The sequence below is a fragment of the Pantherophis guttatus genome, chromosome 2, assembly GCF_059756535.1.
Source record: "Pantherophis guttatus breed Tessera chromosome 2, ASM5975653v1, whole genome shotgun sequence".
Classification (NCBI taxonomy): Eukaryota; Metazoa; Chordata; class Lepidosauria; order Squamata; family Colubridae; genus Pantherophis; species Pantherophis guttatus.
Genome location: NC_142064.1, coordinates 188,409,707 through 188,481,795, shown reverse-complemented (window position 1 = coordinate 188,481,795; position 72,089 = coordinate 188,409,707).

The window sequence follows — 72,089 nt, the reverse complement described above, 5'->3', positions numbered from 1 at the left end:
GTCTCTGCAAGAGAAATAATATCAAAAGATTAAAAAGCTAGCAATACAGGAAAATAAAATATATACTTCATACTGATATAAACAAATATATTTCTTTCTTTCAGTTTCAGTTCTTTCATATTTCATTCAGCTAGAAAAAATATATTTTGTAAGGAGGCTTACAACAGTTTTTGTTGTAAAAAGTCAATTTCGTAAACAATTATATAAAAGAGGCAATAAAAGAGGTAGCTTCAGTATATAAACCAAACCTTAAAAGACCTTTGCTTTCTATCATAACTTCAGATCAAATGAAAATCTGCTCCTAGGAGAATTTATTTATTAATGTACTGCATGTATGGTTATTGTAGTACAAAAGTTAACTACCAAATGCCTGCTACCTCTTTCCTTAAAAGTATTACCTATTACTTTCCAAATTTCATTTAAAAAAATTACAAATGTTTGAAATAGGCAAAACTTCCCACTTTAATCATTGAGGCTACCATGCAACATCACTTACCAATCTTTCCCATAGCCCAATTTATTTCTTTAGGGCTAGATCAACCTCTCAATTTCAACTTCACTCAGTTCCCTTTTTTCTTTATTTTCACAACAGTATGCAATCATATTGACTTCTTGAGATGATTGTCTAGAGAAACTCATATGACCTTTAGTGAGATTAAATGTAGACAAAGATTTTTGATCAGTGTTTCTCAATACCAACCTGTTTCAAATTCTTTAAAGGTACTAATGTTTCATAGGATGTGAACCTGTCATCATAAGTCCATAGGCAGACATTTTGCTCTACAGGCTTTGCTTGTCCAGAAAACTCTTTATTCAGAGAAACAAGAAGTTAAGGGAAAGATTTATACAGAATTTACAAATGTATACAGATATTTTTGGCTAATTTTCAGGAATCAATGATTAATCAGATTAGCAGATGCCTTGCACTCAGATAAAACAATAATAGTGGTGGGACACTATGCAATTGTGGTTTGTTCATTCGTTTTGCTCTTTGGAAAAGCTAGTTGGTTATTGGGTAGATGTTGGCATTATCTATGATATTGTTTTGGAGTCTGATTCTTTATAGAAAATTCCAGCTCTACCAAAAGTTATTTCCCATTATACTATGAAGATACTCTAATGTCTAATAACTTTTTCTTCACATAGGTCTGCTCATAAATGTTCCATGGCAGTTACATCCTGTCCCACTAAGTAGTCTGGTGTAACATTAGCATTTCCTCCAGGTGCCGTCGGCCAAACAATGTTGGCTGTCGGCCCCTAGGGGGAGAGCCTTCTCTGTGGGGGCACCGACGATCTGGAATGAGCTCCCCCCCCAGAGATATGGAGGATTCCGGATCTGCGCACCTTCCGCCGCTGAAGACTCTTTTATTTCATCAAGCTGGCCTCGCCTAAATCTTCTCCCTTTTAAGTGTAAATTTTAAATTTTTACTGTATTTTAAAATATGGGTATTTTAAATTATGGGTATCAATTCAGCCAAATTTATTTAATTCATTTTATTCGATTTTAAATTTTGTATATGTATGTGTTTTATTTCATGGCTGTTCACCGCCCTGAGTCCTTCAGGAGTAGGGCGGTATAGAAATTCAATAAAATAAATAAATAAATAAATAAATAAATAAATAAATAAATAAATAAATAAATAATGTATTATGTGTATATTGCAAGAGTTTTTCTAAATTGACTAACTCATGTTTTAAGACCTCAGTATTGCAAAAGAACAAGAACTGGTACTGATGATACCGATGATACTGATGATACTGATGATGGTACAAAATGCTAATGAAGATCCTGAGATTTAAAAGTCTATAGAAATTCTCAGTCATCCAGGTCATGGTTGTCCCAAAGGAAATAAGAAAATTATCCCAATAAGAAAATTTATATGGGGAGGAAGGAACCTAGATTATCTTTAAATCATAGTTTCCTGTGATGAAGATTTCTTGACTTTATCATTGGACATTCATTTTGACTCCATTTTGTCATGGAATTTGAGTGATCAAGTCCCAAAATAGTTATGGACACAATTAAAAAGCTATTATTGGATCCTCTTTGAAATTGTGACAGCACTTGGTTTCTGAATTAAGATTCTATTGTAGTTTGAGCATTAAGGTGACAAGGGTCATTTGCAAGATAACCCTTATTCACTTGCTTAACATTTTGGGATAATCTCAGTCTGAAAATTGCAGATAATCTTTACTTAAAAAATATATGGGTTAGTAGAATCACTACCATTGATAGGGGGTCACTTCTAAATATGCTGTAATATGGGCATGCCCCATTGTTGTTTCATTTAGTTTAATATTCATAAATGTCTTAGCATGGTTTTGAAAAGTGTAATATGATTTTAAAATATGTATGTGATTCTGAACAATTTACCAAAATTTGGAATCTATCAATATAGGAAGATTTATCAAGCTTGAGACTTGGATTTACTGTTACTCTGTTTCAAGTGAAAGACTCTTCCACCCTAGATTTACAATTTTAGATTGTTCTCTGCCCAAAACTCTTTATTGATGTCATGAAAAGTCCAATCAACATTACTCCAGGTTGTGAAGGTTTAATGCTATTTTAAAAATCTGAGTTAATTTTTATGTTTTCTACTTTTTCTTTCATCCCCCCCCCTTTATGTTTATTTTTGTTTTTTTATAACTTTTTCTCCTTTTTTCTGTACTGTTAATTTTTTCTTTAATAATTTGTTAGGAATGAGAGGGTACTGCAAGATCCCTGCAGCAAAACCCCAAATGACCACCAGATGGCATCAAAGAGAGTTTTATAAGAGCATTTGCTCACATGAAGTAGTCCTTCAAATGTTTGCAGCCCCAATTCAGTACTCTATGTAATGAGTCTGTAGGCTGATATCAGAAACACTGTCATTTTGATCAGAGGAGGTTTTGAGGTTTGCAGCCATACTCATATCTGACAGTTCAACGTAATGTCATGGTATGAGAATGCTGCTCTTCAGAACCTATCCTTGAACATCGCCTTATGTTGAAAGTTTCCTACTCGTAAAAACAAAGATCACATGACTGCAGATCATCAGAAAGGAATTAGAATGAAACCTAAGGTCAGAGAATGTTTTCTATGGTGGAGTGGGAAACCCCTCCACAATGCTACATCCTTATTTTGAAAGGCTATACCTCACTATTACGTTGAATATTTTGATCTCAGTCAATTGTGAACCATTTTTCCATTTATTTTTCTTTACATCTTGGACACACCATGTAGATGGGGCTTATAAATTATGTACTGTAAACTTGGGCACATGAATCCATATCCCTTCACTCACTGACTTTCTGTCAGACCTGGAAGCCATCTTTTACATTTGGGCCTTCAGGCCTGCCACATCTTCTTCTGCGAGAAAATGGGAGGGGGGATTGCATAGAGTATGGGTGATATGTAGTCAAAATAACATTCCTTCTCAGAGAGTCAAGGACGCATTGCCCTGGCACCTGGAGTCGGATGTCTGGGAGGTGTCTGTAGTTTGGACGGTGGATGATTGGACCATGTGATGGACATGAGGGTGCTTGGCAGGGACTTGAACTTTTACTTAGGTGGGGAAAACCTGGAATCTTTCAGATTCAGGTTTTCCCAGATGTGCCAATATGACATCTTCAATAAAAAGGAACTTTGAGGAAACTCAAGCTTTGGAGTCATCTTTCGTTGGGGGTGTTACTTGGAACCCTGACATTTTCTCTCTCCACGTATCTCTTTCTCCAAAGTGTAAAGACTAACCATAGGTAAGGCCATGATGCTACCCTACACTAAATGCTTTGTTTCTATCAACCTTCTGCATTTGCAGTCAGAACCAGCATAGTATCACATTATAGCTTGAGTTCATACATATTCTATTTTCCTCCAACAGTTGGTTTTCCTTCGATTGAAAGATCACATATTGGTTAGTTCAACTATAGATCAAACTCCCATTAACATGGATATCAATAATTATATATAATTATATATAATTAAATAGACAATTTATTATGATGCCCATGGACACTTAGGTGTCTGTGGAAGGGCACAAACTGAATTTCATGCTGTTTCTTTGGCTAAAACTTGCAATTTTTACAGCTGGAGAAAAAGCCTATTTATGCATGTTTCTTTTCTATTGGCAATTACATAACTTGCCTTGTTTGTAGAGCACAAACTGTTCTAAAAACAATTAAAGCAAAGGATAGCGCATGGTTAAAATTGCGGAATATTCTTATTCACAGGCAGACCTGCAACTATTCTAAGGGAACACAGTGTCAAGGAGGACAAACTAACTCAATGAGGTGAATGCAACTAATAAGGTTTCAATATTTGTTCCATTTACTCTATATCAGGTTAAAGTAAATGGGTAACTTTCAAAGCCAACGTAAATTTCCCCAGAGCAAACATTCCAAGGAATAAACTCAAAGGATAATTTCCACAAGGTCTGTATGGTGCTGAAGCTTTAGTACGGCATCATGCTGAAGAAATTGTGTTGCAATGACATGGATACCTCTTCATTCTGAAGCCTCTGGGAACTGAAGGTGAATTAAGGACATTTAACTGAGGGGTTTAGTTCAGCAGAACACACACATACAGACACTTTTGAACATTTCTTTTGGTAAACATTGTATGATTTCAAAGCTGATAAAGTAAAATCAGTCCTGACACATGAAATGTGATCCAGGGTATATGAGGGCTTTTAAAAATCAATTAAAACCTCCTTCTTCAATTTTAAATTTTAAATTGTTCTAATAATTATTTTGATACAACGATTCTCCTGAAATGTCTAAAGCTATTAAGAGTCTTGAAAACATGAAGTAACTAAAAGCAGATGTAATTGGCAATAGTAAAATTGACTTAATTTGTTTGCATTGTTTGGCCTAAATATTTATTAAATTATACATGCATTTCTTTATAACTTAGTCAAAGGAATGCAACTGAGTGAATATGTCATGTATTAAGAAGAGTACAACATTAGGTATATGCACACACAGATACACACAATTAATTTGGTTTAAGGTAGCTACATTCAATGAAGCTATGAGCTATGCCGTGCAGGGGCACTCAAGACGGACAGGTCATAGCAGAGAGTTCTGACAAAATGTGATCCACTGGAGAAGGAAATGGCAACCCACTCCAGTACCTTTGCCACGAAAACCCCATGGACAGTACCAAAAGGAAAAAAAGATATGATGCCGGAAGATGAGCCCCTCAGGTCAGAAGTGTCCAATATGCTACTGGGGAAGAGCAGAAGGCTAGTACTAGTAGCACCAGAAAGAGTGAAGCAACTGGGTCAAAGCCGAAAGGATGCTCATCTGTGGATGCATCTGGTGGTGAAAGGAAACTCCGATGCTGTAAAGATTTTTTCTCCATAGGAACCTAGAATGTAAGATCCATGAATCACGGCAATCTGGACATGGTCAAACAGAGATGACAAGACTGAACATTGACATCTTAGGAATCAGCAAACTAAAATGGACAGGAATGGGTGAATTTAATTCAGATGACTATAATAATAAATTGTGATAACACATCTGTCTGCCTGGATATCTACAACTGATCTGGCCCATAAACAAATGCAGAGGCCATGATTTAGAATAGCCTACCTGACTGATAAAACCTGAATAAATATTTTAACAGCATCAGTAATGTTAAACTACCTTAGACAGTCCAACAAATACATGCTGAAAACATTAATGAATGGACTAGAGAATTTGGGGAATCCTTGTCTTGCAGAAATTTATAAAAAGTACTTTGGAAAAGGGCATCTCTATTAAATGATTGGAAATGCTGCTTGAGGTATGTCTATCTGCCAGAATACAGCCTTCCCCATGTAAAATCAGTTGGAAATCTGAGTATGCGAACTCTAACTTCAATATCTACCACAATATACAATTCCTAACACGCTCATTACCACTTTTTTTTGATGCAGACTACATCTTGATATAATAGCCTAACCTCCTGAGTTTTTGAAGTACAAGTACAAATTGGAATATCTAATATTCCCATTTTAAACTGTTTCAATACAGATTGTTGCACAGTCAGCCATATGTTGACTGTAGACTGGATTTGGCATTTTGATCCACCTATCAAGTCCTTCTGAAGGATCTGACATAGGCAGATATTTTTTGATGATGTTAAAGGTATTGTTGTAGGATGTAAGCTGTTTCAAGTAAAACTGACTTTTGCAATCGATTGATAGTGATTTTATCTATGTTAATGGTGTTCAAGTGGTATGGGATTGCACCAAGCTGCCTATTACTGTTGGTACAACCTTTGCTTTCTTTTTCTCACAGTCATTCTGAGAGAAGTTCTATTTCTATTTTTATTTTGGTATTTTCTCCAGTTCCTTCTCTTCTCTTCTGCTGTCTGTAGGTACTGTTACATCCACTATCCAAACATTTTTGTCTTTCTGGTTCATCACACGGTCAGCCAGATGTTCAGGTTGAACTTGGCATTTTTATCCACCTATTGAGTCCTTCCCAAAGACCTGGGATTCTAATTATTATTGCCATTACTGAAATTCCATACTAAAAGCAGTATTTTATCAATGTTAAAATACACACAGCAATTATCACGTAGGTTGGGTTTTTTTTTTTTTTTGAGAAGGGTGGAGTTGGTTAAATTTAAACCTGTGCATCTTGCAAATTCTACACAGCAGAATGAAATATTACAGGAAAATTGTTAAGAAGAGCTGTTTTATTGAATTGAAACTCATTCTTTAGATCACTCAGTTTTCTAACTTCAGCAGAAATAATCTTCAGTATATTATAAGATAGAACTTCTAATACATATTACATTATTATACAATATAAAAGCAAGTTTTAGATTTTACAGACTCAACAATAATCTGTTCAATACAAAGTACTGATGTTTTCCGAAAAGTACAGAATTTCAATACTTCCTAGGCTGAATTTTTAGGACATTGACAAAGACATTCTTCACTGGCGTTCTCTGAAGAAAATTATCTGGAATAAATTCCAGCTGGCATCCAGGATATTCTTAGGTGTAAAATGCACTCCTCAGGGCTAATTATTCCTATTTTTTCAAGGAACAAAAATTGCTTTTTAGAAATATTACCTTTATTAAATTGGTGCAAGAGATGGATCGCATGGCAAAATCTTGTAGAGCTATTGAGCCAAACAATGCTGAGGTGCACCATTAGAACTCTCTCAGAAGAGTCAGTCCTGATGGGCAGGTCACAGAAGAGACTAAATATTGCAAAATTAGAATAACAGAGATGGAAGGGACCTTGGAGGTCTTCTAGTCTAATCCCCTGTTTAGGCAGGAAACCCTACACCAGTTCAGACAAATGATTATCCAACATCTTCTTAAAAACTTCTAGTGTTGGAACATTCACAACTTCTGGAGGCAAGTTGTTCCACTGATTAATTGTTCTGTCAGGAAAATTCTTCTTAGTTCTAAGTTGCTTCTCTCCTTGATTAGTTTCCACCCATTGCTTCTTGTCCTGCCCTCAGGTGCTTTGGAGAATAGCTTGACTCCCTCTTCTTTGTGGCAGCCCCTGAGATATCAGAACACTGCTATCATGTCTCCCCTAGTCCTTCTTTTCATCAGACTAGATCTACCCAGTTCCAGCAACCGTTCTTTATATGTTTTAGCCTCCAGTCCCCTAATCATCTTTGTTGCTCTTCTCTGAACTCTTTCTAGAGTCTCAACATCTTTTTACATCATTATAATGTGTTAGAGATGAAATGGCAATCTGTTCCAGAGTTTTGCCAAAAAAGCTAAAGTTCTACTCAAAGATAAAGTCAACATGCTTGCAAAGAGCAGCAACCCATGTTGAAAGGTGTCCAGCAAGATATTGGAAAAAATAGAGAGTGAATATAAATAGCACTAATACTTATAATATGGTTGAATGAAAGCTGTACCTTGCAGAGGCAAAAAGGAAGCTTGATGTTGCAAATACATGCAATTGGTAGATGGAATGCCAAAAACATGAATGAAAGACAAACTTGCCTGAAGTAAACAGAAATGTTTTATTGATCAAAATAATCAGGACCTATCTAGAGACAGTTTCAAGATCATTTAGATGATTCTAATGTATATTTTCTTTAATATCACTTCATTGCCTAGAAGCCAACACAGAATTACTAAGTGGGAACTTTTGAATAGGTGGTCAGGGATATTAACTCATATTAAGGAAGCATTAGATTGCGAAACAATTGCAAAATAATTCTTTGAATTGGACCTATTTTTTTTCCTGTAAAATAGTGGCCAGTTGTACACTTTAGAAATTTTATAGACTGAATATGATGTAATACAATGATGTAATATTTACCTCTGCAAGCCATCAGAAATAGTCTATTTTCATAGACAAAAACAAGCTATTACTTTGGAGACCTCAGTGCTTTCTGAGGTTTATTGGTTGCTTGTAGATGTTAGGTGACATTATCAGTGCTGATGAGCGTGGGATTTGGTCTCTGTTTATGTACAGTGGCTTGTCCTGCCAATGTTGGTAGGGGTGTGGTTTTCTCCTTGGTAGTTCCTTGTTTAGGGTACTGTTTTCCTGCTTGATAGTTTCTCTGGTGTTAATCTCTGCTTATCTGGAGAAAAAGTGTTCTTGTCTTTTTTTTCTTTTTTAGTTTTTTTATTGCCCTTTGAATGGTGTATAAATGTGTACATGTGTTTTATCTCTATGTACCTTGTTATGGCTGATTTGTCTGAATGTCAGGCTTCTAGGAATTCCTTAGCATTTTTGGATTTCGCTTAATCTAGGGTGCAAACAGTTCCCACTTGAAACTATGAGTTGTCCATTTATTGTGAGATTAAAGAGTTTTCATTGTGTCTTCTGACTGCTAGCACATATATTCTGTTCTATTGGAAGAAATAATTACACTATACAGGCTGCTGGGTTGATCTGATGTTGGGGTCCCCTTTCCTTAAAGTCATTCCTTTTGTGACTGCCACTGATTGTGGTGACAAAACCTGGCAGCATTGGATCCTTTTCAACTAACATCTTGAAGCAAACTTTAGAATATTGTCCAATGTTAACCTCCTTACTTAACTAACTCAGGGCCATTTAATGTTCCTTTCCATACTGCTTTCCTGGTTCGAATGCTCTGCTTAACATCACGTTCTGTCTTATCTCAGGAGGGAAATAAATTTTGGTGGGGCCAATAAGGACTTATAGGGTCGCACTTTTATTTTTCACGTTCTCTTCTTCCTTGCCTATAACTCCATGCTCTGTCATTAGAAAAAGATTACTTATCTGTTAGTTCTCATAAACACCAAATATTTTAACTACAGTTTGTACCTATGTCCTAGCCTTCTAAGCCTGAATGAGTTCGGCATCATTCTTGCATTTTAGCAATTTATCCCAACTACTGCATTATTTTTCTATTAGACTGAAAGCTACTCAGGACATGAACTGAGTCTCTTATGGGCTGTGTAATGTGCTATGTATACTCAAGGCGTTCCATAAATAATTATGGAGCAGTTTGATTTCATTAATTCAAAACTGTCTAAATATAAATGTGTCTTGGATGGCTACATTTATGTTCCTACTTTATCTGAGTCTGGTCATTAAGTGCACTAAAAGGCATTTATTTAAAGATTACTGATTGGAGTGACTGGCAGCTCATCCTTGGATAGACACACATTATATACTATTCTTATGGGATTGAAACAAAAAAGATGAATCTTTGCACGATCAGATTAAACCACCATCACAACTGTTGTCCTTTGATTAAATCAAGCTCAGAAGATTAGAATATTAAAACAACTATGGTGTGAAATTAAAATCTTTTCATTTATAAGGGGAAAGTGTTCCAGGCACACAGACAACTAGTTATGCAGGAGTGGAATAAATACAAACCAGAATGTTAGAAGGGCCCCTAGAGAGCCAATAATTCTGCAAATATAACTTATTCAGTGTATTCAGAAAAAACACCATATTTAACCAGTTTTCAGACATTTATTTGCATATTGTTCTTTATTAGGACTTTTCCCTACCCCTTTTATTCTTCTTTGGATGTAGATCCAATATAATCCAATTTAATTTTTATGGCAGCATGTGTGTATTAATAATTTAATTAAACAATTGGTCCAATCAAGTATTATGAAAGGTTAGCAGCATTGGAGTCATCTAAACTTTGGGAGGTGGGGGTATATTGTTCCGAAGGACAGGCAACATATTAGACAGGACACTTTTTATGCATCCCATTATATGTCATTGTTTCATAAAAGGGATCTGAAGCACAGGCCCATGGAAAGATCTCATGGAATGGACTGAAACATTTGGAGACAGGAAGGCCAACAAACCACCTGGCCAGGAAAGTGGTAACTAGCTCCTTGAATTGCACCTTGAAGCAGTGGTAGAATTCAATTTTTTTTTACTACCTGCCCAGTTCTGTGGGCATGGCTTGGTGGGCGTGGCTTGGTGGGCTGACAGGGGAAGGATACAGCAAAATCTCCATTCCCACCCCACTCTGGGGTCAGTCAGAGGTGGCATTTGCCAGTTCTCCAAATTACTCAAAATTTCTGCAAAATTTCTTCAGAACCTGTCAGAACCTGCTGAATTTCACCCCTGCCTTGAAGTTTATAGAGAGCCAGTGCAGCTCATGCAGAACTGGTGTTACATAGTTGTACCATGATGTGCCCTGAACTACTTGTGAAATGAATTCTGGACCACTGTGGCTTACAGATGGTTTTCAAAGGAATCCCTGTGTCCAGTGTGTTGCAATAGTTGAAGTGGGAGGTTTCAAGGTATGGGTGATCTTAAACTGGAGTTTCTGATTCAGGAATCAATGCTATTAGTGCACAAGTTTGATTTGTGCGATGACCTGGACACAAGTGCTGGTTGCTCTTTAAGCAGGAGCTAAGAGTCCAAGAGGACATTCACATCACATATCAGTTATGTTTGGGGGAACGAAATCCCATTCCAAAATAAAATGAAAAGTCTTCAAATCTGGGGATTCCTAAAACTCATAGCCATTCAGTCTTCCTTAAGCTTAAATTATTCTTGCTTGGCCAGATCCCAAAAGAACTTTAACCAGTGGTGGGTTTCACTTACCTTTGCTACCGGTTTGCTTGTGTGTGCGCGTGCGCAGAGCGTATTTGATGACATCCGGGTGGGTGGGCGGAACCTCCTAGCACTGCTACTACCAGTTCGCCTGAACTGGGGTGAACCGGTAGCAACCCACCACTGTCTTTAACAGTATTACTTGTTCAGCCCAGGGTAGAGCTCTATTACTGAGTATCATACTTAACCCTGTGCTGACAGATTACCTCATCCAAGTGACTTCTTGTAGTAGTTAAACAGGAGTGAAGAGATTGTATGACCTTGATGAACTCTGCAGACTTTTCCCTTCCTATGGATATTGACTGGAACTAGCCTCCGAAGAAGAACTATTGCATACCATGCTCACCATTTCCAAACCCAGAAGCCCAAAAAGTGGACCTTCCCTACTGCAGAACCTGCCCTAGGTAATGAGGTTTCCCTGAGATCCAGATGGCTCCTATCTGCTGGTATTTCAAAGGGTATAGATTTTTTTTGCCATCCTTGTCATCTTTACTGTTCATTTTTGTCTATCATATTTTTCCTTGTTTTTATTGCTAACTTCTCAGAGTTGTTGAAAGTCATATATCATCATCATAATCATCATCAACTCCAAATTTGTATAAAGTTAGCTATAGTTCTGCTATAATCAAATTGCTTTAAACTGCAAAAACTTTCTAGGATCTAAGTGGATTTAATATGAGTAGAATTGAGATTAGTATTTAGAAGAAATTTTTACTGGTATATAATCACTCTCTGATTGTTAGTTTAATGACAATAAACCTTAGGTTCTCTAAAAATTTTGTAAGTTTGCTCTCTTTGAACAAATTTAACAGGAAAAATTATAATGTGACTGCAGCTGAACTGTTTCCCTGAATTTCTAAGGAAAACATAGTAAAGAGCCAAAACTGAATCCTGGTGAGTTATGTAGACACACATATTCAATATTCTTGATATATTACAAAAGTGACTTACCTTTTCCTTGTTCTGGGATGTGTTTTTGATATCTCAGTAGCTTATTTTTAGAACTTCCAGATGTTCCTTCACCCTAATCCCAGAACGTCTGACCTTGCTTAGCTTTTCAGTCACCAAGGTCAATGAAAGAAAGTTGCTCTGAATAGGTTGCTTAACTCTATCAATAAACAGTTCCATTTCTTCATTATCTGAAAGTGAAGTCAGTTTATTAGTAGTTAAAATTCTTAGAGATGCAGAAATAGTGGTAGGTTGTCTAGTTCAGATTATGGAATTCCTTCAAAGAAATGCAGATTTGAATATTGTATTTTGTTAACTTAAAAGTTAACAAAAAAAGTCATATATATATATATATATATATATATATATATATATATATATATATATATATATATATATATATATGGGGTACATGGTGGCTCAATGGCTCAGACTCTGAGCTTGTCGATTGAAAGGTCGGCAGTTCAGCTGTTCGAATCCCTAGTGCCACATAACGGAGTGAGCTCCCGTTACTTGTCTCAGATTCCAACCCAGCAGTTTGAAAGCACGTAAAAAATGCAAGTAGAAAAATAGGGACCACCTTTGATGGGAAGGTAACAGAGTTCCGTGTACCTTTACCATTGAGTCATGCCAGCCACATGACCACAGAGACATCTTTGGACAGCGCTGGCTCTTTGGCTTTGAAGCGGAGATGAGCACCGTCCCCTAGAGTCAGGAATGACTAGCACATATGTGCAAGGGGAATCTTTACCTTATATTGGCAAATTCAAATTTAAATTATGCTGGCAAGCTTGGAAAGTTTGCTTGAGAACACTTTGAATTGCTACTAAAAGATAGCCAAGTAAGTCTAGGGAAAGCCAAATCCTATGAATTGACTAATGTGTTGCTGCAATTCTAGAACTCTTCTTAGAAAACACATAATTAGAAAGGGAAATGCAAATATTATGCGTGCATACTGAAGTTGTCATTAGCATATTTGGGAAGGAAACCAACATAAATTCTTTGTGTAACAAGGAATCTTTATGTAACATTAAATCCATTTTATGTACTCAGTATAAATTATGGATAATATCAAACCAGGTTATTGAGATTTGGTATATGCTGATTTTCACAAATACTACTAGAATAATATTAGTCCAACCTTTTTACAGTTTATGCTGAGATCTGCAGAGACCATTCTAAAGTGATACTCAATATCAAGTTCACTTTCCCCCAAAATTTCAGTCTTCTTAATAGGATTTAATGACACTTGTGGAAAGGTGGAGGGCTATATCTCTACCTCTCTTATCAAAAACTTTGAGTGCCCATGCCTTCTGTGGCTACTTCTCTTTGATAGAAAATTCCTCTACATATTTGCATGCATATGCAGAAGACAGAGAGGGCCAGGGAAGCACTGGTACAGAGTATGTGGCAGTTATTAAAAGTACAGTGTGGTAATCCTCCTCCCGGAGGCTCCAATTGGCGCAGAGTGCGGCCGCGCGGGTGGTAATGGGAGCGACATGGCGTTCCCATGTAACACCCCTCCTGCGCGAGCTGCACTGGCTCCCGGTGGTCTTCCGGGTGCGCTTCAAGGTTTTGGTTACCACCTTTAAAGCGCTCCATGGCTTAGGACCTGGGTACTTGCGGGACCGCCTACTACCACCAATAGCCTCCCACCGGCCGGTACGCTCCCATAGAGAGGGGCTCCTCCGGGTGCCGTCAGCCAAACAATGCCGACTGGCAGCCCCCAGGGGGAGAGCCTTCTCTGTGGGGGCACCTACTATCTGGAACGAGCTCCCCCCAGAGATACGGAGGATCCCGGATCTGCGCACCTTCCGCCGCGCTTTAAAGACCTTACTATTTCACCAGGCCGGCCTGGCCTAATTTCCCCCCTCTTTTATAAAAGATTTTTAATTTTTAAATATCTTTTAGTATTTTATACATTCAATTTTAAATTGGTTTTAAAAGTTTGGGGTTTTAAATTTGTCGGGGCCAAAATTATTTAATTTGATTTTATTCTACTTTTAAATTTTGTATGTATGTGTTTTATTGTTTGGCTGTGCACCACCCTGAGTCCTTCGGGAGTAGGGCGGTATAGAAATCAAATCAAATAAATAAAATAAATAAATAAATAATCCTCAATTTACAACCAATCGTTTAACGACCATTTGAAATTACAACACTGGAAAAAGTGACTCTGTCAGACCTGTCTCAGTTTGAACCTCTAATTAAGAAAGATCCTTAATTCCATTTCATTTGAGAAAGGTATAGTTTATTAGAAGTCAAGTGAATTACAGTAGTTCAAAGACAGAACTGAAGATTGCGTGCCAAAAGTCCCCAAGTGTAACTTTTCCCTCCCATCCCTGGCTCTCCATGTCCAATCAAATTCAAATAAGATGTTTTCACTTCAGGTGTAGGTTTTGTATGCAGCTGCATGCTGTTCCCAGTCATCTGAACTTGAGGCTTATTTCTGAGAGATGCAGTGCATTTTCATTTACCTTGAAGCCTCCCCCCTCACATCTAGCCTCCCCCCTTGGTTCATGGCCTTGGTAGTACAGTGGTCTAAAGCACCCTGTTATTAAGAACAGCTGCCTGCAATTACTGCAGGTTTGAATCTCGCCAAGGCTCAAGGTTGACTCAGCCTTCCATCCTTTCTAAGGTAGGTAAATTGAGGACCCAGTTGTGGGAGCAATAAGCTGACTTTGTATAAATATACAAAAGGATGAAGGCTATTGCTTAGCGCATTGTAAGCCGTCCTGAGTCTCCGGAGAAGCGCAGCATATAAATCAAAATTAAAAAAAAAAAAGGCAGCTGGAAGCAAAAGCGAACATGTCAAGTGACAGCTGATACTTACAACCGGGCCTTGCACTTATAATCATTGCAGCGTCCCCATAATGATGTGATTAAAATTTGGGCATTTGGCAATCAGTATGTAATTATGATGTTGCATCATCCTAATGTCAGGGTTCCAAGTAACACCTCTAACGAAAGAAGACTCCGAGGCTTGAAGTTCCTCAAAGTTCCATTTTATTAGAGATGTCATACTGGCACATCTGGGAAAACCTGAAACTGAAAGCTTCCAGATTTTCCCCACCCAAAGGAAAGTCTAAGTCCCTGCCCAGCACCCACATGTCCAACACATGGTCCAATCACCACACTGTCCCAACTGGAGATACCTCCCAGTTTCAGCCCTCCAGATGCAGGGCAAGATGTCCTTAACACTCTGAGAAAAGAATGTTATTATGACTATATATCACCCATGCTCCATACAATCCCCCTCCCATTTTCCCACAGTAGTAAATGTGGCAGGCCTGAAGACCCTATGCAAAAGATGGCTTCCAGGCCTGACACCTGGGGTCATGTGATTGCCATTTGAGACCTTCCCAGCCAGCTTCCAATAAGTAAAGTCAATAGGGGAAGTCATATTCTCATAACATCCATGTGATTCACTTAAGATTCAGCAGCGATTCATTAACAGCCATGGCAAGAAAAGCTGTAGAAGCATGTGCAACTCACTTAGCAATCTGTCTTGCTTAGCAGTGGAAATTCTGATCCCAATTGCGGTCGTAAGTTGAAGACAACCTGTTTATGCTGTGCCAAGGGAGAACACTATAAATGTGTAACAATTGTTCTCTCATAAACCCAGAGAAGGACACCTGCCAATAATTTATAAGGATCATGCTGATAATATTAATTTAGCAGTCGATCAGTTCAGAATAATGGCTCACAATAAGCAATTGAAATACATAACCAATTGCTTATGTATTAGAATAGGTTTAAATGTATACCTTAATGTATCAAGCATGGCTTTGTAAATTATGTTTCCTATTCTCAGCAAGCAGGAGTTCATGCTTAATGTGGGGGAACAGCTAAACGTCTATGCTCTAGTGTGTGCATTTTTAAAAGTCCTTTCTAAGCTTTGAAAGATGACAATACTATTTCTTTGGTTACACAAATCTGACATTTAATTAAGGATGGTGTCAAAAAAAGGTCATTTTAGGCATTGGATGGCTTGATCATTGATATTTTGAATTAACCAGCCAGATGCACAGAGGCAGTATTTTTAGTCATCAGCACCCTTGTGATAAAGAATATCAGTTAAATGGTAGTTTTATATGTAGTTGTTCACAAATCTATTTATTCTGATTTCTGCATGGAATTTGACTAAAATATGCATTTTTCCATTACAAAATATATAATTTCAAGGTGACAACTGCCTTTACTTTCCACATCCTCTCTAGTTTTTCCTTCAGGCCCTGGTACTTCTCCAGCTTCTCATACTGCTTCTTCTTTCTTTCTTTTTTTAAATATTTTTTTATTTTTAAACAAAAATAAAAACATCATCATTCCATACAGTTACAGACAGTATATCGATTGGTTTGTATCCTTTTGTGCTCCCTCTTCTCTTCAAAATATCACTATGCATCCCAAGGTTATTTTCATTAAAAAAAAAAAAAAGAAATTCACTTAATTTATCTCAGCCACATGTTTCATGTTTATCTCCATTTTTTATTGTCCATCCATTGATAAAATAAATCCCATATCAAATAATATTGTTTATCTTCCTGCTCTCTTATTTCAAATGTCAATTTACTCATTTCAGCACAGTCCATCATTTTCTTAATAATTTCTTCATCAGTAGGTGTCCTTTCTTCTTTCTAATTTTTTGCAAATACAATTCTAGCTGCCGTTAAAAGATTCACAATTAAATATTGCAATTCTTTATTATATGTCTCTGGTAAGATCCCTAATAAAAATATCTCTGGTTTAAAATCAATGTCTCTTAGTCATTTTTTCCAACCACTGCTTCATACTGCTTCTTCTTGCTGTTGCTGTCTATTGGCACTGCTACATCTATCACCACTGATAATTTCTGGTCTTTTTCTACTACTGTGATGTCAGCTTGATTGGCAAGAACCTTCCTCTCTGTCTGGATCTCAAAGTCTCTCTGGATCTTAGCCTTCTTCATGACTTCTGTGGAATCTCCCATTTGGACCTGAGCCTATACTCTATGCAGATGTCCCTGTACACAATGCCAGCTATTTTATTTGACTGTTCAGTGTATGGTGTTCCAGTCTGCATCTTACACCCTACCACTATGTGTAGAGATGTCTCCGAGACCTCTCTGCATAGTCTGCACCTTGATTTAGTGTGATAGATCCCTGTTTCTATGGATCTGGTCCTTAGAGGCTGTTCTTGTGCTGGTATGATCAGTGCTACAGGGTTATCTTTTAGTCCAGTCCTTTCTAGCCACTGGTAGGATTTTGCAGTGTCAGGCAGCTCAGCTATTTGTCAATAGTACAATCCTTGTTTTGCCAATGTCCGGCCCCCAAACCCAGGAAGAATATACAGAGTTATTTGCAAGATGATTATTTATCAAAATTATTTATTCATCAAAATTTTGAAACCTCTCTTCTGCCTCACAGAGGACTCTGAGTGGTGCATAAATACAATATTAAAACATTAAAAACTGTATATAAAATTTAAAAAGATGCAAGGATGATTAAAATTTAATTTAAAAGTTAATTAAAACATGGGGAGGGGGGAAGGGCTAAGCAGCCCCACAGCTGTGTGCTTCTTTCTGAGCCCTGAACAGGACAGGACAACCATATTTTAAAGCCTTTCCAAAGGCCAAGAGAGTAGGGGCCCATCTCACCTTGGGAGGAAGGAGAGAATCTTCCAGATGGTTCCAGAGAAGGCTCTCTTATTTGACACCATCAATAAGAATTCTTTAACTGATAGGGTCCACAACATAACTTTTATGCGTGACTGGATAGGATGAGCTGATGTAATGGGCTGAAGACAGTTCCATAGGTAACCTGGCTCTATGCCACGTTGGGCTTTACATACGATAACCAACACTTTGAATTCCCTCTCCCTTCCCCATAACATCACAGAGCCGTGGTGGCACAGTGGCTAGAATGCAATGTTGCAGCCTAATTCTGCTGACTGCCAGCTGGCTCAAGATTGGCTCAAGATTGACTCGGCCTTTCATCCTTCCAAGGTCAGTAAAATGAGGGCCCAGATTGCAATATGGTGACTCTGTAAACCGCTTAGAGAGGGTTGTAGAGCACTATGAAGTGGTATATAAGTCTAAGTGCTATTGCTATCACTGGCTCTGAGACCTCTAAATAACTCACTGTTCTTAGTGCTGTAGAGGTCATTATTCACCAATAAGATTGAATGGTCAGGCTGACCAGCATCTGCAGGCAGAAACAGATGGTGATGCTTCATTGTGTCCTTCAGGTCAGGAAGCAACATGGTGTGAGCTGTCCTTGACTATCATACATAAAAAGTAAAATGCTACCCTGGATTGGTTTACAACTGAATAATATTTATTTATTAAAGTTTATTGGATCCCCATTGCATGTTTTGAAGTGACTCTGATTGAAATGATATATACTGGGATTATTTTGCTCAATGTAATTTGAAATTCAACTCAGGTACAAGATAGTGTGCAGCACATAGCACAGTATGATTCAAAGTTGAAACTAAGCAGAATTGTTGTTTCCATCAACTTTTGGAAAAGGTGAAAATATGTCAACAATCATAAGGAACAACAACATACTAGTTGCTTTAAGATTATTTGCAGAGTTACAAAACTGTAGCTATTAAATGCCAGTGTTCCTATTAAGTTTTCAGGCTATCATTATTAGTTTTACTTACGTCATCTATGCACTACTTCCAGTTCTCAGTCATTTATTTTTCAGCCAACTGCTCAAGTGACTCATCAACAGGAACATGATAAAAAAACCCTTCTTTTTCTAAAAAAATAAAAAATACAAAACAACAGTTGTGCTGAAGAATGGAGGACATCCGAGTATTTTAGATGCAAGAGCATTTTTCAGTAAATTTGTTTACTTATATTTTCTCTGCTACTACAGGAACTAAAAAGCATTGTTGTTTTTAATTGCAGCTCTTAATGCATCTTAGCTGAAGTATTGGCATTTTAATATATGAATATCAGAGAGGTCATATATGTTGGACACTTGTTTTGCTCCCTGCCAGATGCATAACTATCTCTTCAGAAATCATCTGGCAGTTTAGAACCATATGCTGCTGTTTTTTGTTTTTTGTTTTTTAAACTAGGTTAAATAAAAGAGTAGAGATAGATCGCCCACTGCACTCTATATTTCCCAATCATGGAGACCATAATCCATTGGGCAGTATTGGACTTCAATATTTAGTGACTGTGGTTTGGACAACAGATTTTCTGATGCTTTGCCAGCAACTGTGGCTGGTATCTTCAGGGACAAGGTGGCCTGCTATGCTCTAAAGATGCCAGCTACAATAGCCAGTGAAATATCAAGAAATCTGTGGTCTAGACCACAGTTACTAAACCCTGAAGCCCAAACTTGCCCAAGAGATGCTAGTGAAAGCCAACACCACTATAAACCAAATATGAAATCCAGCTGTTAAAATCAAAGCTGTTTCCTTTTTTGTGTGTGAGCTCCAGAGATCCCTTAGTAAGTGGAATACAGAAGAGAAATAAACTAGACTATAGTCATATTAACTAGTTTATGAGTAAAATCAATTGGTATGCTCAATTAATAATAGATAATAAAAACAACAGTCCTACAGTAGGTGCTGCACTGATAGTTTTCTTGGCAAGAGCACGTGCTGCAAGTGTTGCACAATCACAATTGCATGATTAGATAAAATCTAGTATAAACTTAGGGACAGGATGCTTAATTCTTAAGTAAATAGAACATACCAGCAGCAAATTGAAATTAACAAGGTTTATCATGAAAGTAAGGTCTGATAGTTTCATGCCTTTGGGGAGCCAACTAATTTGTATTCACTGTATTTATTCAGTATGAACAGTATTTATTGCTGCCTGTCTAGTTTTCCAATTTTAGGAAGGTGCACTTAAGATAATAGAACTGCTCATCATTGCAACTTTTTTTTTTTTTAGCAAGCTGTTCATCCTGATTTTCAGAAGTATGTGGGTAGATGTCCGCTTCTTAGAATTGACATGGTTTTCTGGATTATGACTCATGATTCCATCCCCCCACCCTTATAATTCTGTAACTGCTTACAAGGATTTTTTTTTTTTTTTTTTTTTAGAATATAGGCAATGGCTTCTTTTTTTAAAATGAGGTACATCTTTTGAAAAATAGAGACTAACAAAATGCAGTTGCTCATGGTAGTGAGGATGTCATAGTTACATGTCATGGAGGACAGGTAAGGGTGCCCTAAGTTTTATGAATAATATTCTTTGTTTCTGCAAACATATGTTACTGCACATAAGCTTTCGATCAAATGAAAGACAATCTGCATTCTCTCATATTAAGTATATTCTAGATGCTCAAGATCTGTAGGTGGAAATCAGGTACAAGGGACCACAGTATAACTGCCTGAAATGCTGCATGAAATCATTTTTTTTTTCTATAAATGGTGAAATGAATTGAGCATTGAGCTATATCCATGTATTTTGCTTGGCAACAGTACATTATAACAGTGGTCCCCAAACTTTTTGGCACCAGGGACCAGTTTTGTGAAGGAAATTTTTTCCATGGTCCAGGGGCTGGATGGTTTGGGGATGATTCAAGTGCATTACATTTATTGTGCATTTTATTTCTATTCTTATTACATTGTAGTATATAATGAAATAATTATACAACTCACCATAATGCATAATGAGCTTGTTTCCTGCAACTATATGGTCCCATTTGGGGATAATGGGAGATAGGTAAAGGTAAAGGTTCCCCTCGCACATATGTGCTAGTCGTTCCCAACTTTAGGGGGCAGTGCTCATCTCCGTTTCAAAGCCAAAGAGCCAGTGCTGTCCGAAGACGTCTCTGTGGTCATATGGCCGGCATAATTAAATGCCAAAGGCTCACGGAACGCTGTTACCTTCCCACCAAAATGGACCCTATTTTTCTACTTGCATTTTTTACATGCTTTTGAACTGCTAGGTTACAGAATCTGGGACAAGTAATGAGAGCTCACCCTGTTACGCAGCACTAGGGATTTGAACCACTGAACTGCCGACCTTTCGATCTACAAGTTCAGTGTCTTAGCTACTGAGCCACCACCTCTCTTGGAGATAGTGACTCCCAAAGTGTGTTGCTTAAATCCAGTCTACTTGTTTTGGTTGCTGTCGCTGCAAAAAGCCTGCTTCACAAAGATAGGATTTTGAAATAGGAGCAGGCTTTTCAATGCTTTTGTGGCAATCTCAAATTATTCCGCCTTGACTTTAATCCAGAAGTATGGAGATTTGAAGTTGTCTCAAGCGTACTTTTAAGGTCACCATCAAGCAGTTGATACTCTTCTTGCACAGAAGTCAATTCGTTTGGCTTATTCACAAATGGGTCCCGGATCCATTCTCTCTGGCTGTTTGGGGGAAGTCATGCTCAAACTCTTTTGAAAGCTGAGATAGGTGATCATGCATCAGGTGGGAAAAAAGAAGACCCTGGCCTCTTTCAAAATCTCTGCTACGTGTCAAAAATCCCAATGTTCATTTGTTGGCCCCATAATTCCAGTTTGGCTTTGAATGCAGCACTTTATCTACCTACTCGAACACAGTTGTCATTCTCCCCTGAAGTGACAGATTGAGTTCATTAAGCAAATTGAGTATACCACACAAGTAAGCAAGCTTTGCAACCCATTCTGTGACACTGGAAAGTGGTGGTGACTCTTTTTCTAAAAGAAATCTCTGGAGCGGCTCTTGTAACTCAAAACTTTGGCCAATGATCCAGCTTTAGAAAGCCATCTCACCTCTGTGTTTAAGAGAAGACGTGTATGCCCTGTGTTCATTTCCTCACAGAGCTGCATGAACAGACTTGAGTTAAGTCATGTATTTTAATGTGGTTGATAATTTTAATCACATCCTAAAAAATGTTGTTAAGGATAGCGACGTTTTTCAGCCAGCCAGCATTTCTCTATGGATGACATTGTGCAAGAGACTCACATTCAGAAGCAACCTCCTTGACCTGAGTAATGAAACCAGAAACCCGTCCAGTCATGGCAGCTGCAGCAGTCATGCATATACTGACACATTGATTAGAATGGTGCCACATGTTAGTTTTTTTATGATCCTCACTGTCTCCCAGTTTGTTTTTAGAACCAGTTAAAGATGCTAGTTTAACTTACCAAGCTCCCTCCCAAGTTTGGAAGCCCTTCCCAGTTTGGATCACAATATCTGAAGTAACATTTCTTCCCATATGCTTCTATCCATACCTTAAGACAGGGTGGGCTCCTGGAGGTTCGATAGGGTTCGGGCAATCCTCTAGTCAAGGATCTCCAGGGTTTGGCGAACCCCCAAATGCCACCCTGGCTGGCCACGCCCACCCTCCCCTCCCCTCCCAGAGTCACCACGCAGCCCATTCATCATTCCAGGTAAGTGCAGGGGCCGCATGAAGGGTCTGTGAGGGCAAAAAATGGGCCTCCTGGAAGTTCCAGAAGTCCGGAAATGGTCCTGTTTCCAGCCGCTGGAGGGCCCTGGGGAAGCAGTTTTCTCTCTTCTGGAGCTTGAGGAAAGCCTCCCGAGCCTGGGGAGGGTGAAAAATGTCCCCCCCCACCGTGGTACAGGTGGGCGACTAGGCCACGCCCACCCAGCAAAGGGGCAGTGAACCCTGTTGCTAAAGGATCTGAAGCCCACCCCTACCTTAAGATCATTTTAAGTGGACCTGTATCTGGTGTCTTCTACTGCTAAGGCATGCAGGTGGCTTTCAAAGCAGCCTTTTTAGTATCTACCCCCCAATGTTGACAGGTCCTCCCAAGGATGTATGCTTAGTGCCATCTTTATTATCATTTAAAAGCATTCTTATTTCCCCAGGGTTTTTAATAATAATACTGTTGTAATTTTTAAATTTCTATCTTTTCTTAGTTGTTGATTTATATTTGTGTTTGTACATGTTTTACCATTTTCTTTTTAAAGGATGTATTATCATTGATTTCAAGGTTTTTATATAGAAAGGGGTATATATGCAATGTACTTTAAAGACAATAATTAATTAGAAATGTCAGGTGATTGAGCCATCACTGTTAAGGACCTTTTGTTTTAGGAGACTGAAAATGGTCCAGATATTATTATTTAGTGCATTGACAATCTTGGGAACCTAATAGTTGATTTTGTTGCTACTTCCTGCCTGTTTGACTAACTAGGCTAATAAGAACATTTGCTCAACAGGAGCAACCTATTGTTTGGTTGTGTTCTAGGAGGAAATAGTATGTACTAGAGAAACTGGATTTCATAACTAAAATATACAATGGCCAGAGGCAGATCGGGCTCCCTCTCAGTCAGTGTTTGCCTGGCTGTTTAGCAAGTAGAGATGGAGCGATATCATTGACGATGAGCTTTGTGAACTGTGCTTCACAGGCATTCTGCCTGCCTCAGAGAATGGACATTTGCAGTCCAGCAATCATCGTCATCAGCCAAGATCAAGGGAAGGAAGACAGCTCTTTAGAACCAACACCCTTTAAATAATGCATGATTATGATTCACCCCGTCCTTCCTTTGGAGCACATTGCACGGACGTGTAACAAATGGGAAAAGATGAAAAGCCAAATAATACCGATGGAAATTGTTTCTCTGAAACAAAAAAAAAGTGATAAGAGCTGAGCAATGGGAGGAATAAGAAAGCGTGTCAGAGGCATGAATCACTCAATGTGCCAAGGGCAGCGAGGGAGCCTTGCTGTTCAAGAACAGCCTGGAGAAACAGCACGAAATGTCAGAGGCAGCCACGGACTTAAAAGTACAGTTAATCAAATAGGAAGCTGAGGTTTCGGATATGAAAGCTTTTCATTTGTCAACATTTTTAATCCAGTTAAATGATGTGTTTCTTCAAGCACCTGCCTATTTTGTGTTTCCCTCTCTCTCCTTGTGTGTCTTGTTCACAATACAAAACGTGATGCCTCAGATTTTGTAAGGTGGGACCTAGAACAGGATTAGAGATAAATACTTTCATCTTTTGAATGATCTGCATCTTTGGTTCAGCCTCCATATTTACAATTGCGTTATATTTCAGGATCTATAATTCTATGTAGTTTTGTTATTTTGTTATTTTATTTTGTTATTTTATTTTATTTTTTATTTTATTTTAATTTTATAAAATAATATAATTATTATTTGGTGACTGATCCAGATTGGATCCTGAAAACATATCCTAGCACATATATATTCACCTTCATTTCTGTTTTGTTTTGTTTTCTTATTTTGTCCTGCAGATTGGATCCTGCAATGGTATCCTAGGAGATCTATTCTATTCTATTCTATTCTATTCTATTCTATTCTATTCTATTCTATTCTATTCTATTCTATTCTATTCTATTCTATTCTATTCTATTCTATTCTTTTAAATTTAAATGTGCTACCCATCTCCCCTACAAGATGACTGTGGGCATTTATGACAATATTAGCTAGTTCTATTCCTGCCTTAGGCATTACAGCCAGCCTGGGTGACCTTGGGTTAGTCATCTCTCTCAGCCCATCCCACCTCATAGGTTTGTTGTGGAGAAAATATGTGGAGGAAAGAACATTAGGTATTTTTGCTGCTTTGAGTTGTTTATAAAAATAATGAAGGTAGGAGAAAAATCTAAGGAATAAAATTGATGAGAATTAAAGTTACCATATCACAATCTGGGGAATGACTCACTGTTGAAAAGCTCTCCTGTCCACAGCTTTGTCTTTGAGATGTAAAAACGTAGTGTGTTGTCCAGATGTGTGTGTGTGTGTCTGTGTCTCTCTGTATGTACAATTGCATAAGTCCAGCTTGCTTCAATTCAGTTGATTTTTATAAGCCTTTGGCAAGGCTGTCTATTGCTCTTTTTGTTTTTGAATAGGGAATTGCTGTTGCTTAAGACCTTTGCCCCTTTGCAGCTGCTACTAGAAAACTGAGCAGGTTTTGCAGGTGCATTTTGTCAACCTTTGTGGGGGAAAAAAAATCTCTCTTCTTTGTTCGTAATCATCTGAAACTTATCCAGAGATTTATAACCTCATCTCTTAATAATCCTGCAGTTTTGTCCCAGGCGATCAGCCTTACTTGTTTATAATTTCCTGGATCGTTCCCCACATCTTTATTAAAGATTTGGGTGAGATATTTGTTTCCCTTTTGTTCCCAGATCACCGTTCCTTCTCTAAAAAGCTTTTGGTAGTCACCTGGCACTAGAATGCATTTTAGGCATAATAACCGGGGCTTCTCTTGGCTGTTTCTCAAAAATGGCTTTTGTCATTGTCAATTGATAATTAAGTTGATGGTATATGGAATTTTGTAGGAATAAATAGAAATTATGTAGGTACAAAGGCTGCATTTAGGCATGGGTAGTAATTTTGTTTTCTATGGGATTAAAGTTAAGAGAAAGTCCGGTATAGATTTTGAAACAAAAGAAAATTTTAATTAGTAGAAGTTATTTGAAAAAAAATCATTTCTCTCCTCCTCCCCCTTTTCTAGATTTGCAGTTTCATGTAGTTCAGGATTTCCAATTACATTCTGATCTTTGAAAGCTTGAGCTACTTGATCTGAGAACCCAACCTCTTGCAGCTGCAATTTATCTGCTTTTATACTCCCTCTTTTTTCTTATTACATGTCTGTCCTATTACAACATAATTGCAATAAGTCTAGGTTTTTTTTTTAGCTCATTCCAGACAGAATTTGATGACATAAGTTTAATGATTTGTATATCATCAAACATATATTGTTTCTGACCAGAAGTGTTGAATGGCAGCTGTCTTTTTCTACTGATACTCCAAAATGAAATAGTGTATGGACAGATTGAATTAGTGTAATGACTGACAACCAGATGTATCAATTATTAATGACAACACATCACTATGCTGAGTTATCACCATCATCTCACTAAAGCAAGAAAATAAAGTCCAGCACTTTCCTCTTGATTAAAATGTATTAACTGTATTACATAATATTCAGAAGTGGCTAGAGTACACTATCAAATTTTATCAAGACTACATGATTTATCTTACGGTAGTTCCAGACAAACAGTGATTCGGCCATGATTCATTTTAATATTTCTGTACAATACTATCAGCAACAACAAATCTGTACAATGCTACTACTGAGGTGATACATAGTCATTTTATTAGATTTAAATAAATGAAAGTATAAAATTGGGCTTATTACTTTCATCTGCTCACCGAAAGAAAGAAAAAGTTACTTTAACATTGAAGATGAAGATACCATTAACATGACATTTTGATCAATGATTGACTCTTTAATCATATACTGTATGCTGTCTCATAAATGTGTGCTGACATATCAGGAAAATGGCAAATTTGTTTGCTTTAAAAAAAAAATTAACCGGAAAGAATCTATTTAATCCAGGATTCCAGATCAGAAGCAACCAGTGGTTTAAAAGAGTGAAATTTATACAGCTAGAATTTATATTAATTTAAAATTGAATCCCTTCAATCAACCTATAAATCATAACAGGGGTGAAATCTACTTACCTTCCTTACTGGTTTGGAAGCTCTTGCTTTGCTCGCACTCCTTCTACGCAAGCGCAGAAAGTAAAAAAAAAAAACTTCCTGGTTAAAACCATGAAATAATGACACCCGGGCGGCGATCGCTACTGGATCGCTGAACCACAGGGAAAAATCACTACCGGTTCACGCGATCCGGTCCGATCCAGAAGCATTTCAACCCTGAATCATAAACAATCAAGGAATTTCATGAGGGAGGAAATTCTACAGTGATGCTTATCTACAAAATTATCTTTATGGTTCTAGTTGTGCAGGTACTTAATATAAGATACTTCCTTCTGGATAGCTTTCTAATATTATTCATCAAAAGAATGAAGTAGCGCAAAGCTTTCCTGACCTGTTCCCGAGTTGCCATAGGCAGGGCGATGGGAAATTGCATCTCACAGGTGCACTGAAGAATTCACACCTCAGTCAAAACAAAACGCATCCTAGCTGGCAAATTACCCATTCCGGATGCGGGGAAGTAATGACGAAAAATAACAATAAGGATTCTTTCGAGGCCCTGTAATTGGAATGAGTCCACTTTAAATTCTCTTGGATTTAAAACGTCTTGGCAGCATCAGCAGCCTGCTTCCCACATCCTTGGATGTGGTAACCATTTCTCAGGCTCCCTCTCCGGAATTGAACCCTGATTCTCCATTACCCATGGTCACTGTGGTAGGCGCAGAAAGTACCATTGAAAGTTGATAGGGCAGATGTTCAAATGCATCACCGCCATCACAGGGTTGTGCGATCAGCCCGAGGTTATCTAGAGTCACCAAAGCAGCCGGGGCAAGCCTGGGTTGGTTTTTTTTTTTTTTTAAATTTGATTTATATGCCGCCCTTCTCCGGAGACTCAGGGCGGCTTACAATGCGTTAAGCAATAGGTTTTGGTCTGATAAATGAATGCATCTCTGGAGGTCAGTGCTCATCAGCATGTATTAGCTCTAGAATTACCACAGTTATCCAAGTAACAGTGGGAGCGGCCAAAGGAACCCAAACTGATTTAATGGCAACTCGGGAGCAGGTCAGGAAAGCTTCATGAGTGACAAAGGCACTGTGTCACCATTTACTCTTTAACTATTACTTTAACTAGTACTGTGTAGTAAGACAAAGGCAGGAGGAGATGGTGCAAATGTAGATGAAAGACACCCAAAGAAGATGACATCTTTTCTTATAAAATTCCGTATTTGAGCAAGGGTGATTGCACAATTAAAACATATCTGGAAGCAAACTTAATGTGAAGAAAACCCATTCTATAAATGGATCTTTCTTCATTTCAAGCCAAAATTCAGTGACCAGAACTGACATCAAATACAAAATTGATCCAAATATCTGAAAGTTTTTTGGTGCAATCCATACCAAAATAAAAAGTTTTAATTCTTTAATTTGTTCAAATTTATTTTTGTTGAAATAAGTACAAGTGAGAAGTGAAACTGATACGATTAAGCAGTTGTTTTCCAGTAGTTTTCACTGTTCCACAGGAAGTCCATGGTTAATATGATCCATCATCTCTTGGAAAAGTCTAACAATGTGTAATATGGGAGGTACCAAAATCCAGATCAAGTAACTTGAAAACTCCATTATACCTTGGCTGGTTTCTCAGATTAAATGAATTGACTCATTCAGGCCAGTGGGAATATTAACTTAGGAAAAGCTTAGGAACTTAGCTTTTTTTTTTTTGGCACACAGAAAACTGACTGTCTCATTTTATAAGTATTGTCAGACATTGGTCTGTATGTAATGAAAATACTGTGCAGATGGATGAATAATAGAAAAAAAAATACAAAACAAAAACAAAGCACAGAATGATGGTAACATTGCATCAGTTTTGTAGTAACTAAACTGAACATGTAGTGGTGATTTAAACAGATTCTGGCATGTTAAAAAAAGTAAAGAAAATAACCCACTTTATATTTAAAAATAATAAAATAGGTAATTATTTGAAAGTGGATGATAAAAGTTTAAGAGGAACAAAATATCCCAAAGGTGTTTTTTTTTTCCAAGAGGCAACTGAACTTTCTGGTTTTTCTTGGAAGGCGTTAAGCTTCTCATCCAAGAAGTTTCTTTAGCAATGCAGTGAGAGCTGAAAAAATTCCATGGATGAAAAGTGAAACATCTTCCAAGAAAAACCAGAAAGTCCAGTTGCCTCTTGAAAAAAAGCACCTTTGGGACAGCCATGACCAGGATGACAGAGAATCTCCATAGAGCACATGTCAAACTCAATCACGTCATGTGACGTATCATGATGTGTTTTTCCTCTGTGGAGCTGGGGTAGGTGTGGCCTGTGCGTGACACATCAAGCCTGCGGGCTGCCAGTTTGACAGGCCTGCCATAGAGGAACAAAATAGCATCCTCTTGGGCTAACATTACCATATGTGACATATTAATGTAAAGATCATCCATTGTATAGCTTTTCTAGACTTTCATTCCAATATCAGACATGAACAGTCAGCATTTCAGTCTGAGTTGGACTGAACTGAAGATTCTCCAGCCTCCATTAAACTAGATGGGGTAGGAAAGTGATTCAGGTGATTTTGTACACCTTTGTTTGTTGATATCAGGCTTTCTGGTAGCTAACTGCCTCAAACCAAAAAAAATTCTTTCTAAGCAAGATACTCAAAGGAATTTTCTTCAGCATGATCTATTTCAATGAAAGAGATGGAGTTACAAGCATTTCAACAATGGAATTATTTCCCATTTAGAACCTATTTATTCCCTAGCACAATCAGGTAGAGACCTTAGTTTTCTTTCTAATCAGATTTCTATAACCCAGCAAGGAGGAATGTATTTTCAGTGGTGATGCAAAAACTTTCAGTTGGATCTTTACACAGATCTTTATAAGTCTCCTAAATGTTTATCATTCTGGGATTCAACCATTACAGCTGACTTGAATAGCGTAGAAATAGAGCAAAAGCTTACAGAAACACAAAGTGTTGTGACATTCCAGCATTAGTGAAATTCCATTCACAGAAACCATTACAACAGCTTTTAAGCTTCATTGATGGCTCTGACAGTGCAATCCCATGCGTGCTTATTCTGAAAATATTGTCATTGTTTTTTTATTTCTCAGAAATAATGTTTATAATTAGGTTGAATATTAGTATAAATTATATCTTTACCCAGTTCTGTATTCCGTTAGTCTGATGGGTAGACGAGCCACAACTAATTATTACCTTTTCTGTAGTCAGATAATAACTCTATTATCCAGTTTTCATTTGATGTTTTTATATCATCATCATCGTCATCATCATCATTGTCATCATCATCAATCACCATCACAATCTCACACTCCTGGAGCTAAAAATTAAGAACATAGCCCTCTCTCTTCTTGTGTTATTGCCACAACTACCACTTTGGGAGTCTGAGAAGCAGTGAAGAATAACATAACACTAATTGCATATCCATGTCTACTAAATCTAATACTTGGGTTCTTTGTTGAGCTGAAAATAAAAAAATATTGCAGAAGATATTTTGGGGCTCTGTATTGTTTTGTCAATATTTTTAATGGAATATGTAGATTTTAGTCCAGGAACCGAGTGCAAATAGTGCATGCTCTTCAATTTTCTTGTTAGTGAGAGAGAAATGTATAATAGCAATAGCACTTAGACTTATATACCACTTCATAGTGCTTTTACAACCCTCTCCAAGCAGTTTACAGAGTCAGCATATTTTCCCCAATCTGGGTCCTCATTTTACCTACCTTGGAAGGATGGAAGGCTGAGTCAACATTGAGCCGGTGAGATTTGAACTGCTGAACTGCAGCTAGCAGTCAACTGAAGTAGCCTGCAGTACTGTACTCTAACCACTGCACCACCTCGACTCATAAATGTTAATGTACATATTTATGGTGAAAAATTGGAATGTGGTCTGTAATGAATGTGGACTGGAATTACCCAGACCTTACAGATTTAACCCAGTGTCTTCCAATTCCATTAAAACAGGCATTCTTTAGATTTTATGTGGGCCCATGATAACTAAGCTTTGAAGGAAGAGACAGTAGCATTTCAGCAAGATCATTTTCCATGCATAAAGCTCAGCAAAGATCGATGACTAGAAAAATAAACTTTTGAATAGGCAGAGTTAGAGAAGCAAAAGTCTCAGTCACTCAGCACCTTCTGATATTTATATAAAGTCCTATATCTTGGTGTCAAAATAAGAAGTGAGGTGTGATTAGCAACCATTCCAAGATAGGAGCAACCTGATATGTTATATCTGGTGTGCTGCAGTAATCCAATGATTAACTAGTACAGTAAAAACCTAGATTTGATTTTGAACTAGAGAGTGAAATTAAGAGGCCAAATGATTTAATAAATTTGGAAAAATACAACTTGGTCCATGTTGGGGGGGGGGGTGGAAACCTTGCATCACAAGGTTCTCATTGGTCAAGTAAGTGACAAAAAAATGACAGCTGATTTGATCTAGTGGTTAATCCATCAGGCTAGAAACCAGGAGACTGTAAAGTCTAACCCCACTTAGATAAGAAGCCAGCTAGGTGACCTTGGGCCAGTAATTCACTCTCAGCCCTAGGAAGGAGGCAATGGCAAGTCACTTCAGAAAAAATATTGGCAAGAAAGTTTAAGGGATTAATCCAAGCAGTCAGCTGAAGTCAAAAACTGACTTGAAGGTGCATACAAACAGACATGCACAAGCAAGTGGGTGGATTGTGGGATAAGACTTGATGTAGCTAACTGATAAGATTATGTGTCTAGTTGCAATGCAGATTGACTCTCTTCTCAGCAAAGATGTATATGAGCTAATATTTGCCAACAAAACACAGTTTTATTGAAACTACCAAACCTTCTTGTTTCTTCTGATATGACAGAAGCCAAATTAAAATGAGTTAATTAGCCAGGTTGATTCAACTTCTATTCAAAAGTAATAGTGTTGATTTGTTACCTATTGAAGGGAACAATAAATGTGCAAATATTTGCATCATTTAATTGCCTGTAGGACAGATCACTTGGCCTGAATTTCAATAGGGCCCTTTCCCTGCCTTGTCTCTAAGGAATAAGCTAGCTGCTTGCTTAACCACTTTTATTTCTAGTGCACAGTATATAATATCTGATCTATTAATCTGATCACACTACGTCAACTTTGCAGGGGAGCATCTTTAATTGGCCCCCTTTTCTCTTTTCTTTGTTTCCTTTTGCCATCTCATGTTGCAAAAATCTCTGGAGAGGAAGATTGTGGAATTCATCATGAGCTTAATTTTGCATGAGGTTTAAAAGCATGGGTGTCTTATGGATTATAACAATAAAGACACCAAGGGATGTAAATTTAAAAGCAGTGCAAAACCACAATTTTTAAATTAAAAAAAAAATGCTTTAGTATACAGAAAAAGCACAAAAAAGAATAAAGAGAAAAAAACCAAAAATATATTATAATACCTTTAGTTTTTAATTAAACCTTATTTTCATCTATTAAAAATCAGTTCATAATTAGGTAGAAAACACATGTTACCAATTCAAGTTTGTAAATCATTGATACCACTATTTTTCCACTAATTATTCCAAAAGAATAATTCTTTTTATCATATTCTATAATTCTTCACACAATGATAAACTCTAAATTTTTGGTAAAATATTCAAAACCACATGCCCACAATACTGATGACTTAATTAACCTACTTTCTGAGTTCAGATCGTGCATTGAATATAAATGGGATGGGTTTGTACAACACAATATGCCTAATAGAGAGTATTCAACATATTCGGAAATAGAATCACCATAGAATCACAGAAAAGTAAAGGACTTTAAAGGTTTTCTGGAACAATTCCCTACCCAGAGCAAGAATCCTCAGATCATCCTAAACAAATGGCCATCTAACCTTTGTTTGAAAACCACCAATGATGGAGTAGCCATCTCTCTAGGTTTTGTCATTGCTTAATAGCTCTCACAGTCAAGAATTTCCTCCTTATTTCAAGTTTGGATCTTTGTGAATTAAGCTTCCCAATCATGGTTCTTACTCTGCTGTCAGACACTAAGAGATGAATAGATCTATTGGTTTTTTTTTTCCTGTGATAGCTACTCAAGTACTGGAAGATTGCTATTATGTCTTCTCTTTGCCTTTTCTTTAGGCTAAACAGATGAAGTTCTTTTAACCATTCATAAGATTTAAGCCTCACACAGTCTTTGTTTTTCTACTCTGCATTCTTTCTAAGAGTCTACTTGCATTGTCTAATATATATCAGGATACTACACACATACTCATGTCTGACATGTGTTTGTATCTGGCCTACATCTGCAATGGGACCAAAATTGGACATGTTGGGACAGAGTGGAAAGGGTGGTGCTCATAAGACTAAAACAGAAAAATGTAGACTAACTCTCTATTATTTAAAGTTTTGTCACATAACTGCTCCCCGCATTGATGAATTATTTGTAGGAAAATTTCATGAACTAGGGAGGCAGAATAAATAAAAACAATTACAGTTGGCTTATTGTTCTTAAAAATGGAATGCATTATTGTGACAGAAAAGGAGGAAGGAAAGTAACTGAGGAAATACCAAGCAAGAATGAGAATGGATTGAAAAAAAATCATATTTGTAAGACCATCATACTTATAGCTATCCAGAAATCTCTCTCTCCTTTTCTCTCGCCAATTAAAAAAGGGGATCATATGGATTCTTAGGATTTGAGGGTAGGAGATAAATTGAACAATGACCGAATACTCACTATTTCCCTTTTGCGTGCAATAATATTTGACACATTGTGCTCTTCAATTACAATATGTTGAAGGTGGAGTTGGATAAATGAATTTGAATATGTGATTGGCACTGTACACTTATACATTCTATTCAACCTCAAAACCACCGTAAACCTACCCTTTTTGTGCCTGATTGAGACTCTGTGGTGCTGGAGCCTAGTGATTTGATAACTACAGTGCCAAGTGCATATAAAACGAAGGAAGGTAGCCATTAGCAGTTTCTCTTCCTACCTTTCAAGCATGGGAGAAAGAAAATGGGTTATCAAGTGTCAAATCTTCTTTTAAATCTTCCAGCAGCAACACATATCTTAAAAAGAAATAGAAACAAATGAAAATTGCTGAGTCTCTTACAGATGTTTTTAGTTTCAAATTCAACTATCATCATGACTTCATAGCACATTGAATAGGTTAAGAAAAAGTGCAGGGGAATATTTATAATGAAGATTAAGAAGAAACATAAATATTCTTGTGACCATTCATATGGCTTTGTCAGAGTATGAATATTCATGGACTGGAATAGATCAGCCAATGGGGACTGAATAGAGACATGGTAACAAGGTCAGCCAATGATTGGGCATGGTAACAGGCTCAGCCAATGAAGGCTGTTTAGAAACAGATACTTAAGCTAGAAGTCTGGGCGTGGTTTAGGCAACTGAGTTTGTGCAGAAGCTTAACTGCCCTATATAGAAGAGGTTCTATTTGTATTAAGCTCTGTGCTCAGCTCTGAAATGAAACAAGCCTGGGCTTGTCTGCTCTGCTGAAATGAAACTAACTGTTCTCTCCTACCTTGTGTTTTGCTTTTAACTGCTATGTTGGAAGAAATCTGCTGTTGGTATTGTAAATTTACTTCATGTATTATTATGTATATAAAGAAGTTAATGAATCCTGCTGCATCAGTCTGCCTGTGTGCGCTTTCTGGATTTAATTTCTGCAACAAACTCTGACAGACTTCATCTCCAACATTCAACTCCAAGCTTGACTCCAGCAACTGTTGTCAAATGAGCCATGTAAATTGGCTCACATGAGCCATGTAGAAAAAAAAAACACCATGTTAGATCTGAGTTGGAAATTAAAAGAGAGGGCTAAAAATGACTGAGATACCCTGTACCCATTCATTATAGCAGCTGCAGGCTCCTGTTTGATCTTATAACAGATATGGATAAACACTTATTAATCTGTATGGATGGTCTTCATCTTAGTTCAAAGTTATAACTGCTGGGAAAAAGTGACTTACAACCTGCCCTTGAAGTTATGAGCATAGCGCTACGCTTGTGGTCTCATGATCGCAATTCGGGCACTTAAATAGATGACATACTGTATAATATAGTCAGTGGTAAAAAGAATAGATTGAATTATCTTGCCTTGTGCTGTTTCAGATGAATAAGTCACTTCTTGTCCTGTTGACATCCCTATGACAAGGACAAGATGTTAGCTTGCTAGAAGACTATTACTTTATTTAACATCACATGAGTGTGGGTCTACTCAGTGACATAAATTATTACCAGAATAGTAACATAAGTCTTGTTTACAAAAGACCACTTTCTTGATAGAAAACGTCATAGAAAAGGTCATTCTTGCTAAAAGAAGAGTGGCAAGGTGAAACTGAAAAAGAATTAGATTAACTGAGATGACACTTCAGATGGAAAAGTAGACAGACATCATTACTAGGGATCAAACTGCAGAATGTTCTGTTGCAGAAGGTGAATGGAAAACAAGCACGAAAGCATATAACGATTAAAAGAAGAAGAAGTGAAATCAGAAATGTGTAAGACTCTTAATTTATTGTGACAATCCAGTCACTGGGTTGAGTCCAAAAGCATTAGGAGTATTGTTGCTGAGTCTGTTCTAAATGGAGCTGAATCCTGTTGAAATACAATGGAGAGATGGCTATGACAAGGGCTTCCTTTTATTAGCTTTCACTGATCCTCCACTATTATAATTTTTTTTTATTGAAGAGAGCTTTAACTTTGAAGCCAACCTTTATTTGCTTTTAAAGACAGTTCCTTTTAAAAAATATGGATAAATATAATAAGAGGAAAATATAGTACAAACATAATTATAGCAGCACTAATAAAAACGGGAGAGAATATACAGAATAATGATTAAATAGGTGACATTTGTAGAAACTAAAAATATATCCATAAAGTGTTAATATAGAACTAGCTCAGCCCCACCTTTTCCATTTTGGTACAATGTGCTATTTCAGTAGTATTATATTTATATAATATACTTAGATTCATAATAATCTATTATATAGGTACCTTGGAGTGTTGAATATATTGTAATTAATAGGGGAGAAAAGTTGATACTTTATCAATATTAGTTAAGTTTTAGATATTAATGTTACAAGTATAATTATTTGATTTTTCTTCAAAATTAAATATAATATTGGAAAGGAAATAAAAGAATAATCAAGGTATTTGTTTTATAATAAAAGTTTCAATCATAAGCTAAATTACTTGATATTAAAATATATACAGTATATAATAGCTATCTATCTATCTATCTATCTATCTATCTATCTATCTATCTATCCATCCATCCATCCATCCATCCATCCATCCATCCATCCAGAGGTGGGTTTCAGCAGGTTCTGACCAGTTCTGGAGAACCCGTAGCAGAAATTTTGAGTAGTTTGGAGAACTGGTAGTAAAAATTCTGACTGGCCCCACCCCCATCTATTCTCTGCCTCCCAAGTCCCAGCTGATCGGGAAGAAATGGGGATTTTGCAGTAACCTTCCCCTGGAGTGGGGTGGGAATGGAGATTTTACAGTATCCTTCCCCTGCCACTTTCACCAAGCCACTTCCACCAAGCCATGCCCACCAAGCCATGCCACGCCCACCAAGCCACACCACAGAACCGGTAGTAAAAAAATTTGAAACCCACCACCTATCCATCTATGGATAGCGTAAGCATAGTGATTAAAAGTGCAGGAGACAGGAGATCAAATCCCGAGATTAAGGAAGATACATACCACCCATAAGGATGAGAATAATATATATATTTTAATATGGGTGTGTTTTTTCATATATATTAATAAAAGAAAACAAATGAACCAAACAAGGTTAGTAAATTTGAAACACTAAACAAATTTAAAAGGCAAAAAAAAAAAAAGGGAAAAGGAAAAAGAAATCAGGTTTCTGACTTCTGTTTTTTATACATCTGCTAATTTGTAATATTTATGCCCTATTAAAAACCAATCTGTAAATGATTATATTTGCTGTTAAGACAGTTCTAAAGACCACAAATGCCATCTGGTTCCAAAGATATTAGCCAGAATCTTTTGTCTCTAAAACTTGTATGAGCTACAAAGGCCTGGTTAGTACAGAACCCACTTATATGGAAAACCAGTTTTTCAATTTGGGCCTGGCTGAGATTAATATGACATAAGAGTTCCTTGCTGCTCTCCTTCAGTGTTCTTCTTCATTGATAATACGACATGTTTTGTTTTTTATGCCATTTCAGAAGATCCCGTGATCTTCCATCACTGTGCTGGAATCCTTTTTGAGTTAAAATTCTTTAGCCTCCTTTTCTTTCTGTAGAAACTGAAGATGCTTTTATTGCTATTTATATTTTAAATTCTCTATTATTATTATTAGCAAATGTGGTTATTTGTTTTTGTTTTTCTCATGGATGATATTATATAGTTTATATCGAGGCTGCAGATACTTTTAATAGAAAAATGCTATATAAATACTATTATTATTGTAGTAGTAGTACTCAAGAATGACAACAAACATGGCTCCCAAATGATATGGCCATTTGAATTTAATGGAAGAAAAGTTATGTATGGAATCAGTGAATTTCCAACCTGGTACCTTAACATCTACACCAAACTATCTCTCATATATGATTCATAAGCAGAGGTGAACTGCTGCTGGTTCAGATCGGTTCGGGTGAACCAGTAATTCCGACCAGCGGCTGGGCCCACCCAATTGCCCTGGTGCTATCCTGTCCTATATAATTGATGCTGCTCACCTGTGCGGAAGGCGCGCACACAAGCAAAGCGAGCTCACATTTTCAGTTCTGGGCAAATATGTGACATATTGTGTCACATATTATGTGAAGTATGTGAAGCCCACCTCTCTTCCAAAGTATGTTTATTTGTTAAATTATGTTGATCTTTGCAATACCATAGTAGCATATTATACTGATATTAAACCAAAATGTGAATTACCCCACATAATCAAATAACCTGATAAATTATCAAACTATTGTAAAATAGCACTACATTTTGGTATAGAAAATTCATAATTATAAATCAGTAATAATACAAGAATGCATATAAATAATGGCTTTTGTTGAACTATAAGCAGTCCTATATTCAACATATTTTCTACTTGTTTCATAAGATAGGTTAATAATTCCAATATCAACTTAAAAATAAAAGGACATAAAAAATCCTTGACAAATTTCACACCCTACACTGATAGATGAAGATATATTTTCATTTGCAGTATCTCTAGCAAAGGGAATAGATTATCAAATATTGATCCAATAAATGAAAAAAGGGAGGAAACTCAAATTTATGTCTATTAAAAACATCTATTGCACTATATTCAACACAGCTACCATACATCCAGAATGCTATTAGTATAGTATTTTCAGATATCTTGCAATCTTTTATGAAACCAAATTCTGCATGCTAAATGATCAAAATTAATATTGTCTGTAATCTGTGTGCAAGAGTCAATATTTTTGCATTGGTACTGAAACAAAGAAGTCAGATGATTATTTTCAGTTTTCATAATTGTTAGTTTTCAAAACCACAACTACATAGAAGCCTCTATGAAGGAAGTTTTAAAGCTTTATATAAAAAGGCATCATAATGGATTCTAAAAATATTGGGGCAAAGAATTCAATATTCTGTCATATAATACTCAGTAGGAGACCATCTGGATTTGGAAGTTCTTCTCTTTTTCATAGTTAATAAAATTATGTTTTTGGAGAACTAAAGATATAGCCAGACAGGTTTTGTGTGATCATATGTAATCATAGAAAAAATCATGTAAAAATTCATGTCTTGCTCAGCTACACTGGTTTCAGTATTATAAAATCAAAAATGAATAAAATTTAAAGAATAATTAAATAAAGAGAATAAAATTTTAAAAATGGTTGATTTATTGAGTTAGAATCATTATACATTTTAACCTGAGAATCCTTAATAGTACAATTACATTTTTGCAATTGGAACTTGTCCAAAACAGTTCATTTTATATTCCATATCTTTGCTTTATTCAATTCACCAACTATTGTGTTTGAAGTACATAAAAAGTTTGGGGAACAAACAGGGTGAACTTAAAGTAATAGTACATGTAGAAAGATACGATATAGTTGCCATTACTGAAACTTGGTGGATGAAACTCATGACTGGAATGTACTGATGAACGGTTACAAATTATTCAAAAGAATAGAATACTGCATCCAGTTTTAGTCACCACATTATAAAAAAAGATGATGAGACTTTGGAAAAAGTGCAAAGAAGAGCAACCATGATGATTAAGGGCCTAGAGACAAAAACATATGAAGAATGGTTGCAGGATTTCAGGTTGGCCAATCTAGAGAAAAGAAGGACTAGGGGTGACATGATAGCAGTATTCCAGTATGTGAGGGGCTGCCACAAAGAAGAGAGGGTCAACCAGGGGTGAAATGCTCCCGGTTCGGACCGGCTCGGACGAGTAGGTAGCGATGGCGGCAGGCAGTTCGGAGAACCAGTAGCAAAAATCCCTGGCCCCGGCCCCCATGCCCAGCTGAGCCGCACGATCATCAGAGCCTTTTTTTTCTTTTAAATGGCTCTGACCAGCCAAGCTCTGACGATCACAGCTGAGTTGCCTGCCGATCAGGCAACTCAGCTGGGATCGTCAGAGCTTTTTGAAAGCATTTTTTTACATGGTTTTACATGTAAAAATGGTTTTAAAAGTAAAAAAAAAAAATTGGCCACACCCACCCAGTCACATTACCTCCCCCACCAAGCCACGCCCACAGAACCGGTAGTAACAAATTTTAGATTTCACCCCTGGGATCAACTTATTTTCCAAAGCAACAGACAAGACAAGACAAGAAACAATGGATGGAAACTAATCAAGGAGATTAATCAAGCAACTGTAATTAAGGAGAAACTTCCTAACAGTGGAACAGCTTGCCTTCAGAAGTTGAACGTGCTTCATCACTGGAGGTTTTTAAGAAAAGATTGGACAGCCACTTATCTGAAATGGTATAGGGTCTCCTTCTTGAGCAGGGGGCTGGACTAGAAGACTTCCAAGGTTCCTTTCATCTCTATTCTGATTGATTGAAAGAAATCAAGTTAATATTTACCACTTTAAAACTTTTTATTATTTTACTTCATGTGTTCTCAGAAATTTCTTAATTTTTTCATACTTCCATGAAATATAAGCAATAAGACTATTTTTGCCTGCCCTACATTCTCCTTAAAACAATAAATAGTAGAAGAAGAATATATAAGGACAAAATCAATACAGAAACAATACATGTTTTATAAGAAGTGCATCTTCTAATTTTTTCTAGTTTTTTTTTCTTTTTGTAGCAATAGATAAATTCCTGGAACCTAATCAAATATTGTAATAGCGTCTGTATTATCCATTAAGCTATGAAGAAAGATACCAAAAAATAATTCAGTTGAAAACAATTCTAATATGGAACTAAATCTTTCTCCTCCTCCCTCCAAATTCTTGTTACAAAGGATTTAAAAATTAGCATATATCTATCAGCTTGCTTACATAAATAAAAGAAAAAAGATACATAAAACCAGGGGGTAAAACAGCTTAACACATCAAAAAACCACTAACAAAGCTCAAGAGCCCCAGCTTTGGGAACAGTGTCATGTTTTCAAAGACTTGAAGGTCAGCTGTGAGATGGGACCTTTTCATGACAAAGACCTACTCCAAATCCAATCCACTGAGTTTAAATATTGCCCTTAAGAAGAGTTCATTTTTTATGATGTTTTCTTCTATCCATACTCAAGTACAAAATCTACAATAAAAGAAGCCAAAAATTTACATACAAAATACATAAAAGGAAGTAATATCTTCTGGTATGTAGTTGGGAATTGTTTAATTTAAAAAACCCATATTTTTTGCACCTGCTTCTTTTCCAGATTAAAAGATTTATTTATTTTATTTTATTTTATTTTATTTTTGAATTTGTATACCGCCCTTCTCCCTGAGGACTCAGGGCGGTGAACAGCCAAATAAAAACATCAAATACAAATATTAAAACACATTTAAAAAATATTTATAGATTTGGCCCCATTAATTAAAACGATAAACAAAACAAAACAATTAAAAAACCCTTAAAAAGAAATTAAGCCAGCCCGGCTTGTTGAAAAAAGAAAGTTTTAAGGGCACGGCGGAAGGCACTGAGGTCATGGATTCTCCTTATCTCAGGGGGCAACTGATTCCAGAGGGTGGGTGCCCCCACAGAGAAGGCCCTCCCCCTGGGGGTCACCAGCCTGCATTGTTTGGCTGATGGCACCCCAAGGAGGCCCTCTCTGTGGGAGCGTACGGGTCGGTGGGAGGTCGTCGGTGGCAGTAGGCGGTCTCAAAGATAGCTAGGCCCTATGCCATGGAGCGCTTTAAAGGTGATAACCAACACCTTGAAGCGCACCCGGAAGACCACCGGGAGCCAGTGCAGTTCACGCAGGAGCGGTGTTACATGGGAGCGCCACGCTGCTCCCGTCACTACCCGCGCTGCTGCGTTCTGGACCAGTTGGAGTCTCCGGGTGCTCTTCAAGGGGAGCCCCAATAGAGAGCATTGCAGTAATCAAGGCGAGAGGTTACGAGGGCATGAGTGACTGTGCACAAGGAATCCCGATCAAGAAAGGGCCGCAACTGGCAGATCAGGCGAACCTGATAAAAGGTCCCCCTGGTTACAGCCGTCAGATGTTCCTCCAAGGACAGCTGCGTATCCAGGAGGACTCCCAGATTGCGAGCCCTCTCTGTGGGGGCCAAAGACTCGCCCCCAATAGTCAGTGATGGAGTCAACTGACCATATCGGGATGCCGGGAACCACAGCCACTCAGTCTTGGAAGGGTTGAGCTTGAGCCTGTTCCTCCCCATCCAGATCCGTACAGCCTCCAGGCACTGGGACATCACTTCAAGGGCATCGTTGGGGTGGCCTGGGGTGGAGATGTACAGCTGAGTATCATCAGCGTACTGATGGTATCTCACCCCAAAGCCATGGATGATCTCGCTCAGCGGCTTCACATAAATGTTGAACAGGAGGGGCGAGAGGACCGACCCCTGAGGCACTCCACATATAAGAGGCCTCGAGGTTGACCTCTGCCCCCCTGCCAACACGAACTGCGACCGGTCGGAGAGAAAGGAGGAGAACCACCGTAACACGGTGCCCCCCATCCCCAACCAAAAGATGGATTGTCTATATGAGGGATGTCAAATTTAAGGCCTGGGGGCCAGATCCAGCCCACAGGGTACTTAGATCTGGCCCACGGGGCTGCCCTGGAAACAGCAAAGGACCGGCTTGTGGTGCTTCTGCCAGGAAAAATGCAGTTCACGAGCCTGTTTTTGCTGGCAGAGCACTCAGGCCACCACAGGTGCCCCCGACATGAGTGATGTTGAGCTGGCCATGCTTCCCCAGCCCCTGAGTTCAAACACAACCCTGATGTGGCCCTCAATGAAATTGAGTTTGACACCCCTGGTTTATATGGTACAGTTGTGTTATCAGAATCTTAAAAGAACATGGAATGTCATGTGGCAATTAACAGTTAAGAATGGAATCCACTTCCACATAAATTGAAGTTCACTCTTGCAGTATATCTTTTCTTCTTCTTCCCATGGAATCACTAGGTCTACTTATCTGCTCTGAAGGAACCTTAAATTTAGAGTAGATCACAGGATGTAGAACAGGGGAGTGTGCAGTTGACAACAATGTGGAAGTAGATTGGCACTCCTTTCTTCTGAAATTTCTTGATGATCTTGTAATGAATCAATAAATTCTGTTATTAACCATGTGTCTAACTTTCCTCTGTCCCAAAGGATTCTGGTCAGTTTACAGCAAAGTCAATTTATTAAAAATAAAATTAAATACAAAAATTAAATAACATCCAGCCAATACAACAATTGCAAATTACACTGACTAGCTTCAAATCTGCTTAGATTTTTTTAAAAAAAATAAGCAGCCAAGGTTGGCTAAATGCTGCTTTTCTCCTTCTGACAACTGAGAAAAAAAAAAAAGACTAAATCAACAAATTTCATTCATTCTAATTAGGTAAATTCTCCACCTAGTATACTGTATTTTGTGTAAGCATGATTAAGTCTGGATTCAGCCCATTAATACATTCCAGAAATCCTACTATAAGTAAAAATAAGGAATTTAGCACCAACATTTTGTGGAAACAGGATGAATTAGTTGATCATTCACTTTTTATTTCAACAAATACATGTCATCCAAAAATAGCAATGCATGTAAATTACCCAGGAAAATGAAGTCATCTTTCAGATGAGAACATGTTGGCTAGGCATGTGTTTGACAGAGCCAAGGCAGTGAAATAAATGAAACAGTATCATTCTTTTTCTGTTGAGAAACAAAATTATTGCCAAGAGAAATACTGTAGTTTCCCTCCTAATTATAAATTATATTTTAAAAATAGGTTACTTTAATTCACGTAACAGTATTTGAGAACTTCAGTCATTTTCATGTTATTTTTATGGATGTATTCTGAGCTGTAATCCCTTCCTTCCTTCCTTCCTTCCTTCCTTCCTTCCTTCCTTCCTTCCTTCCTTCCTTCCTCCCTCCCTCCCTCCCTCCCTCCCCCTCCCTCCCTCCCTCCCCCTCCCTTCCAGCGAATATCTCTGTAATCTAAGGCCTACATCTAACTTTTACTCACCAAAAGTTTTTATTTGTGCTCTCCTGTTCAGTTCCATTTAGGTGTCCCATGAATTTCCCACAAGAATTTCAGAAGTCCCCAACCTTCCAGATTAGATTTGGAGGACATAAGAAAATGAAAATTTGATTTGCCAATATTATGTGTTCTGCTGGCAGATGAAGACAGCAAGGCTACAGCTTATTTATTGGATTCATAAATAGCATCTCATATTGCTAGATTTACAGTCTGAATTGGTTGAACTTGTTACAGTATATGGTATCAAATCCAGAAGGGTAGTGAGAAATAAAGTATAATGCAATAGAAAAGTATGACAAATTTAGCTTCTTCTCTCTTCCTCTCTTTAAGCCAATAAAGAACATGTCAAAGTACAGACAGATAAGATGGACACAAATACAGATCCAAGTCTACTTTTTAAAATCTGCCATGTAAGAATTTCTTTTCATGCACCAGAGTCATATTCAAAGTGCTTTTTCATACTTGTTTAAATGTATTGTTGGAGGTACTGGCAGAGTACAGAGATTCTGGAAATACTGTGGCTGCTGTATTTCCTTTTATATAACTGCAACTATCTGCCCTGCTTCCCATTCTGAAAAATAGAAAAAAATGGAAATGGAAAAAAATTGCCAAAGAAACCTTTTCATGAATAGAAGTATGACAAGCCAAAGAGGCTCCAGACTGATGGATGTCTGATGTTTATACAAGATAGGATTGTCTGTCTGTCTGTCTGTCTGTCTCCCTCCCCCATCTCTCTTCCTCCCTTTCCTCTCCCTTTTCTTCTTCCTCTCTCCCTGTGGTGCAAGATTGGAACATGTGGAGAGACTTAGCTCATAGAATCACCAAGAGTTGGACACATCTGAATGGATATCATCATCATCATCATCATCATCATCATCATCGTCATCATCTTTAGGAACAGCAGAAACACCCACCCTCCGCTCATGTATACTGAACTGAAATTCTTTTCTCCTTGAAATAAATTCTGTTTTTGTAAGAAATTTCAAAAAGAAATTATTTTTCATCAGAATGAATGATAACTGGTAGAGGAGATTATAAGGGACTCAGCCTTGTACTATATAGGTACAGAAAGGAGATCTTTAGATTACTTGCAAAAGGTTCTCTAGCTTAGACAGCTTGCTTAGAATAGTTTAGAAGTTGCGCTTGCAGATAACTGAACAAAATTATGCAAAATTTATCATAAACAAGATTATTACATGTAATGCATGTACAATTAAGGCTGCAAATCTAGTCTACACCTTCACTATCTTACTAACAATCATCCTGGACAATTTCTGTCCAATCTTCAATCTTTTTTTTCTTGGGAAGTGAAAAAGAGGGTAGCTGGATTTCATCCCCAAAAAACCCTGAAGGTAAAGTTCCATGTGGATTATTTAGATACATTTCTGTTGGGTTTTAGGCCAGGGTTCATATGGAGATAGTATTGGTTACACTTTACAATGATCTATTGTGGAGCTGGAATTGGGTAATACATCCACGAGGCCTCGTGGTGCAGTGATTAGAATGTAGTATTGTAGGCAAACTCTGCCCAGAACCTGAAGTTTGATCCTGACTGGGCTTAAGGTTGACTCAGCCTTCCATCCTTCTGAGGTCAATAAAATGAGGGGTCAGATTGTTGGTGACAATATGCTGACATTGTAAACTACTCAGAGAATGCTGCAAAGCACTATGGAATAGTATAAGTCTAAGTACTATTGCTATTGCTATCCATCTTGGTTTTCTTTGATCCCTCAGCAATTTTTAGGAACATCAGCCATAGTATTCTTTTGGGCTTTGGAGACTGAGAAGTGGGAGGCACTGTTTTGCAGGGGTTCTCCTTCTTTTTCTATGGTCAGTTTCAGTTACTGTTAACACCTGCAGTGTCACATAGTACAATTCTCTCTGCCCTTAATATCTACAGAAAACTGCGAGGTGAGATCATACACTGGTTTAGGAATCAGATATCATCAATATGGTGATGATACCCAATTACACATCTTGACCCCCAGGCTGTGAGATTGGAAAATTCTAATCCAATACTTGGAGGGCAGATGAGAAAGGGCTGGGATGGAAAGGGCTGGGCTTCAACAGTTATGCCCTTCCCTGGACCAAAATATATTTGTGGTGGTAGCAATTCCTGAACACTACCCAGTTATACTACTCTGATGCATTCTATGTCAGATAGTCTTTGATGGATAATTTTTAAGAAGAATGGACAAATTTACCAACAAATTAGGTAAATTTTAGGACTTATAGCCGAGGTCACCATGCAACATCTAAAAGCCATAGCACTTCCAGAAATACAACCGAAAGCATGTATCAGATATGTAGATGACACCTTCACCATAATAAAAAAGAACCAATTAGAGAATCTCCATGGAACCATTAATAACATTTTTAAAGGAATCCAGTTTACCAGAAACGAAGAAAATAACAACTCACTACCCTTCCTGCACATCCTGATCAGCAGAGGTCACAATGGCAAACTAGAAATGCAAGTTTACAGAAACACATCCATGAACTTCAATTAGCAGTCAGAAGACATGATGAAAATTCTTTAATTTCACAAAATATAGACAGATTTAACCATAGTTTCAATTGGGAAAATGTGACCATCCTAGACCAAGCCAAGTCTGAAAATGCCAGGGAATTTCTAGAAGCCTGGTACTCTGAAATCAGGCTTCAACAGACACATAGGCATTAACAGCATCTATAGACCATGCAAAAGGGAATAATACCCACATAGGAGTAAAATGCACTTACTTTCACTACCGGAACGGAAATGTGAGCATGCGCGCCTCTTCTGTGCATGCGCCGAGGGTAAAAAAGGGATGTGATGATATCCCGGTGGGCGGACCTCCTGCCACCAGCCCCACTGCCTCGCGCAAGCCGGATAGATCAGGCCAGATTTCACTGCTGCACTCACCGCAAAAAGGAACAAAAAGACCCAAACACATCTGTACCAGCAATCAGTACCCAGATCAGCCTATTAACTCCAAGGTTAATGTCAGACCAACAATCAAATAAACAATACCCCAATCAAGACACTGTAAAAGAAGCCAACAGCAAACAGCCCAATGAAAGAATCTCTAAGATCACCTCCAGCAACACTGACAGTCAAGCCTCTAGAATATAAACTAACAGCAAATTGCACTGATGATGTTACCTAGTTTGGGTAATGAAATGTCTGCAAGAAAATAAGCAATCTCAGGGAGCGCCAAGGACCCCTCAATTTTTAAGAGTTTTTAAGATGTTCCTGTTTTGTTGAAGATTCTGTACAGTCTACGGATTGGGGAGTTGTAGAATAAATAACAAATCTCAAACTCAGCTCAAAAGAATACGATTCTAAGAATTCAGGATATATTCCACAGAGTTATCTGTCCTTATTAAAAAAGTCCACAAAACAGCACAAGGCAAAGAATGAAGAGATAGCTTTATAGAAATGATAAATGAATAGCTTTTTAGAAGTAATAAATGCAGGGTGTACGTCCTGGAGTAATTTAATTCTGCACTTAAAAAGATAGACAACCAAAAACCTTGCATTTTCCTTTAATTATGCAATGTGGAATTATGCCAGTGTTAACAGAAGAAAAGGAATGTTAGCCTGGAAGCAGAAAAGTCACAATTCAATTCTTTTGAAAAGAATGGAACATTGATTTACATTGATCTTAAGTAAGACTAAATTTTCTTAAAATCCTAACTTTCTGAAGAAAGATAGAACCCAAATGCCTCGTCCTATTATGGTTAAGTAATTTTCACCAGCCTAAGAAAATATCTTGGTTTCTTTAACTTTGCTCTAGGCTCACACTAAGAGGAAATCTATTATCCACTTCTGACACAAAAGTAGTAAAGTAGTAAAGAAAGTATAATTCCTTATATTTTGGTCAAGATGATATGAGGCATCTGTCATATTTTATTTTTTTAAGAAATTGAATATGCAGATAGGTGTGCATATCTGTATATTTCGTTGAGAAATGTGACATGATTCCATCAGATCTGAATGGTCACACAATTATTTCACATGTAAAATCTTATTAATTGAACCCCATCTTGCACTGGTTGGGTGTGGTTGGAGCTAGCTGCCAATATAGCATCACCTATGATTAAATGTTGCTAGATCTGTCAATATTTGTTGCCATTTATGTTTTTACAGCCACCTTTCTACAAAAGGTTAGTGAAGTTAACAGGCTCTCCAGAAGGCTCCTGTCCCAATGCCTTTAAGATTCTAACACAAGACACTTCATTGTTTTCAATATTAAAGGACTACATTGTTCTCTGACACACACATAAAGCATGTAGCATTGATTAAATCGATCGTGGTTTTGGTTTAATTTTCAATTTAAATGAAAGTTGTAAGAATGCTAGAGATAGGCTTATCTTGAATGATTTTTTTTTTTTAAGATGGCAAGAAAAACAACCTAGGTATATTACAATTCAAGCTGTGCTACAGCTAGGTACCTGAAATTCAATTCCATTTTGTTCAGCTTCATCATGTCGTTTGCCACAGTGATGAAAAGAAACTGGATGTGATTGATTAGACTGAGCTAACTGGCTTGAGATGAGATAGAAACACTGGAGCAAATTGAGCCCTCGTTGAATACATGATGTCCAAGCCAGGCATAACACTGCTAATGTGGATTTTGTTTTTGTAAATGGAGTTGTGTGGAGTTTTAGATGCTTCAATAATTTGATTAAGAAAAAACATAACAGAATAACAGAGTTGGAAGGGAGCTTGGAAGTCTTCTAATCCAACCCTCTGCTCAAGCAGGAAACCCTATACTATTTCAGCAAATGGCTCTCCAAAATATTTTTAAAGAGTTGCATTATATACAGTATTAGATGGTGCTTAATGCCAAGAATAACCTACACAAAATTTGCTTTGCTTTCCTTGGCAGTTCAGTAACGCAATAATGCAGCAAAACAGTCCCCGCTCCGATCATCTGTGTATGATATGTGTATATATATCATAATCATAAGTTTATTTGTCAAGCATATATAAGATAACAGGTAAAAGTATAAACATAATTTGAATACATGAAAAGAGTAAGAGTAAAAAGGAATATTAGGATAGGGATGGTAGGCACACTGGTGCACTTATGCACACCCCTTACAGACCTCTTAGGAATGGGGTGACAGTAGATAGTTTACGGTTAAAGTTTTGGGGGTTTGGGGAAGAAACCACAGAGTCAGGTAGTGCATTCCAGGCATTGACCACTCTGTTACTGGAGTCATATTTTCTGCAATTGAGTTTGGAATGGTTTACCTTGAGTTTGTATCTATTATTTGCTCATGTATTGTTGTGGTTGAAGCTGAAGTAGTCATTGACAGGAAGGACATTGTGGCAGATAATTTTATGTACTATGCTTAGGTCAGACTGAAGTCGGCGTAGTTCTAAGTTGTCTAAGCCCAAAATTTGGAGTCTGGTGGCATAAGGTATTTTATTGCTGTTAGAGGAATGGAGGTCTCTTCTCATAAAATATCTCTGGACTCTCTAGATTGTATTTATATCTGATATGCAGTGTGGGTTCCAGACAGATGAGCTGTATTCAAGAATTGGTCTAGCAAATGTTTTCTATGCTCTAGTTAGTAGTACAACATTATCAGAGAAGAAGCTACACAAGATTCGGTTAACAACTCATAGTGCCTTTTTGGCAGTGTTGTTACATATATATATTTCTGTTTGAGAATGTGTATTTATTTATAGGTGTATGTTTGTGTGTTTATTGCATGTGTACACACACACACACACACACACACACACACACAGAGAGAGAGAGAGAGAGAGAGAGAGAGAGAGAGAGAGAGAGAGAGAGAGAGAGAGAGAAACACACTTACACAGAAACAGCCATACATATAATATTGGTTATGAGTAGGTAACATTTGGCCCAAGCAATGCTTTTAAGTTTGGTGAGGCAATTTTTTCCATTCTGCTTAAGGTCTGTTGTGGTTCTATAGCAGATCAATGATGCTGGTGCCTCACATGATACATTTATAAGGATATCACTGTCTCTCTCACAGTAAACTTTTCTTAGGGCCAGTTGCATGGAACATTGGCAACTGTGCCTTCCTCAACTCTGCCCATTATAAAACAGAAGTGGATAACTTGAGGACTTAATGGTTACGTCTGGCTCCAAAGCCTCTTTTTGCAGCCTTCATAAGCCTTTCAACAAAATCAGCATCTGTTTCTTTCAATTTTGAGATGAGGGTCATACTGTATAGGATTTATAGCATAGGATTTAAAACAAGTTTTATACAATATTCCTAAAACTATAAAAGCTCTTTCTAAAACCACAAGAAAAATCTTAGAAAAATCTAGCCCCACCCATATCTGAAATTGTTCCGCAATCCCCAAACTCCCCCAAAATACAATGTGTGCTCTTGGCATTCAATAAAGTTGCCCACCCGAGCCCAAGTAATGCATATATTTGCATAATAATAAAGGTGGGACGTTTTTATTTCTTTGTTTTATTTATTTAGTAAATTTCACCATTTACTAAATGACCACCCATTTTATTCAAAGTGACTCTGGGCATCATACAGCCATTAAATAAAATGACAAGGAGATAAGAAATAATTATTAAAAACAATCCTATTAAAAGTGCAATCAACCGATATGAGAATAGAATGCATCTCTTCATTTGTCTACACTCAGGATAAAGATATGTAAAGCTATAACATTTCTTTCAGAATCATCTCAGAGTTTAGCAGTGTTTACCAGTTTTCATTACTTTATTCTGATACAATTGGTCATCAGTTTGCAAGTTTAGAATTCAGTGGATTCTCTTCTTAGGTTATTTCCTAGTATATTTGGAATGAATCCCAAAGGTGCTTTTTCAAGAGGCAAGTGGACTTTCTTATTTGAAGATGTTTTGCTTCTTATCCATGAAGCTTCTTCAGCTCTGAGCTTTTTCAGTTGCCTCTTGAAAAAGCACCTTTGGGACAATTATGACCTGGATGACTGAGAATCTCCATAGACATTTGGAATGATTATAATTTAGATTGAAGAAATAAGGTCAGGCTCTTGAACAGAAATGTTTGATTTTATGTCCCATGAAATGAATAAATAGGTTAAAGTTGGGAAGACAGTACCTTTATTTTTAATTTTAACTTACTATGCAGACTAGCAGAGCTCTGAGTAACAGTGATGGATTAACTATGAAAAAAAAATCCTTCTGTAAACTGATAGGCATTTTGCTTAATCTTCTAGGCAATCGATATGGGATTTCAGTATGAGTTGATAATAAGAATTTGCTGATGAGATGTCACATATAATAAGATGCTCACACGGATTCGAGAATTATAACTATGACTGAATTCAGTTAAAAAAAAATGACAGATATCTAAAGGACCGATGCAAAATATTGTTTGGTAGTAGGGCCCTGGTTGTGTTCTCCTGCCTACCAAGCAAAAGACATTGAAGGGAAAGGCAATTCTCAACTTTGAGTCATAATTTTATTACTGAGTGCCACCTAGTTGTTGCAGTCATTTTCCCCCCCTCAACTGGATGTTTTCTATTCAACCTTTCCTTGACACTTGACACTGTTTAACTAGAGTCATGTGGATTCTTTATTTGACTTATGATTATATAATTATAATATATTTGCCTAGCTAGGAGGCTGCCTGAAAACTGGGTAAAGAGTGGTATGTTAACACATTGAGCCTATATATGTATTCAGTAGAAAAAGAAAAAAAATAGTTTTAACTTATGATTTCATCCATGACACTAATAGCACTTTTTTTTTCTTAATCACTTTTTTTATTTTGTTGTTTATTGGCTGTGTCTGAATGTCATTTATGTTTTTTGTTTTTTTTAAAGTGGAAGGCAATGGAAAGAGGGGTGGTAGCTCTCCCTCATGCAATTTTAATTGGATAATCCTCAAATAACCTTTTATCCTAAGGTAACATAGAAGAAATATGATCCCGGAAGGGAGATAGAAATTTAAGAATGATATACTTAAATATAATGGATGTTACTCAGTACTGAAAAGAACACTTCTGAATATTGGTCTGGCACTCTTTCTCCTGTTTTTTGCTTTTTTTCTCACCCAAACAGATCTGTATATAGTGATACTGGTACCTGTACATAAACAATGGGAACTATCAGTTTTCACACCCACAGCATATCTCACATAGTGTTTATTTAGTCTAATTCTGGGGTGGTTTATTTGTTTGTTTTTAGGCTGTCTTTAATTATTCAGAAACCACAGCTGGGCCTGACAGATAACAGCTTACTATAAGTGATAAATCACCTTTTGTTTGATTTTTAGCAGGAAAAAAAAAAAGAAAACAAAATGTGTACGCATCCATTCTTTTTTAAAAGTCAAAGGAATCAGGAAATTAATTTATCATCTCCCTAATTCCCTCTTTCTTAAAATAGTTCTACACCACCACTGATTCTATCTCTGAAGCTCTCGCAAATCAGTTGCAAATTGATCCAACATCGATTGTATTTCTGGTGACCTAAAAATAAGAGAAGATCATGAATCAGTCAGAAATATCTGCAGACTGTGGTCAAAATAGGTTGGTGGCTGTGGTGGTACAATTGAAGCTCTGCCATAGGTTTTTTGTTTTTGTTTTCATATGTGTGGCATGTGCAATACACTTTAAAAACAGGTGGCGCTTCAGTCACATTCTCACAGCCACTGTTTTAACATTGTGGAGCATGCTCTTAGATACCATGGTTATTTAATCTCTTTCCCTCCAGCTGACCAAGAGAAGAGAATGTCATCCAATGTCTTCCTCCCTGAGCTAGTATCAAACATGGAATACTAAAAAAATCCATGTCTACCAAGTCACAAAGAAATAAATAAAATAAACTGCTGGAATACCTGTTTTCCAGTCCAGGTAGTCCTCACCTTATGACCACATTTGGGACTGGAATTTCTGTTGCTAAGGAAAGGAATTGTTAAGTGAATCACACCCAAGTCTATAACCGTTTTTTGCTATGGTTGCTAAGTAAATCACTGCAGTTGTTAAATGAATGTTACCAATAGCAATAGTATTTAGACTCATATACTGCTTTACAGTACTTTACAGCCCTGTCTAAGCAGTTTACAGAGTCAATATATTGCCCCCAACAATCTGGGCCCTCATTTTACCAACCTCGGAAAGATGGAAGGCTGAGTCAAACTTGAGCCAATGAGGATCGAACTGCTGGGAGTCAGCAGAATTATCCTGCAATACTGCATTCTAACCACTTTGCCATCACAGCTCATGTAGGTTACCAAGCTCCCAAATTTTGATCACATGACCATGAAAAAAATTAAAACATTAAATCCTTGAAACAGATCCATGAATTGCTCAGGCCCAGAGGCTGCTGGAAAATTGTTTTTTAAAGTTTCCCTAACAATTGCATGATCTGTACCAGGTAGGTGTCACAGAGAATGTTGTACAGAGGGTGGGGGCCTCTGAACCTTGAAATGCCTTAGGAACCTGTAGGCCTTTAGAAGCACACTGTCAACTTTGAAACGGATAGGCCTGAAGACCATTTTCTTCATTTTGCAGCTTGACACACTTTGGGGGGAGGGGGGGGAGGGAGCTCTGGAATGTCAGACCAGACATCAACAACTTACTATCATGTGGGAACCAAGATCATCCCAACAGGTGCTGGCCAGAGACTGGAAGAGGTTACCAAGGAGATGCCAGAACACCTAACTGAACAATGTGATATGTGACAAAGAGGGAGTGAGCTGTCTAATCTTTAATTATACTGAAAGCACGGGAAATGGCCAGAACTGGTTTTGCATTTCAAATGTGCCAAAATGATGTACTCAATAAAGTAGTTCTTTGAGAAAGCCGAAAGTCGCAGAGTTCCTGGATTGGGTTGGGTTCATTACTTGGAACCTTGACACACACATTATGTTTCAGACTAAGGATGCCTGAAGCCACCTTTTGAGTTTAAATGTTTTTGAGGTCAAAATGTTTTATACCTCTTTAGTCTCATACAGCATGAGACAATCTTGAATTTAAGAATTGATATCCCTTTCACCCAAACTATCTCCCAAAAGATGCTAATTTGAAATTTGTGGACTAGACTTTGTTGACGTTCTTTAGTTTGGGATTCAAGTGTGACTAGGGATTATCTCCGAAAGGTTAATTAGAAAGAATCTTTTTTATTAGCAGCGATTGCTCTTGTGTGTAACCATTGTGCTTATCTTGTATCTGTCAGGAACTTTGCCTAGGTACCTTATGGATTAGGCCTCTTGTTAATCATTGCATTTTCTTCTGCTCCTCCCATTGTTTTCCTCTGCACTGATGTGCATTTCACACAAACATAGGCAGATCAACTGAGGATAATACTGCTTGTTGCCATGGTTATCAATAAACTTGTTTGTGACCTGAGAAGTTTGAGGAGTTTCTTGTTCTAGTTCATCCTGCAATCATCTTTTCTTAAGATGTGAGTAAATAGACTTTTTTTTTTGCTGCATCTCACCCACTCCATGCCCAATCTTGGATCATGAAAAGCTGATGACAGAAGATAGTAGCGGTATGAGCTATTCCTGAAGAGTCTTACCATCTTCAACAATATTTTATGTTAAAGTCTTTATTTACTGTGGGATCCTTAGTGCTCTTTGAGCTTGGTTATTTTCTTGCAGATGTTTCATTATCCAAGCTAGTGCCAAAAGCACTGATGATGTTATCTAGTTTGGGTAATGAAACATCTGCAAGAAAACAATCAAGCTCAGAAAGCACCAAGGACCCCTCATTTCAACCCTGTGCTACAAATAATCTCTCTTAACTTTATTCACTGTTTACTTATTTGATTGATTGTCACTTTTCTATCCAGAAGGGATAGAATTCTCACAATCTAACTACTCTGTGTTACAAATAAATGTAAGCTTTGATTCTGGACTGTAGGAATTAGATAGATGTTCAATCTGAGGAATAAATGAAAGTGGGAACAGAGAAATATTCCATTAGTAAGTTCCACTAAATCTCCATTGTATCCAAATAAAATATTCTCCTCCACATTGTGAGATGATTCATTTGCATGTTTGCTTTTTTACCTAGTTTGTTTAATTTTGCCATTTCTCAAGGGTTTTAAATGGTCTACCTGGAGTTCTCCCCTAATTTTACCTTTACAGTTATCATGCAATAAAACAAAATGACTGCCCCAAATAAGCTTTGTAGTATAGTGGACTCTTAAATTAGGACTTCCTTGTGTGCCATCTAGTGTGTCACTCACTCACTATATCGACATACTTGCTACTGAATGACTCAGCCAGCTTGCCTAAGAATTGGTCTGAAATGGCTGAGAACTGTGAGAGGATGACGAACAATGGGTGACAGAATAGTAGTGTTCCAATATCTAAAGGGCTGCCACAAAGTAGAGGAGACCAACTTATTCTCCAAAGCACCTGAAGGCAAAACAAGAAGCAATGATTGGAAACTAATCAAGTAGCAATCTAAACTAGAAATAAGGAGAAATTTCCTGACAGAACAATTAATCAGTGGAATGGCTTGCCTTCAGATATTGTGGGTTCTCCATTACTGGAGATTTTAAAGAAAAGATTGGACAACCACTTCCCTGAAATGATGTACAGCAGTGTTGGAGAACCTTTTCAGTACGGAATGCTGAAACGGGAGTGTGCGTGTGTGCTTGGGTGAGCACAGAAACTTAAAGAGTAGTTTACATGTGTGCACCGGGCGTACATATGTGCACCGGGATGCTGAGCTTCCAGTTTCCGGTGGGTGCATGGGTGCCAGTCACCTTGTCCTTCACGCACATGCACGCGTGAAGACCAGCTGGCCAGCACGCATGTGCGTGCTGGAACCCAGAAGAGCAACTGGCAGCGGCTGGCATGCCTGGAGAGATGGCTCTGTGTGTCAGGTCCGGCAAGCATGTGATAGGTTTGCCATCACGGATATAGAGTCTCCTGCTTCAGTAGGGGGCTGGACTAGAAGACCTCCAAGGTCCCTTCCAACTTTATTATTCTGTTAACTCTTCCTCACTACATTCTATGAAGCCATCTCTTTAGTGATTCCCCAACAGACTTTTAATTTCTGTCTATTTTCTGAAAGAATTTCCAAGAGATTTCACCCTTGCTTTTGGGGTTGGGAATAGGGATGGAACATTTATTTTTTATTTTTGGAAAAGCTGATCAATGATAGAAAAACCTTCACATCTTACAAAGCTTCTTCTTTTTCAGTTTTTGATGGACCCAAGCAGAGAATAATCTTCCACCTAAATGGAATTCTTTAGAAATTGCAGAGGTTTTTGTCTGAGGTCAATCTGTGTTTTTACAGTAAAGTCAATTACAGCTGATCTCTGGCCTGGAGTTTTTCTATTGGCCCCAGCAATGCTGGCAAGCAATTATATGCAGCTCACAGCAAAATATATCATAGAATGAGATATGAGACCAGCACCTTTATGTACAATTGTCTTTGCCGCACTTCCTTCCCAATACATCTTAATTTGTACGTTAAGACTTGATCTTCAAGCAGGAATGGATGACTCAATACTCTCTAAATCTTTTGGAATCCCATGATCCTTTCTAGGAAACATTTCAAACGGTAATGAATTGTGGAACTTGTCCAAAACATTTTGATGAAACTGGATTATTTACCTTTTCCATACAGCCCCAAATACATTGAAAAGACTGGAACAAGAAATTTCATTTATCATTAGACAAGAAAAATGACAGCCACAGGCTTGCATCTAGTGATGTGACTGGAGTTAAATCTTTCTCCTACTTAACTTTGGTTTCCAAACTGTAAAATGGGAATATGAATGCTTTCAGCCACATCAAAACATTTTTGTACATCACAAGTACGGTGCTGTTTCCTGTAAGAGTGAACTTAGGTGATGAGTGCTGAGAAAAGGCTTGTCAGCTGAGCCACTGGGTGAAATATTTTGTTTATATTTTACCTTTCTGGAGAAGTCAAAGATAAGTAGGAGACAGTGGAACTAGAAAATAAGTTAAGACTAACAAAAAACAAAACAGAAGCAGGAGGGAGGCTGAATCAAAGGATAAAGCTGAAAAAATTACACATGGAGTATTATATCTGAATTCAAAAAGCTCTAATACAGACAAGGCAGACCTGAATTAGAAACATTCTGCAGTGAACATGAAGATGTAAAAGTGACTATTATTCAAAGTGTTTTAAATATCAATAGGAAAAAAAAAAAACCAAAGTTGAAAAAAATATTCATAATCTGCCTTGTTACCTCGCATGGCCCAGAGTGAACAAACCTCTAGGATTGAAAACTTGCCAAACTTTCAGACAAGCTAAGTTAATTGGAATCATGCTTGGCTTTTTAATTATTCTTTTAATTTTTGTTCAAAAGCTGACATTGCAAAAATAGCCATGCAAACAGGAAGCCTTTTTTCCTGAGCTAATTAGATAAAGCCTTTTAAATGGTTAGTGTTCAATTTGCATCATTAAGGAAGTCATGAAACACCTTCAGTATGCATAAATAGCTGCATTGATTTCCGCCCCCCTTTCTCTTGACCAGTGATGTGTCATAGCAGAAATGGCTCCAAAAATATAATTTAAAATACCAATTTTGGACCATTCCAGGCTATCATAAAAGCGTTGCAAAAAAAACAACAACAACTTTTTTTCAAAAGTTTTAGATAACAAAAGAAAGAAAGCCTACATATTATCGGTGTTTAGCACAGACCAAGCAATTTTATTTCACAGCAGCCATAACAATCTGCACAGTTGGAAGGAAGAAGGTTATCCATTTGATGCTGAAGTTGCTACTAGAAATACGGAGCTTGCTATTAAATTCTTCTTGTTGGAGATGTGAGATTATGATTCAGAGACGGTAGAGATGTAAAAAGCATTTATAATGTTTGGAACATGATACAAAGAATTGACCTTATCCCTGGGTGACATTCTAAAGCAGGGATACCATTTACATTTTTAATCACGTTTGAGCTGTGTCTTCCTATCAGCAGCTATGGTGACCTGTTAATTCAGTTCATGTAGGCAGCTGACACTCCCTAGATTATCTTCCCATCTAATCCCTCCCTTCTTTTTAATCTTTCTTTATCTTCTTTTGCTACAGAAAAACAAAAAACAAAGAATAGAAATAGGCTTCCTATTATTTCACAGAGGCCAACAGTACACTGTTAAATATTCTGGAGGGTTGCTGTTTTAATCCTGGGGGTTTTGGAGAATGCATCCGGTAGCTCTGATCTGTGGGTTTCTTAGCTGAACTGCAGAAAGGGACGAAGATAATCAGTTAGGGAAGAGTGCAGCATGGATGGCATGAAAGTCATCTAAGGGCTTCATGCTGAGTATCTGCTTCAAGATAGAGGTGGGAAGCCCATTAAATGACACTGATGCGGGTTCGGCATTCTAGTGTTAAGCATCTTATCCTCACATGCCTTCCAATTTGTGCAAGGATTATTCACTGGACCAAGTATCAGTTTTCTTTTGTTAATGTTTTGCTTAACCTTAAATTAAATTAAATTAAATTAAATTAATGTGGGGGTATTTGGAAACCTGTGATAAATCGTACGACTTTCTTTAAAAGTTTTACTTTTCGGGTCCTCTCATTACAAAATTGTGATCACTCAACTCACTCTTGGGAAATTAGAAACTAGCTGTTGGAGACACAGGACCAGTCATTTTTTTTTTAATAGCAGCAATCTTATTTTGAAACGCTCTGCTAATGGAAGTTGAATTAGCAATTTAACATATAAAGTAGCTCAACTCTTTGCTTCTGACAGCCAGTTTTCCTTGCTCAGCATATACTTCGTGCTGCAGGGCCCAGGAATGACAGGAGACATTTTTACCAGATGCTATAATCCAGCAGAGTCTAGCAAGGACAGAAACCCTTGTGTTTCTGCATATGTGTTCCCATTGCCAAGATACTGTGCCCAGAGCCTATCAGAAGTAGCATTAGAGCAGAAAACTATGCTAGCTTGAAAGTTGAGGCAGGGAGGGTGGGGGGTGGTGTCTATAATTGCATATCTGGAGGGCATTCAGTTGAGGAAAGCTACTGCAGGAGGAGGTTGCCTAGGACTGGGAATCATGATCAAAAGAACGTGACTTTCTAGCTCCATGTTAAATCCAGTAGTGTGAGTAGCCCCCATTCCCATTTGTTCGTTATCCATTGTGTGTTGGCTTCCCTGGGGCAGAAGTTGTGAAGAAGACAGCAGCTCAGGAAGAAAAAAAACCTAGATGTACCTAGGACAAAAAAAAAAATCAATGGGCTAGCTTTAGGCTAGGTAAGTTCCCTTCTTACTCTGCCAAAAATCAATTACACTAACTGTGAAGGGTCATTCAGAGCTTAATGCCTGCTTTTTTGGATGGACCTGAACTCAGCTGGCATCATTTCCTTGAAAATTCAATCTTGTGCTAACATTGTTTGTTGCCAAGTCTGTTGGGTCTTGAAAATTTGGAGAAAACTCTATGAAAAAGCTGGTAGAGTTGGCACTTTTTGATTTCGATCTACCTGAGTAATATTATCCCATGACACAATAAAGGCTGCAAAAGATACAACTCATTAAAAAAGACAACAGCAACAGACAGCCTACACCAAGTCTGTGAAGCATCCTGCAATTTTTTTAAAAAATCTTTTTTTAAAAAAATTCTAGGTTTATCATAGAAGGGAAAGCACAATGGAGCAGTTCCTTCACAGCAATTTTATATATTCCTTGGAGACATTTCTGCACCCCTACAGAGTCTAGATAGAAAGGGATGTCCCTTTACAAATGAGCCTTAGCAACAGATGAGGCTGTAACCTACACATCTAGTATGGTTTAAATTACAGATATATGACAGTTTTGGCATTTGAATTCACAGATGCTCTGTAGGCAGCAACATTGTTATTGGCATAAACACTTCAGATAAACACAAAAAACAGGATATGTTGATGCTTCTTCTGAGACTGAGAAGTGTTTGTCTTGGTGAAATTTGAAATAACTTTGCATGGGCACTCCTCCTATGTAAGTGTTGGACTACTTCCTTACAGGACAAGCAACATTACACAAATCAGACAATCAGAAGGATTGTCTTTTGATTGACAAATGTTAAAAGGCATATACTTATAGAAGGGCAGAAGTGGTGCTGCCACACTCTGGGCCTTGGTTACTCATGGCTCTCTTCAGGGCTGAGAAGTAATAAGCCAAAGAAAGAAGGCACAACATAAAGAAAAGAAAAGGACATTCAGCTAGAACTAGGTCGCGCTGACCCAATTTAAATACTATACATTCCTTTTGATTTATTCCTGGGTTGATAAATAGTATCAGGGTCATATAGATGTTATCTAGGAAACCATTGCCACTAAGAGCTGTCCACATTTCATCTTCCTTCTCCTCCTCCTCTTTTATTACTGGGCAGAGTGCTTTCTTTCCTTCAGTCTTTGTTTTCCCGTTCTTCTCTCTCTTTGCATGATGGGGATCCTCCCTCCTTCCCTCCCTCCCTCCCTCCCTCCCTCCCTCCCTTCCTTCCTTCCTTCCTTCCTTCCTTCCTTCCTTCCTTCCTTCCTTCCCCCCACAACAGATCATGCTGGCCAGGAGTGGGTTCTACTTACCTTTACTACTGGTTCGCAATGGGACTGCGCGTGCCTCTGGGCATGTGCAGAAACTTCCTGATTATGTCTGGGTCAGTGGGCGGAGCCTCCCGCCAGGCTTACTATCAGTTCTTGCGAACTGGTCCGAACTGGGGGGCAACCCACCACTGATGCTGGCCCACCCACTCACACACCTTCTCATCCTTTAGGACTCTTGTTGGAGATGTCCCTGCCAAGCCTTGCTTTCCCACTGCAGTTGCCTGGAGAGCCCAGGGTTGCTCCCCTAGAAGCAATGGTCATCAGCAGTGCAAGAGAAGCAGCACTGGTCAGCAAAAGAAGCTTTAGGACACCTTGTTGGCTTGAGGCAAGTGATGAGGCCACTTTACTAGGCTGTTTCTCTTCCTGAAGCATTTCTGTGGCCCAACCTTCACATCTCCAGTGTACATCTTCCAGGACTTGGTCTGAATGACTTAGCATAGAAAATGACTTGCATGGAGTCTATTTTAAGAGAACAATAACAACATTCCAGTCTGATGCACATATCAAACAAGTTGCACAGGTAGTCCATAAACTTCAAACACTTCTGCGGTATGTTCTTATTTTACTCTAATTACAAAAAGCTTCAATAGCTTCATTCCTTACATCTACTTTTCATTTGTTCTATTGTGAGATAAATCTATTTTCTAATGTGTTTTTGTATAAGACTTGGGTTTCTTTTCCTGCGATTACTCTGCTTGTCACTTTTATTTCTTTTTTCCCCATGCCATTTCCACCCAACATTAATACTTGTCATTACACCCAAAAATTCTTCTCCATTTCTTCTAGTTCCGTAAGCTCACACTTATTTGTTGCTGTTTCACTTGGTTTGCTAATTTGTATTCATGTACTCCTCTTACATTTCAAGGCACAATCGCTGATCTTCCATGGTCCTCATCAGATGAGCTAGTTACACTGCTCTCAACCTCCCAAAATGACTTTAGTTAACACCATATTTTATACTTTGGAATTAAGATAAAAGGTAGACTAGACTAGACTAAGGTAGACTAGTTTACCAGCCTTATTCATACCCATGCCTCATTTCACCTTACTGTAATTAGGAAATGAGGCATGGGTATGAATAATGCTGGTACCTTATTGTAGTTAGGAACTGTATTATGAAAGAGCCTTGGTAGTACAGTGGTCTAAGGCACCCTGTTATTAAGCTGGTTATTAAGACCAGCTGCCTGCAATTACTGCAGGTTCGAATCTCACCAAGGCTCAAGGTTGACTCAGCCTTCCATCCTTTCTAAGGTAGGTAAATTGAGGACCCAGTTGTGGGGGCAATAAGCTGACTTTGTATAAATATACAAAAGGATGAAGGCTATTGCTTAATGCATTGTAAGCCGCCCTGAGTCTCTGGAGAAGGGCGGCATATAAATCAAATTAAAAAAAAAAAGAATAAATATAATTAATACTGGGCTCAATAATAGTAACTGTAACAGGGATCTTGGAGTACTAATGGACAATTACTTAAATATGTTTATTTAAGTAAACTTAAATGTTTATTTAAACAGCAGTGTGCTGCTGCCGCCAAAAAAGCCAACACAGTCCTATGCTGCATTAACAAAGGGATAGAATCAAGATCATGGGAAATGTTAATATCAATTTATAATGCCTTGGTAAGACCACACTTGGAATATCACATCCAGTTTTGGCTGCCACGATATAAAAAAATATGTTGAGATTCTAGACAGAGTGCAGAGAAGAGCAAAAACGATGATTAGGGAACTGAAGACTAAAATATATGAAGAATGGTTGCAGGGATTGGGTATGTCTAGTTTAATGAAAAGAAGGACTGGGGTGACACAATAGCAGTGTTCCAATATCTAAGAGGCTGCTACAAAGAAGAAGGGGTCTATCTATTCCCCAAAGCATCTGAAGGCAGGACAAGAAGCAATGGATGGAAACTAATCAAGGAGAGAAGCAACCTGGAACTAAATAGAAATTTCCTGACAGAACAATTAATCAGTGGAATGACTTGCCTCCAGAAATTGTGGGTGCTCCAACTTTGGAGGTTTTAAAGAAGAGACCGGACAGCCATTTGTCTGAAATGGTATAGGGCTTTCCTGTTTGAGCAGGGGTTTGGAGTAGAAGACCTCCAAAGTCACTTCCAATACTGTTATTCTTAAATTGGGCACATTTTGGCCAGTACATGTCACGCACTCAATTAAAATATGTGTTTTACTCTATACTTGCCCAAGCTATTGTAGGTAGGTCAAGATCTCTCATTACTATTTTGTAAGCTAAAATGCTGCTGCTCACATCCCACCAACTGTGAAATATGTGCATTGTATAGATGCACACTCAGGATATGCATTTCTCATAGGGGAGTGGGGAAAGAGATAATACAGTATAGATCAGGGCTGTCAAACTCAGGGCCCCTGGGTTGATATGTCACACATTGGCCATGCCCATGCCTAGTTTAGTGAAGAGGAAAAAAGTCCTGATATGTTATGTGATGCTACCATAATGCCGTGAGTTTGACACCCCTGGCATAGATCAACCATTCTTTCCCTCTTTGAGAAAATCATTCTTTCACCTCTTGGCACTTCTTTGGGTGGTGGTGTCCAATAGAGAGTTTAAGCTAACTTTACTGAATATCAAAGTTATTGATCACTTGGTGTGATAAAGTCTTATTTAGACTGAGTTCAACTTTTGATACTATTTCTTGCTTTAAATTAGCTTTTATGTAAATGTTGATTGTTTGTGGCGTTCTGATCTGTTTTGTGAGTGAGAGATATAGTGGACTAGATAAAGTGGTCATCCTGTTGAGAGTTGTGTATATATGCAAATTGTCTTTGGAATTTTAAAATGCATTTTATATATTCTGTGACACAGATTTAAAATATCCAAATATCCCGACTATATTTTAATCCTCGGACATTTGCTTTTAACTTTTAATAAAGTTTATTTTGTTTTACATTTGTGAAATTAAATAACAAGTTGGGCATTATTATTCCTGTTATTATTGACAACCTATTTTTCTGCTCTATCCGAGGACTCAGGTGAGCTAAGTAAAATGGATGTACTAAATAAAGAATTAAAAATTAATAAAGCACAAATTAAAGTTAAAGCTAAACTTAATTAACTATTAAAAGCCTAGATTCATCTCTGATACGTTTCTAAAGGAGACAGTCAGGGCTATTTCCCACATATCGTTCAAGGTGATAGCACTCTGATTATAGTTTATAATTAGTCTGACACACAGCAGACACTGGCTACCACTCAAGATTAAATCAAGAGGCACATGCCTTTCAGTTCATTGCAACTAGCTGCTTTAAGGGGGACAGTTATTTATTGCTTCCAAAAATGTTGTTTCCTTGCCATTATCGGAACATACGTTAATGACTCAATGTGAAATAAACACTTCCTTTTGAGAACAACAGTTAGCAGGGCAGAAATTGTAAACATGTAATTTCACCAAATTGTCAGCTTATTGTGAGAGAGTTAAAGCAGTGCCATAAAAACATAATTGAGTGTTTATGGAACTGCCCACATGCAGTGCAATGCAATGGGGTACAGGTGTGAAAGCATATTGATAACATTTCTGCATCTTTATTTTGATCATTTGATTGTAAATATTCTTATTTTTAAAAGGAGGAAATATTGTACAATGTCGGTATAAATTAAATTGATAGACTAAAATCAGAATGGAAGAAAATTCCAGTACTTTGCTACCAGTATAGTAGTACATACCAGCTGGAGATTCTGACATGTATTGTAGTTCTTCATGTTAAATAGGGGAGCATAACCTAAAATCACTCTTTGGCGGAGCATATGGAAGCTTTAGGAGTCATCCTCAGGGTTCCTCCAAGGCTGTAATTTTTAATGGATAAAAGAGAAAAAAAAATGTGAAAATGGATTAAACAAAACTCAAAATAAAATTTGATTTCTATGTTTTAGAAATTGAGTGATGATTTCCAATCTACTAGCAATGGCAACTTAACTCATATGCTTGGGCTTCTCTCCATATCTTCTGCTCCATATCTCTGGGATGTGATTAGGCCAAAGCATTGATCTAACAGTGTACAGCAGACACAGATCACAATTAGATCTAGCCAGAACTCCAACCTTCAATGGCAGTGAATCAAATGCAGCAATTTTCTTGGCATGCCTATCTAAACTTGAAGTCCCTAAACATCAAAGAACCTTCACTCTTGCATAATGTTATGCCCTTCCCCCAGGAAGATTAACCCAGAAAGACAGTGCTTTACGACTTTTATGACTTTGGAGGCACAAAAAGAACACAACATGTGCTTCTCTAATGCCTATACTACAGAGACATTCATATTAGTTTCATCTCACCATTTCTGCACAAATACCAGGGAGCAGAAAGTAATTCTATACCCCCTTGCTGCTTCGAGATACTAACCCTGCCATAACATACAGGGTTGCTAGGTTTTACACCACGGGTGTCAAACTCGTGGCTTCACATTGCCGTCACATGACATATCATGACTTTTTCCAATGATGAAATCCACATTGTTTTTACTACCAGTTCTGTGGGCGTGGCTTGGTGGGCATGGTGTGGCTTGGTGGGTGTGGCAGAGGAAAGATACTGCAAAATCTATATTCTCTCCCCACTCCTGGGGAAAGGATACTGCAAAATCCCCATTCCCTCCCCACTCCTGGGGCCAGCCAGAGGTGGCATTTGTCAGTTCTCTGAACTCAAAATTTCCACTACCGGTTCTCCGAATTGCTCAAAATTTCTGCTACTGGTTCTCTAGAACCTTTCAGAACCTGCTGGATTTCACTCCTGCTTTTTCCCCTTTGCATAGCTGGGGTAGGCATGGCCTGCTTGTGATGCATCTGCAAGTTTGAACTCCTGTTCTACACAGTACTGCTTAAAATTTGTCGGAGAATTGCCTGTGACACAAATTATATTTAGTGAGCACCTGGTTCATCATATTAGAGTGCCTGGTAATTTGATACAAACCTTTTATATTTCCCTATACAAGTGATGGCTAACCTTTTTGCCATCATGTGCCAGGAGGAGGGGGGCTGGGGGGGTTGTGCGTGCATGTGCCCACACCCATAATTTTATACGCCCCGCCCCCATGCTCCTGGCACATAATAGCCCGGTAGGCCTGTTTTTCTCTCTCAACTGGCTCTAGAACCTCTCTAGGAGTCTGGGGAGGGTGAAAATGGCCTTCCCCAGCCCACTGGAGACCCTCTGGAGGCCAGAAATGGCCAGTTTGCCAACTTCTGGTGGGCCCAGAAGGCCTAAAAAATCAGCTGGCCGGCGCACACATGCGCGCCAGAGCTGAGGTCGTGTGCCCACTAATATGGCTATGTGTGCCACCTGTGGCACACGTGCCATAGGTTCGCCATTATAGCCCTATACCATCTCCTGACCCTACCCCTTCTTTTGGGTCTATATAGACTTTTCTGTTTTAGTATCTTCTGACTTTTCATTTTTAAAAAGATTCTGATGTACTTATTAATGGACTCTACCTCACCCTCTTTATGCAGCTCTCTGGTCATAATAAATATTTTATTTGATATGTTTAGTGAGGCAGTTTCCCACATATTCCCTGTCTTGAAGCATCACTTTGACTTGAGTCTTAGGAGATTTCCAGATGATAGTTGGATCCAAGCAGACATTCATTCAAGAAAAAACTCCATAAGATCCTTCAGTGAGCACATTATGCATTTAAAACCAACAAAATAATATAACAAAAATTCATTTGATTTGTAGTTTTTGAACTACACAAAAACTGGTCTTATTTAATCTTTTAGTTTACTGATGGGGTAAGCCATTTGGCTTAGGAAGAAGCTACCATTAAATGTCAAGGGAAGTACTATTATATTTATACCTGAAGAACAAGATTTGCTTGGAATTTTAAACATCTGTGTCATATGCTAGTTTTGTACCAGGAGAGTATTTTGCTCCATGACCTTACTGAAACTTAGTCAAGAGAATGACCTCAAGGAGTGTTAAGAAAAGTTATCAGATTGCTGAATCTAAAGCAGTTTGAAAAATTGCTTTATGTCTTCCTGTACTATGCAACTACAAATGTGTAAAGAATGTTTATTATTGGAACCATATTAAAAGCAAAGCAAATATGTGAAGAAAAAGAACTGTATGAGTTACAGTTGTTAGGTAACATACAGTTTAGGTAACATTGTTACCTAAACAATGATTCTTTGTCAGTCATTGTTTAGGTAAGTGATGTGTCTTAATTACTAGGATTACATTTATCTGATACATTTGTAGAGTTGTCCACCATTATGGAAGTGTATTCACGTTCAAGATCAATGAGAAAAGACTTGGTCTTAAGTCTCTGAATATTCCTCGTCTACAATTTCTAAGAAACCAAGCACATTTACTTCTCACCATTATAAAGGCTAGAATCCATTATATGGATAATGGATATTTTTTCTGTGTAAAGTATTATAATTTATGCCAAACAAAATCTACACAGCTATTTTGGAATTCTATGTTTACAAGCAGAAAATACCATCACCTTAACATCAGTGGAGTGAAAATGGAAACTGAATCTGCTACAAAGAAGAAAAAAATGTTTATTAGCCATGGTGGGAATGAGCAGGGGTGCACAGTGGTTAGAATGCAGTATTGCATTCTAATCCTGCTGAGTGCCGGCAGTTCGATCCTGACTGGTTCAAGGTTGACTCAGCCTCCCATCCTTTCAAGGTTGGTAAAATGAGGACCCAGATTGTTGTGGGCAATATGCTGACTCTGTAAACTGCTTAGGGAGGGCTGTAAAGCTCTATGAAGCAGTATATAAGTCTAAATCCTATTCCTATTCCTATTATGAATGAGGATAAAGCCACGTCTATATGATTGTTAGCTCCACACTCTGTTTTTCTCTTAAATGTAACTGGACATCAAGCAAATAAGTTCCAAATTCTAAGCACATTCAACTCTGCACAGAATCTTCATTCAGGCTCAGTTCACAAAGGCCAGAAATGGATAAACCAGGATGTTCTCAACAAGGCTGGTGAGTGAGTCTCTATATTGTTTTTGCCCTTTGATTTATGACTAAATGTTTAAATATGTCTACAGTTCTGCAGAGAAGTTTTGATATCCACAATAACAATAGCTTTATTGTTTCTTTAGTCCAAAAATTCACAGAGAAAAAAAAATATGTGTGAAGGAAACTATGATTTCAACAAAGGCCAAAAGATGAATCAAAATGGAAGCCATACTTTTATACAAAATTAAAAATGAGGAGTAGCTTGCAACCATCTACAGCATTAAAAAGCTTTCCCCAACTGTGGAGTTCTTGGGGCTCTTGAATTTGGTTGCTTGCTTCCAGACATTTCATTAACTAACTAGGTAACATCTTCAATGAAGTTAGTGCAAATCTCAAAAATTACAACCAGCATGGCTAAAATTACATGAACTGGAAATTCAGCAAATTTGACTAAATAAAATTCAACAGGTTTGCTGATCTTCGGGTTAATGAAGGTTGATATAAGTATATCAATACTATAAAAATTGTATCAGAGGTCGTGAAATGTTTTAATACTGCAGTACACGGTGCTTTAGCCATTTCTGATGCTTTGATTTACATATTTTATTTTCTATATCCTTTCAGACTCTATACACCTTAAAGTACTTTTTACTATAGAAAAAAAATGTTCTACAAACACATGGTAGGAAAACAACCAAGATTCCATCATAAATGAAATGAGAATTGTTCCTCAAAGCAAATATAAACATTTTATTTATACTCCTACAAGGGTACTTAAATATTATCACTCTGCCATGTCAAATTAGCACTTCTTCTTTGATGTTAATATTTTTGTTAAAAAAATATACTCATAGCAACAGGAAAAACAAAGCAAAACAGCAATAATAGATTTTTCTGACTGCTTCAGACACAACCTTTCTGAACAGATTTTAAATAATAACAAAACACTACATCAGAACTCTCAGTTCTTTGCGATGGATGACTAAACCACCTAAACAGAACACTTTTATAAAAAGGTAAATAATTTCTCTCCAACTACTGGTACAGAATTATACCTCAGGCAAATGACATAACAGAAATGGGGGATCTCTAGGGGTAAAAATAAGAGCATATATCAGTGTATATCGAAATCTTATCTTATTAAGACTTCCCTATAAAGACCCAGAATATTTCCATACATTTTTGACCTAGGATACTAAACTAGATTGAAGGAATTCTCAGGTGATGGCATTTGCTCCAAATATTCTTTCCCATCATTTCTGGTAGCCTGCTCCCAGATTAGCATATTGTGGGCTCCAGCAGTGGGTTTCACATTTTATTACCACTGGTTTGCCACATGCATGCTCGCTTCGTGCATGTGCGCACCTTGCATGCATGCGCCCAGCTTAAAAACCATGCCTAAATAGGACAGAATAAAGCCGGGATGGGGAGGCCCGGGTCCACTCACCCGTGATCTCCGCTACTGGTTCGCTTGAACCGGTATGAACGGCTTGCTAAATCACAGAAATTAGTGGTTCCAAATTTGCCATTGAAAATATCACTTATAATGATTCAGAGCCATGCTTAAGGTATTGTGAATAATGGCAGGGATGAATGGTTACTGTTGCTTATCTTGATGCTATTAAGATTGATTTTTTTCCTTTGTCGATTGAAGACAAATATACGTGTCCTGGGATAATGTTGCAGGATCCAATCTGGGCCGGTCACTGGGGCCAGAGGTTTAGTTTTCCAAGTTTTTTTTTTTCTCTCATGCTGGAGCCCAACCTCAGGGAGCCTCTCTCTAGCAGAGTGTGTGATTTTCCTTTGTGGTCATAACAAAGCTGGAAGGCAAAAAAAAAAAAAAATGGTAGGAAGGAAGGCTGGGATGGACTTGCAGCTCTGATCCTTTCAGCTTCATCTGATTTGTTTATAACAAATCATGATGCATTTTCATCATGAAAGTATTTTAAAATAAAAAATGTGATGGGAATAACAACGTTATCATTCATCTGAGGTAGGGATACAGCATGCGGTTTCTCCATTCATGGCCTTTCACAAGATTGTTTTCATGTCTGGATCAGGGGTGCTATTCAGCAGGTTCTGACCAATTCTGGAGAACCAGTAGTGGAAATTTTGAGTAGTTCAGAGAGCTGGCAAATACCACCTCTGGCTGGCCCCAGAGTGGGGTGGGAATGGAGATTTTGCAATATCCTTCCCCTGCCATGCCCACCAAGCCACGCCCACCAAGCCATGCCCACAGAACCGGTAGTAAAAAAATTTGAATTCCACCACTAATCTGGATCATTTTTTAAAAACACACATGAAGAAATATTTGTTAGAGTGAATGGGGACACAGAAAGATTGTCCTTTTTTGATATACACAAAGTCAAGCGGCTGAAGGATCTCTTTCATGTGACTGGCAAATATCAGAGAAGAGGCTTGTCTAAAAGAATTAGCTGGCCTTCAGGCAACCACGATGCATTACAGTTTTAGTTCAATGGACCTCAACAATTGGAACTGAAGAATTGTGAGCTTCCCTTAGAAAACCAGGAAATGCAACTCAGATTACAAATACTATGATCTTTATTGTGTCTAAGGATGTTGCATATTCCCTACCTGTACTGGTATATTGGATTGGCTTAAGATTGTGAAAGATTTCTGTTTAGTGTTTTTTTTTTATTTTTATTAGTTAATAATATTTGAACAACATCCTCATAAGTACTCAAAATGACATAGAAATGGTGACTCTTTAGTAGCACAGCCTATTAAAACAATAAAATTTTAAAACTGCTAGGCAGCAAATTAAAAATATAATCAGCAAAAAAACTTTTAAAACAAAGAGTCAGCAACAACAGAGGAAAAGCTTAGGAAAGTAAGAATTATTTAGCCTGCCAGGAAAAAAAAAATGGAGGAGGAGGGCTCCCTAAGCAAGGAGTAATAAAAAGGATTGATAAAGCTACGCCAAGATTCTCATGGATTTTTAGCGTAGCAAACAGAGCCAAGCCTATTTAAGTTTCTTACAGGCCCAAAAACATTTTTTGACATCTCCCCTTCTCATTGCAACATACAGAATAACAATTTTTCTCTCTCCGTTGTTAAATTTCATGGCACAGTAAATGAAAAAACAGAAGGACCCCTGAGCATTAATGCCTCAATTAGCAAATTTATCCTATATTTAATTAAATAAACGAATACAGCTACAAATTCTGAGCTGGAAATAGCAAGATGACCACTGGATGGCAGCAAAAAAAAAGGGAATTTGGTTTTCTCTTTGCTGCCATCTAGTGGCCTTTCTGATTTCTGCAGTTCAGAATGGTAGCGTTTGCTTTGAACGAAAAGCATTAAATCCTTTAATCATCTCAAGTACTACATCTTTCTTTAACACATCCCTCAGCATGGGGATGGGGGTGGAGGCAATTATCCCCCTTTTTTGTTATTCCAGAAAGACATCACTGCTTAGCTTAGAGTGTGAGAAGATAGAAGTGCTCCTAAATGTTGGACTGTGACCAATAAAAGCATTAAAGAACATTAAAGCATTATCAACATTAAAAACTCAGCAATGAATGGTGGGGGAGAAATAAATCAGTAGTGAATGTAGGCAGGTCAGTATGGGGTGATATTTAGGAGATAACTGCCAGAGGTTTTGCATTATGAGCCACGGTGGCGCAGTGGTTAGAGTGCAGTACTGAAGGCTACTTCTGTTGCCTGCCGTCTGCCTGCAATTTAGCAGTTCAAATCTCACCAGGTTCTAAGTTGACTCAGCCTTCCATCCTTACGAAGCAGGTAAAATGAGGACCCCGATTGTTGGGAGCAATATGATGACTCTGTAAACCACTTAGGGAGGGCTGTAAAGCACTGTGAAGCAGTATATGGCAGCACCTGCCCTCTGGAATGACCTACCCCCTGAGACACGCATGATATCAGACCTCCGGACTTTTCGTCGGGCCCTGAAAACACACTTATTCCATCTAGCCGGGCTGGCTTGATCCCATCCTCTCAGTTTTAATTGAATTCAGTTTTAATTGGGTTGTTTTAAATCTTGGGCTGAAATTATTTAATTGTTTTTTAAACTGTTTTTAAATTTTATATGCAATGTTTTATCTCGGCTGTACACCGCCCTGAGTCCCGCAGGAGAAGGGCGGTATAGAAATAAAATAAAATAAATAAAATAAAAATAAGTAAATATAAGTCTAAGTGCTATTGCTATCTTCCCCAAAGGCAACTCTATGATGATGGTCTCCATTTGTATGAAAATAGAATGAATCATAAAGGGTTATTCTCGGACAGGAAAGTAAACATGCCATAAAAACTGCAGATTATAATTGCAGCCTCCTGTCCATTCATGTCTCTAAACTAAATAAAAACTCTTGACTTTGAGAGAAAATTAAGGGACTCCCACTTAAACTCTATTACCAAACTCTCCTGGAAAATTCCTTCCAGCTTCCATGTACATACTCATATGCTTTCTCCTTGAAACCCAGATCAGAGCAGCTGGTACATGAGTAGATTTAATGTTTTAGCTTGCACTCACTACCCTTCTGTATTTCTGCTAGGTAACAGGTTTAGCAGGTGTACTTTTCTGCTGTCATAATGAAGCCCTCTTCTCCTGCATTTGTGGATGGTGAAAAATATGCACCCAGCCAGGTTCAGTTGACTGAGACGTACCACTTACTTCATTCAGTTCAATAAGACATTAAAAAAAAAATCATGCTATGATTATGCTTGGGAGTTATTTTATTTGCCATTAACAAGATATTCATAAGCATTTGCTCCAAAGGGAGGAAAAACAGATGTTTCCACTTCCTGCATGCCTCAACTAAGATCCTGGTGAGATAACTTGTGAGTATTTAGAGCTGAACTTTTGATTTCTTGGCCAGGGTCAATATAATATCTATGTCTCTGCATTGCCATAACATTTGTGGTACCCAGATCAGGCCCTCCCTTATATTGTAAATTCTTCTTTCAACTTCCAGGAATGGAGGTGGGGGAATTGCCAGGCAATTTAAATGATCTAAATAATGTTGTATCTTAATTTACAATAAAGCATCCCTTTGCCTGTAATGGAGAGAACTAAAATCATTCTTGGTTATTATATCATGGAACATAATAGCCCCTGGGGTTTTGATACCACCTTACTGAGTACTGATCCATGAAGGAGTTCAGCAGCTACATCAGGCTACAGATGCTAGTAGAGCTCTCTGTATCATTGCTTTCTTGTTACTGCAGTTAGCTTCTGTCCAAGAGTCAGGTTATTGATAGCCTGGAGGACTTGAAAATAAGATGAGTTGACCAAAGCTCAGAAGTTAGAGTAATATGTTCATTATCTAAATCATTATTCTTTGTCCTTCAGCTGGAAAAATCATAATGTGTCAGATTCCAATCCATTTCGCAAATACTGCTTGAAATGAAGTTCAATGGTAAAGAATCTCTACTTCCACTACAAGAAAGAAAAACAAATTCCATGCATCTTGTTGTGAGCCATGCAGAGTTACTTAGGTGAGATGAGCAGCCATATAAATCAAATAAATAAATAAAACTTGCATCTAACTTGCTTAGGTAATCTGAACTGGTTGGTTGGCATGGCAGATAAACATGCTTAAGTTTTACTAGTTACGGGGGAATTAGTTGAGTTAGATAACTTTGGTCACATCAACACCAATTTCTTTTGAACATAGAAGAGCTGTTGATGATAGGAATGTTGAGAGGTTGCACTTTTTAAAAATATACAATATTGTTTTACTATG